General features: G+C 36.9%; 1 non-coding gene and 1 pseudogene across 1 annotated transcript; both read left to right on the top strand.

The window, feature by feature from the left end:
- Positions 1-30,666: 30,666 nt before the first annotated feature.
- LOC119621334 (zinc finger protein 131-like) lies at positions 30,667-33,184 on the top strand (annotated as a pseudogene).
- A 28,489-nt stretch (positions 33,185-61,673) lies between these two features.
- Positions 61,674-61,837, top strand: LOC119623264 (U1 spliceosomal RNA). Its single transcript, XR_005239611.2, has one exon. It is a non-coding gene; the product is annotated as a U1 spliceosomal RNA (small nuclear RNA).
- The last annotated feature ends 10,252 nt before the right edge of the window (positions 61,838-72,089 follow it).

The following is a 72,089-nucleotide window of genomic DNA, read 5'->3' as shown; positions in this document are numbered from 1 at the left end:
CTACTTTGTACGTATGAATTCGTCTAAAAGAGTTACACCATTATTCTCATTGAGCAATGTGCAAACTGCTGTCGAGGCAGAATCTGCAATGGGATATTCGGGAGTGCAGTAAGGCCTATGGTGCAAAAGGAGATACCTTCAGATAAAAACTATAAAGAAGCTTTCTGAGAAACTGCTTGGGGATGGATCAGTTCATCTCACAGAGCTACACCATTCCTGTCATGGAGCAGTTTGGCAGCACTGTGATTGTGGAGTCTGAGAAGGGATAGTTTGGATGGCAATGAAGCCTATGGTGCAAAGGAAATATCCTTAGATAATAACTACAGAAATGCTTTCTGAGAAACTGCTTTGTGATATGTGACTTCATCTGGGAGAGTTACACCATTCTCATTGGGCAGTTTGCTGGCACTGTCCTTGCGGAATCTGCAATGGGATATGCAGGAGCACTTTGAGGCTCATGGGAGAAAGGAAATACTCAAAGATTAATACTGGAAAGAGGTTTTCTGTGACACTCCTCAGTGACGTGGGAAATCATCTCACAGAGTTGCACTGTTCTTATCATTTAGAAGTTTCATAGCACTGGTTTTGTGTAATCTGAGAAGCGATGTTTTGATCGCAGTGAAGCCTATGGTGACAAGGAAATATCCTCAGATAAAAACCAGAAAGCAGCTTTCTGACAGCCTGCTTTGTGATGTGTGAATTCATCTTACAGAGTTACACCATTCTTCTCAATGAGCAGTTTGCTAACACTGTTTTCGTGGAATCTGCAATGGGATATTCAGGGGCGCATTAAGGCCTAGGGTGAAAAATGAAATATCCTCAGATGAAAACTAGAAAGAAACTTTCTGAGACACTACTCTGTGACATGTGAATTCGTCTAACAGAGTTAGAGCATTAGTTTAATTGGGCTGTTTGCTAGCACTATTTACGTGTATCCCGCATTGACATATGCAGGAACCCATTGAGGCCTTTGTTGAAATAGGAAATATCCTCAGATATAAAGTAGGGGGAAGCTTTCTGAGAAACTGCTTTGGGATGGGTAAATTCATCTCCCAGAGTTACATCATTCTTGTCATGGAGCAGATCGTAACAGTGTCATTGTGGAATCCGAGAAGGGATACTTGAATCGCAGTGAAGCCTATGGTGACACAGGAAATATAGTCAGATAAGCTCTACAAAAATTCTTTCTGAAAACTGCTTTGTGATGTGTGAATTCTTCGCACAGTGTTACACCATTGTTCTCATTGAGCAACATGCTAACACTGTCATCGCAGAATCTGCAATGGGATATTTGGGAGCGCCTTAAGGCCTATGGGGAAAAGGAGATATCCTCAGATAAAAACTATTAGGAAGCTTTCTGAGAAACTGCTTGGGGATGGATCAATTCATCTCACAGAGCTACACCATTCCTGTCATGGAGCACTTTGGTAGCACTGTTATTGTGGAATCTGAGAAGGGATATTTTGAATCGCAATGAAGCTTATGGTGACAAAGGAAATATAGTCAGGTAATCCCGACAAAATTGTTTTCTGAGAAACTGCATTGTGATGTGTGAATTCATCTGACAGGGTTACACCATTCTCGTTGGGCAGTTTGCTAACACTGTCCTCATGGAATCCACAATGGGATATGGGGGAGCACATTGGGGCTTCTGGGGAAAGGAAATATTAAAAGATGAATACTGGGAGAAGCTTTCTGTGGAACTCCTTGGTGACATGGGAAATCATGTCACAGAGTCCCACCATTCTTATCATTTAGAAGTTTCGTAGCACTGGTTTTGTGTAATCTGAGAAGCCATGTTTTGGATCGCAATGAAGCCTATGGTGACAAAGGAAATGTGCTCAGATGAAAACCAGAAAGATGCTTTCTGAAAAACTGCTTTGTGATGTGTGAATTCATCTCACAGAGTTACAGCATTCCTCTCATTGGGCAGTTTGCTGACACTGTCTTCACAGAATCTGCAATGGGATATTCAGGAGCACATTAAAGCCTCTGCTGAAAAAGGAGATATCCTCAGATGAAAACTAGAAAGAAGCTTTCTGAGCAACTGCTTTGGGATGGATCAATTCATCTCAGGTTTACACCATTCCTAACATGGAGCAGTTTGGTAGCCCTGTGACTGTGGCATCTCAGATGGCAAAATTAGTTCTCATGGAGGCCTGCTGTGACAAAGGAAAGATCCTCAGATAAAAATTAGAAATATGTTTTCTGAGAAACAGCTTTGAGATGTGTGAATTCATCTTCCAGAAATACACCATTCTTCTCATTGCGCAGTTTGCTAACAATGTTTTCGTGGAATCTGCAACGTGGTATTCTGGGATGCCTTAAGGCCCATGGTGAAAAATGAAATATCGTCAGATAAAAGCTAGAAAGAATCTTTCTCAGAGACTGCTTTTGTACGTGTGAATTCGTCTAAAAGAGTTACACCATTCTTCTCATTGAGCAATGTGCTACCACTGTCATGGCGGAATCTGCAATTGGATATTTGGGAGCACATTAAGACCTATGGTGCAAAAGGAGATATTCTCAGATAAAAGCTACAAAGAAGCTTTCTGAGAAACTGCTTGGGGATGGATCAATTCATCTCACAGAGCTACACCATTCCTGTCATGGAGTAGTTTGGCAGCACTGTTATTGTGCAGTCCCTGAGAAGGGATAGTTTGGATCGTAACGAAGCCTTAGGTGCAAAGGAAATATCCTCAGATAGTAACTACAGAAATGCTTTCTGAGAAACTTCTTTGTGATGTGTGACTTCCTCTGGGAGAGTTACACCATTCTCATTGGGCAGTTTGCTGACACTGTCCTTGTGGAATCTGCAATGGGATACGCAGGAGCGCTTTGAGGCTTATGGTGAAAGGAAATACTCAAAGATAAATACTGGAAAGAAGTTTTCTGTGACACTCCTCGGTGATGAGGGAAATCATCTCACAGAGTTACACCATTCTTATCTTTTAGAAGTTTCGTAGCACTGGTTTGGTGTAACCTGAGAAGCAATGTTTTGGATTGCAATGAAGCCTATGGTGACAAGGAAATATCCTCAGATTAAAATCAGAAAGCAGCTTTCTGAGAACCTGCTTTGTAATGTGTGTATTCATCTTACAGAGTTACACCATTCTTCTCAATGAGCAGTTTGCTAACAATGTGTTCGTGGAATCTGCAATGGGATATGCAGGGGCACATTAAGGCCCATGGTGAAAAATGAAATATCCTCAGATGAAAACTAGAAAGAAGCTTTCTGAGAGACTGCTTTGTGACGTGTGAATTCTTCTAACAGAGTTAGACCATTAGTTTTTTGGGGCTGTTTGCTAGCGCTCTTTACGTATAACCTGCATTGTGATATGCGGGAACGCTTTAAGGCTTTTGTTGAAATGGGAAATATCCTCAGATTATAAAGTTGGAAGAAGCCTTCTGAGAAACTACTTGGGATGGGCAAATTCATCTCCCAGAGTTACACCATTCTTGTCATGGAGCAGAACGTAACACTGTCATTGTGGAATCTGCGAAGGGATATTTTGAATCACAATGAAGCCTATGGTGACAAAAGAAATATAGTCAGAAAATCACTACAAAAATTCTTTCTGAGAAACTGCTTTGTGATGTGTGAATTCATAGCACAGAGTTACACCATTCTTCTCATAATTGTGCAATGTGCTAACACTGTCATCCCGGAATCTGCAATGGGATATTCTGGTGCGCATTAAGGCCTATGGGAAAAGGGAGATATCTTCAGATAAAAACTATTAGGCCACTTTCTGAGAAACTGCTTTGGGATGGGTAAATTCATCTCCCAGAGTTACACCATTCTTGTCATGGAGCAGATCATAACACTGTCATCGTGGAATCTGAGAAGGGATATTTTGAATCACAATGAAGCCTATGGTGACAAAGGTGTCAGTCTGAGAAGGGACAGTTTGGATCCCAATGAAGCCTATGGTGCAAAGAAAATATCTTCCGATAATATATAGAAAGATGTTTTGTTAGAAACTGCTTTGTGATTTGTGAATTCATCGCACAGAGTTACACCATTCTTCTCATTGGGCAGTTTGCTAACACTTTTCTCACCCTGGAATCTGCCATGGGATATTCTGGAGGGCTTATGGCAAAAAAGGAAATGTCCCAAGATAGAAACTGGAGAGAAGTTTTCTGAGAATCTGCTTGGTGACTTGTGAAATCATCTCACGGAGGTACACCATCCTTTTCATGGAGAAGTTTCATAGCAGTGGTTTTTGGGAATCTGAGAAGGGAGATTTTGGATCGCAATGAAGCCTATGGTGACAAAGGCAATGTGCTCAGATAAAAACCAGAAAGATGCTTTCTGAGAAACTGTTTTGTGACGTTTGAATTCATCTCAGAGTTACAGCATTCTTCTCATTGGGCAGTTTGCTAACACTGTCCTCGCGGAATCCGCAATGGGATATTGTGGAGCGCATTGAAGCTTATGGTGAAACAGGAAATATCCTAAGATAAATCCTGGAAAGAAGTTTTCTGAGAAACTGCTCAGTGACTTAGAAAATGTGCTCAGATAAGAACCAGAAAGATGCTCTCTGAGAAACTGCTTTTTGACTTCTGAACTGATCTCACAGAGTTACACTATTTTTTTCATGGAGAATTTTCACAGCACTGGTTTTGGGAATCTGAGAAGGGATATTTTGAACCGCATTGAAGACTATGGAGACAAGAAAATGTGCTCAGATAAAAACCAGAAAGATGCTTTCTGAGAAACCGCTTTGTGATGTGTGATTTCATCTTACAGAGTTACACCATTCTTCTCATTGAGCAGTTTCTTAACAGTGTTTTGGTGGAATCTTGAATGGGATATTTTGGGGCCCCTTGAGGCCTTTGTTGAAAAAGGAAATATCCTCAGATATAAACTAGAAAGAAGCTTTCTGAGAAACTGCTTTGTGATGCGTGAATTCGTCTTACAGAGTTACATCGTTCTTCTCATTGAGCAACGTGGTAACACTGTCATCAAGGAATCTGCAATGGGATATGTGGGAGTGCTTTGTGGCTTACGGGGGAAAGGAAATATACAAAGATAAATACTGGAAAGAAGTTTTCTGTGAGACTCCTCGGTGACGTGTGAAATCATCTCACAGAGTTACACTATTCTTTTCATGGAAAGTTTTATAGCTCTTTTTTTGTGGAATCTCTGAAGGGATACTTTGGATCGCAATGGTGACAAGGAAATGTCCTCAGATAAATACCTGTGTTCCTGGAATCAGCATTGGGATATTCGGGAGCTCATTGAGACCTATGGTGATAAAGCAAATATCCTCAGGTAAAAACTGGAGAGAAGCTTTCTGAGAAACTGCTTTGTGATGGATGAATTCATTTCACAGAGTTACACCATTCTTCTCATTGAGCAGTGTGCTAACACTGTCTTCATGGAATCTGCAATGGGATATTCAGGGGCGCATTAAGGTCTATGGTGAAAAAAATAAATCCCCGGATATAAACTAGGAAGAAGCTTTCTGAGAACCTGCTTTGTGTTCTGTGAATTCACCTAACAGAATTACATCATTACTTTAATTGAACCGTTTGCTAACACTATTTATGTGGAATTTGCATTGGGATATGCGGGAGTGCATTGAGGTCTATGTTGAGAAAGGAAATATCCTCAGATATAAACTATAAAGAAGCCTTCTAAGAAATTGCTTTGGTTGGGTAAATTCATCTCACAGAATTAAGCCATCTCTGTCATGGAGAAATTTGGTAACACTGTTACTGTGGAATCTGGGACGGAAAAATTTGTTGGCATTGAAGTCTATGCTGACAAAGGAAATATCCTCAGACGAAAACTAGAAAGAAGCCTTCTGAGAAACTGCTTTGTGGTGTGTGAATTCCTCTCACAGAGTCACACCATTCTTTTCCTGGAGCAGTTTGGTAGCACTGTTTTATGGGATCTGAGAAGGAACATTTTGGATGGTATTGAAGCCTATGGTGGCCACGGAACTATCCACCGGTAAAAACTAGAAAGAAACTTTCTGAGAGACTGCTTTGTGATGTGTGACTTCATCTTACAGAGTTACACCATTCTTTCATTGAGCGGTTTGCTAACACCGTTTTCGGGAAATCTGCAATTGGATATTCGGGAGTGCATTGAGTCCTATGTTGAAATAGGAAATATCCTCAGATAAAAACTAGAAAGAATCTTTCTGAGAAACTGTTTTTTGAGGTGTTCATTCATCTCACAGATACACCTTTCTTTTCACTGTGCAGTTTGCTAACTCTGTTTTGGCGGAATCTGCAATGGGATATTTTGGAGCACTCTGAGGCCTACAGTGAAAAAGGAAATACCCTTAGATAAAAACCGGAGAGAAGCTTTCTGAGAAACTCCTTTGTGATATGTGAATTAATCTCACAGAGTTACACCATTCTTTTCATGAAGCAGTTTTCTAGCACTGTTCTTGTGGAATCTGAGAAAGTATATTTTGGATCGCATTGAAACCTATAGTGACAAGACAATGTCCTCAGATAACAATCAGAAAGAACCTTTCTGAGAAACTGCTTTTTGTTATATGCATTTATCTCACAGAATTATTCTTTTCTTTTCACTGAGCAGTTTGCTAACGCTGTTTTATACAGTGTTATACAACAGATTCATCTTGTTGTACATAAGTTGAAGAACTTTTACATAAGTTGAATAAGTTCTAGAACTTATTCATCTTGCATAAATAAAATCTTATATGTCTTGAAAAATAACTCCCCATTTCTCCCTTCGATAGGCAACCAGCATTCCACTTTTAGTTTCTTTGAGTTTGACTATTTTAGCTACCTTGTATGAGTGCTATTTTATGGTAGTCGTACTTCTGTGACTGGCTTATTTCACTCAACATACCTTCAAGGTGCATTTCTGTCACATATGGCAGGATTTCCTTCTTTCTTTTGGCTGAATAAAAAACATTTCATTGTATACATTGTACGTGTATATCACATCTGCCTTATCCATTCATCTTCTGATGGACATTTAAGTTGTTTTCACATCTTGGCTATTGTGAATAATATTGCAATGAATATGAAAGTGCAGATATTTCTTCAAGATCCTGATTTCAGTTCTTTTGGATAAATATACAGAAGAGGGATTGCAGGATTATATGGTAGTTCTATTTTTACCTTATAAGAAAATACCGTATGGTTTTCCATTGAGACATCCTTAGCAGATCAAAGCTATTTGAGATTCATCCTCTTGAGATCCAAGGTCTATCACTTGGTTTTGTTTCTCTGGCCACATATTTCTCTTATCAGGTCCCAAAGAAGCTCTCCATTCACATTTTTCTATGTTCAGGTGAGATAATTTCTGAACACACATGAGATTCATTTAAAATCATCTCATAGTCTCCCAGCTCTGCTGTGGTGTCCCAAATGTGAATGCCATCAGTTTCTTTGATACTCACTGTTCTCCCATCCCTATCTTGATCCATTATTGTTTTCTGGCCAGCCTTTCAGCTTTAATTTAATCAATAGGCATTGACTGAACTCCTAGTTTATCTTGACATCTAGGTCCTCAGAGAGGCAAGGTTGATTTCTAGCTGAGCTCCTGAAATGTTCCACTTGGTTACAAATTCAATTTATTTCCCAGAAATTATTTCACCTTCCTAGGACTCTGCCTTGAGAACAGTAGCTATAATTACAGTCATCACCTGATTTATGATGCTTTACTGTCCATACTCACTATCTCTCAATTTCTAGCCATATGTTGAATTAATAAGAATATGTTAGGAACCAATAATCCTGCATCTTGCAAGTCTTTCACGGTGGCAATAATTTATGTAGGTCTCCAAAGGATAACTTTTTGTTAATTATCCTGTTTGTGAAGGACAGTTACCAACTGGCCTCTCTAAGTCTCCATTCTGACTGCCTCCCTGTAGCATTGGACCCTTTGATATCTATCAGCTCAAAACCAATGTCTAGCAATGGTTAAAATGTATTGATATTTTCCTTTTGCTCGGTCACCATGGTGAATGGAGGCAGGTTTCTTTGGAGAAAGCTAAGAAGAGAATACATTGTACAAATACATGGTTTGCCTTTGGATCCTTTGTCAAGGTGACCTGTATTCCCTTCCCACAAAGGGCTTGAACCTGTGGACTGGTTCTAGTCTAATTTAGTCAAGACCTATAAATTGTGAGGCCTTAATATTTTTTGAATATTTATGTACCCCCATATTTATATGTTGAAATTCTCACAGCCAAGGTGATACCATTAGGATGCGAGGACTTCAGAAGTCGATCATATCATGGGGACAGAGCCCTCAAGAAAAAGATTAGTGCCCTTATAAAAGATGAGTCACCAGTGAGACCCATCACCATGTGAGGTTAGAGTGAAATCTCTGTGTATGAAGAAGTGGGCCTGTCACCAGACACAGAATCTTTCAACATCTTGATCTTAGACTTCTCAGTTTCTGGAACTATGTGAAATAAATTTCCATTGTTTATAAGCCATTCAGTCTGTAGTATTCTACTATAGTAGACTAAACAGGCTAAGGATGCCTGAATCTGATCTCTGTTCACAGTAACTAGAAATTGTGGTTTACACAGACCAAGTAAGATTTCAGTAAGTTGCCCATTTATTTCAGTTCTAGAAAATTAATCTTAAGCATCATCATAGTTTTCTCTCTAGAAGACAATATTTTAATTCTAGATTTCAATTCTAGAGACGCCATAATTTACAGTCATTACCAAGGATGTTTGTTTTTCTCTGATTATTGCTCCTGCCCTACTACCAACAATACCCATACCCTTCTTATCTTTGCCTACTGAGTGGCCTCTGTACTGCAAGATCAATCATTCACAATTACTTCAGGGAATCAGTTAATTTCAGTGGAAGTTTTTCCCACTGTCATTACCTGTCTGTAGAAGGCAGCTAGTGAAGAGCTTTTCAAATATGCAAGTGCTCCCCAGCAATGTACTTTTTAATATTTTGATTAGAGAAGGAATGTCCTTTATGTCAACCTAGTTGACAAAGATAAGAGTAGATGAGTGGCTTGCTATGATAAATCTACTCAAATGTTTTTGTCAATGGAGCCTTCAAATTTCTTTGTATTAGGATTTCTGAACCTTGGTACTATTGATAATTTTGTAGCAAATTATTCTTTGCTGAGAGAGGCTGTCAAGTGCAGTATGGATGGTTTAACGGCATCTCTGGTCTTTACTCAGCAGTTCTTGTTAGTTATGAGAACCAAAAAAATCTCAAGAAATTGGCAAATATCACTTGAGGAGGGAGGGTAAAATTTCTCCTAGTCGAGAAACACTGCTTTATATTATTGAAGGAAATGTGGTTGAGTATAGTTGTCAGACAAATATAACTGTTATAGTATTTATCTATCTAAAAACACCTGTATCTTCTCCAACTAACATACTGGATCCACTGTTTCTAGTAAATGTACATATATCAATAAATTTGACTTGATGCATTTTGATTTTCCTTGATCTAGTACCCTCAGAATTCATTCCCAGCATACTTCCCACATTGTTCCAAATGCTGTTGAGAGAATCCTTCAGTTATTTCACTTTATAATCTGTCTCTCCTTGGCTTTGACTCTGAGCTCACATCTCTTGGGTTTGCTGGTATCTGACTCAGTTATAGAACCCAGAGGCAATATGGGGTCGTGGGGCAGTTCTCAAGAAATACCAACACTCTTTTGCAAGATAACTGCTTCTAGTGAAGTGAAAGAGATATTCCATTCTCATTAAATATCCACATATTCCACTACATTTTTCAGACTCCTTCCAATTACTGTAGGCCATGTGACTAACCCTGGAAAATGTGCTTTGAAGAGAAATAGTATGTGACACTTTTTAGCTGAGGCATGTAAGAACAGGTTTGGGACCCTCTCCTTCTCTCTCTCACTGTGAAAACTCCGGTTCAGCTCTGAGGTGACTGAGCTTTAGTCAATAGATAGAAACAGAGATCCTTGCTTATTTTCATTGGACATGTAGCAGGAGACAGAAATACACTTTTGTTAGGTTTGGTATTTCAGCACAGACCATCCTATTCTAATTAATCCAGTAAGGTCATTAGAGAGTTTTCTATTATAGGGATGGTGGCTTAATTAGATAGGAGAGATGACTTGCTTATTCTGTCAAAAGAGAGTTAGTAGGTATTTGATTCCTAAAACTACAGTTTATAATTTAAGTAAGTACTTCATCACTTGCATGTCATGAATGATCAATATTCATATTTTTGTTATTAAGGAAGTCATTACTGCAACCAACTTTAACCAGGTTATATAAGTAACTCCAGGCATTGAAACTTGAGAGTTTGCTCCTGAAATCACTTTTCTGTAATAATTTATTTTCTACTGATAAGATAGTAGTAAGCTTGCTGGATCTAATAGTTCTATTTTCAGTTCTTTCAGATATCGCCATAATATTTTCCATAAAGTTTGAACTAATTTACATTCCCACCAATGGTGTATGAACATTCCCTTTTCACTGCATGCATGCAAATTTTTCTTGACTGTTTAGTAATAGCCATTCTGATTGATGTAACAGTGTGGTTTTAATTTGCATTTCTGTGATGAATATTTATGTTGAACATTTTTTCATGGGTTTTCAGTCACTTATATTTCTTCCTTTGAGAAATGTCTGTTCATGTCCTTTGCCAAGTTTTTAATGAGGTTGTCTGTTTTTTTCTTGTTGAGTTGTTTGAGTTCCTTGTAGACTCAGGAAATTAATCCTTTGTTGGAGGCATAATTTGTCAATATTTTCTCTAATCCTGAAGGTTGTCTTTTTATGCTGTTGATTATTTCTTTTGCTGTGCAGACACTTTTTAGTTTGATTAAATCCCATTTGTCTATTTTTGTTTTTGTTGTGTTTGTTTTTGCGGTCTTCATCATAAATTATTTGCCTAGGCCGAAGTCCAGAAGAGTTTTTCCTAGATTCCAGAATTTTTATAGTTTCAGGTCTTGTGTTTAGTTATTTAATACTTCTTGAGTTAATTATTGTATATGGTGAGAGAGAGTGGTGCAGTCTCATTCTTCTTCAAGTGGCTAGCCAGTATTCCCAGCACCATTTATTGATTAGGGAGTTATTTCCCCATTGTTTATTTTTGTTGGTTTTATTGAAGATCAGTTGGTTGTGGCTTTCTTTCAGGGGTCTATCTTTTTTTTTTTTTTTTTTTTTTTTTTTGAGATGGAGTCTCACTCTGTTGCTAAGGCTGGAGTGCAGTGGTGCAGTCTTGTCTCACTGCAACCTCCGTCTCCTGGGTTCAAGCAATTCTCTGCCTCAGTCTCCTGAGTAGCTGGGATTACAGGTGCCCACCATCACAGCCAGCTAATTTATATATTTTTAGAAGAGACAGGGTTTCACCATCTTGGCCAGACTGGTCTTGAACTCCTGACCTCATGGTCCACATGCCTTGGCCTCCCAAAGTGCTGGGATTACAGGCGTGAGCCACCGTGCCTGGCCTGGGGTCTCTATTCTGTTCCATTGATCTATGTGTCTATTTTCATACCAGTAGCATGGTATTTTAGTTGCTGTAGACTAGGAGTAATATTGAAAGCCAGTCAAGGTAATGTCTTCAGATTTGTTCTTTTTGCTTAGGAGTATGTTGGCGATTCAGGCTATTTTTTGGTTTTATATGTATGTTAGGAAAATTTTTTCTCATTCTGTGGAAACTGAGATTGAATTTGACAGGAACTGCATTGAATCTGTAGATACACTGGGCAATATGATCATTTGAGTGATATTGAGTCTTAACAATCTATGAGCATGGGATGTTTTCCCATTTATTTGTGTCATCCACAATTTCTCTCATCAGCGTTTTGTAGTTCTCTTTGTGGAGATCTTTCACTTCTTTGATTAGATGTATTCCTTTGTACTTAATGTTTTATTCTGGCTGTTGTAAATGGGATTATATTTTTGATTTGACTCTCGGCTTGAATGTTAGTGGCAGATAGAAATGTTACTGATTTTGCAAATTTATTTTGTATCTTGAGACTTTACTGAAGTTTCTAATCAGATCTGGGAATGTTCCAGAGGAGTCTTTAGGATTTTCTAGGTATATGATCATATTGTCAGTGAATAATAATTTGACTTCTTTTCCAATCTGAATGCCTTTTATTTCTTTCTCTTGCGTGATAGCTCTGGCTAGGGCTTCCACTACTATTATTGAATAGGAGCGGTGAGAATGGATAACTTTGTCTCATGTCACTTCTTAGGGGACAAGAACTGGAGCTTGCTTTCAACTTTTCCCCATTCAGTATTATGTTAACTGTGGGTTTGTTACATATGGCTCTTTTATTTTGAGATACATTCCATCTATGCCTAGTTTGTTAAGGGTTTTTATCATGAAGGGATGTTGGATTTTATCAAATGCTGTTCTGTGTCTATTGAGATGATCATATGGTTTTATAATTAGTCCTGTTTATGTGGTGGATTATATTTATAATATATATGTATGTTGAATCATCCTTGCACCCCAGGAATAAAGCCCACTTGAGTCATTTTTTTGATGTGCTGCTTGATTCAGTTTGCTAGTATATTGTTGAGGATTTTTCTGCCAGTGTTTGCTAGGGATATTTTCCTGTTGTTTTCTGTTTTGTTGTTGTTGTTGTTGTTGTTGTTGTTGTTGCTGCTATTTTTTTGCATTATTTTGATGTTAGGATGATACTAGTTTTGTAGAATGAATTAGGGAGGAATCCCCCTTCCTCAAGTTTTGGAATATAAATTGGTACCAGATCTTCATAGATCTGGTGGAATTTAACTGTGAACCCATTTGGTCTGGGGCATTTTTTGATTGGTAGGTGTTTTATTACAGATTCAATTTCATTACTCATTATTGGTGTATTCTGGATTTCTATTTCTTCCTGGTTCAGCCATGGGAGGTTGTGTGTTTCCAGGAATTTATCCATTTTCTCTAGATTTTCTAGTCTGTGCACATAGACATGTTCATAGTAGTCTCTGTATATCTTTTGTACTTCTATTGGAGAGGTTGTAACGTCACCTTTGTCGTTTCTGGTTGTGGTCATTTGAATGTTCTTTTTTTTCTGTTAATCTAGCTAACGGTCTATCAATCTTGTTTATCCTTTCAAAAGACAACTTTTCACTTTGTTGATCATTTTGGTCTGAATTTCATTTAGTTCTGCTCTAATTTTAGTTGTTTCTGTTCTGCTAGCTTTGGATTTAGTTTTGTTGGTTTTATTTTTTTGTTTGTTTTTGTTTTTTTAATTCCGTTAGATGCAAGGTTAGGTTGTTCATTTGAAATCCTTCTATATTCTTGATGTAGGCATTTAACACTATAAATATTCCCTTTAACACTGTTTTTGTCATGTCTCAGAGGTTTTAGTATGTTGTGTCTCCATTTTTATTTGTTTCAAATAATTTTTCATTTCTTCCTTAATTTCATTGCTTACTGAAAAATTATTCAGGAATAAGTGGTTTATTTTCCATGTATTTATGTAGTTTTGAGAGTTCTTATGGTATTGATTTCTATTTGTATTCCATTGTGGTTTGATATTATGTTTGGTATCACTGTGATTTTTTTGAGTTTATGGGGACTTGCTTTATAGTTGAGCATGTGATAAATCTTAGAGTATGTTCCATACACAGATGAAAAGAACGTATATTCTGTGGTTTTTGGGTGCAGTATTCTGTTAAAAGTCTATTAGGTCTAGTTGGTCAAGTGTTGAATTTACCTCCAGAATTTGTTAGTTTTCTGTCTCGATGAGCTGCCAAATGCTGTAAGTGGGGTGTTGAAGCCCACCACTATTATTGTGTGGCTGTGTAAGTCATTTTTATAAGTTCAGAAATAATTGTTTTGTTAATCTGGGTGCTCCAATGTTGAGTAAACATCTATTTAAGACAGTGAAATCTTCTTGTTGAATGGAACCCTTTATTATTATGTAATGCTCTTTTTTGTCATTTTTCACTGTTTTTGATTTAAAATATATTTTATATGATACAAGAATAGTGACATTTGCTACTTTTTGTTTTCCATTTGGATGATAGACCTTTCTCCATCCCTTTACTTTGAGTGTATGGGTGAGATAGGTACATGTGAGATAGGTCTCTTAAAAACAGCAAAAGAATGAATCTTGTTTTCTTAAATCCAGTTTGCCAGTGTGTGTCTTTTATGTGGGGTATTAGGCCATTTATAGTCAAGGTTAATATTGATATAGGAGTTTTCTTCCTTTTGTAGTACTGTTAGCTAATTGATTTGTAGTCTTGATTATGTATTTGCTTTATGGGTCCATAAGCTACTTGCTTCTGTGTGTTTTTGTGGTAGCAAACATTTTTCATTTCCATGTTTAACACTCCCTTAAGCATCTCTTATAGGGCCAGCCTAGTGGTAACAAATTCCCTTAGTGATTTCTTGTCTGGGCAAGACTTAATTTGTACTTTGTTTATGAAGCTTAGTTGGTGGAATATGAAATTCTTGACTGGGATTTTTTTTCTTCAAAAATGTTAAAAATGGGCCCTCAATCCTTTCTGGCTTGTAAGATTTCTGCTGAAAGTCTGTGTTAGTCTGATGGGTTCCCCTTTAAGAATAATATGGCCATTTTCTTATCTGTCTTTAAGATTTTTTTTTTTTTTTTTTTTTTTTTTTTTTTGCATTGACCTTGGATAGTCTGCTGACTATATACCTTGGTGATGTTCATCTTGTATAGCAACTCTCTGGACTTCTCTGGACTTCTTGTATCTCCATATTGACCTCTCTAGCCAGATTAGAGACATTTTCCTGAATTATATTCTAAAATATGTTTTCCAGATTGCATACTTTTCTTCTCTCTCTCAAGAATGTCAACAAGTCATAGGTTTCATTGCTTTACATAATCCTATATTTCTCAAAATCTTTGATTTTTTTAAAATTTTTTTCTTCATTTTTGTCTGACTTGGTTGATTTGAAGGACTAGTCTGTGAAATTTTTTCTTCTGCTTTGTCAAGTCTGTTGCTAATGCTTCCAACTGTAGTTTGAAATTCCTTTAGTAAATTTTCCAATTCCAGAAGTTGTTTGGTTCTTTCTTAATATAACTATGTGATATTTCAAGGCTTTGATCATTTTGCTGACTTCTTTGTGTTGGATTTGAACTTATCTCTTGTATCTTGTTGAGTTTCTTTGCCATCCACATTTTGAATTCTATATCTGTCATTTCAGACATTTCATTCTGGTAAGGATCATTACTAAGAAGCTAGTACAATCCTTTGGAGGTGATATAACACTGTGGATTTTTGTATTACCAGAGTTCTTATACTGGTTCCTTCTCATTTGAGGGAGCTGACATTTCTTTTTATTTCTTTTTAATTTGCTGTTGTTTTGATGGGGAGTGTTGATTTTTTATTTTTATTTATTTTTTCCCCTTGAAGGTATGACTGTGTTGTTTATTGTGTATCATTGATTTGCCTTGTTTCTGGATGCTTTCAGAGGACCAAGATTCTGTAAGGACTCCTTGGTTGCAGATATGCAGTGGCTTCCTCAAGTTTATTGTTGTAGAGATTTACTTTTATTTGGAGGTGTAATTCATGCTTCAGGCCAGTAGATGATACTGAGAAGTCAGAGAAAGCAATAAGCTCTTTGCATGTGTTTACCCTTAGCATGGGCAGAAACAATGGAGAAACGTGAAAAGCACCCTCCCTCAGCTCATGCTCACTTTGGTGGGGGTGGAGCCAATGGAGAAGCCCAGGAAGTGGCCTCTGTCTGTCCACACTCCCAGGCGCTACCTGGAAGTCCTTTTGTCTGTCAACAGCAGTACACTGAAGAGGAAAACTGGGGGTGAGAGATGAACTCTATGTTCATTTCCAGGCTTTGGTGGTGCTGCCTTCTGTGGTTGGCACCATGCTCAACTTTTCTTTGACTCAAGAGGGCTTTGGCAGACTATGCACCTCTCTCCCTTAGGGCCACTTAGTATTGAGGGTTAGATCTCCAAAGAAGTGGGGTCCATCTCCCTCCTGTTCTTTGGAGCTAGTGGGGCACTGTCTCCCCATTGACCAAGGGAGCAGGCTGGGGCACCCACCAATGACACACACAGACTGTCCCCAGATTGCATAGCTGTCCCTGCCTGCAAGTCTTGCCCTCCAGGAGAATCCTCAGCTTCAACAACCCTCCTCCCATTCTAGTCTTGGGTGAGAGAGAGCCTAATTCTAACATCTACTGCTGGGACACTCTCCACACTCACCACTCATTTGGGAAGTGGGAGCCCTTCTCCTGCTCCAGTGCTAGAGTCCCAGTCTCTGGCCCAAAATTAAATGCCTGCTGTGGCCACTGCTTCCAGGTTGCAAAACAATGACTCACTTTGTATAAGCCTGGATGGAAAATGGCATCCTCCTCTTGGTCCTGGGTCTGGGACAATGTAGTTTTTTCCCAGTGTCTCCCTCTCTCCATCTCTCAGTCTTTCCCCAAATGTTAGCTCTAGGGCTTGAGAGAAACAGGGTACCCTCCCTTGGCACATATCCATAGTGGAAATGTGAATCACCAAGGGAGACTGACTGCCCCTCCCACACATTTTATCAGCTGAATGCTGTCACAAGGGCTGCTTACCGATTTTCTCCTCCCCAGAGTATGGGGTGTCCTTTGCTATTCCTGCAAATTTTCACCTTTCTTTTTGAATTAAAACTCAGAATTGATTTTTACACACTATTTTACTGTTTCCAAGTGGCTGATGCATCCTAAAAGTCTTTTTATCACCATCTTGGGAAAAGAAAAGTTTTTCTTTCTTTTAAAAAATTGAATTGAGACAACCAAGGTGAAATAAAAATGCATATCTTGCAGCAAAAAAAAAAAAAAAAAAAATGAAGTATTTGATTTTTTTAACTTGTGATTTAAAATCTCATCTCTGTTTCTTTAAAACCACATTCTTGGCTGGGTGTGGTGGCTCATGCTTATAAACTGAGATTATAATCTCAGCACTTTGGAGGTGGAAAATGTCTGTATATTTAACAAGCTCAACAATTTCATATGCCAGGCACATGTTGACTGCTTAAGGATGGCCCAGATGCTCTTCATGGTGTTCGCAGGAAGCATCCTGGACCCTATTTGCTTGTTTCTCATCTATTCTCTCTTATTTTGCTTCACAAAATCAGGAACTGAAGAGTGGGCCAATCTGAAACAAGATCAGAAATTGGCTAGTCAATGTGGCCTCCTTGACTTCATCAATCCTAATTAGATCCAAGGACTGCAGCTGGAGATTGGGCCATGCCCTCTAGGCCTGCTCACTGCCAGCTCAGAATTTGTATGACCCAGATACAACCCCTGTTTACAGGATGACTTATTTTCTTCATATTTTCTTTTCCATATGCTTGATCTGATATTATATATTCCATTTGGAAACTCTTTTTTACACTTTCTCAACATAAGTACTTTGCATTGCTAGTGCATTTTTAATTCATACATTATATATATAACTGTATACCATTCTATCTTGTGTATATATAATAATTTACCTTACCTTTCCTTTGCTCTGTTTCTACTTTTATGAATCATAGAGTAATGAACACTGTCATGTCTAAGGCTTCTGTTTTCCTTAGGATTATTTCTTTGAACAAAAATGCCAGGAGTGGAATTCCTGGATGAAAAGATAAGGTTGTTGATAATTATTGCAGAGGTTATTTAATAATTTATATGCCAATATCACTGATAAGCTTTCCTTCTTAATACTATATGGACTTCATTTAAAAACAAAAATAAACATTATACACCATGATCTGCTATAACACAAATCAACTATGCTCCCTACACCAAAGGAAACTCTAGCATGAAGTCCTTTGACACAGGGGCTGTCTCTTTTTTTCCATCATTTCTTGACAGTAGATTACCAATTGTAAGTAATACTACTCAGAGGGGCTGCATTTCAGAGTGGGGCTCAAAGCTAGCCAACTCCTAGTGTGATGCCCTTTTTGGAGGCTTTCTGTCCAAGTAATTCCATCTCATTCATGTTCAATCTACTAGTAACTTGTACTAGAATTTTGGAAATGATTTGTCATTAGCAAGAAATAGTTTAAAATATTTAAAAGCAAAGTGGCACTATTAAATTTTAACTTTTTTCATTAATTTATTTCTTACTACACACGTTAATAGGAGAAAAAGTTTAATCTTGGTGATGCATTATAGTTTTTATTAAGGAAATAATCACATTCCTTAATCTTTCAGTGACATATATGGTCCTAAAGTGGTATTGACTGAATCTCATTTTATATTAATTCATACACTAGTTTTAGCTTGACACAGATATACAACTAATACTTTGCTTTTTAAAAAAATGTGTAGGGATTTTCTTTTGTTTTGTTTTACAGGAAGCTACTGGGACAACTGGTGAAATATGAATAGGTCTGCAGATTTGACAATATTACTGAATAATATTGTTAATATCTTAATTTAAAAATACAGTGGTTATGTAGGTGGTAGTGGGACATCCTAGATTCATGGCTGCAACTTACTTTTACATGGTTCAGGAAAAAAATTGTATGTGTATATACATACATATCCGTGTGTGTATGTGTGTGTATGTAAGAGAGAGAAAAATAAAGAACACATATGAAAATGTTAACTGTTGGGAGATCTGGATGAACAGAAATTCTATGTACCATTCATGCACCTTTTCTATAAGTCTGAAATTATTTCAAGATAAAAAATTATAAAAATAAATAATAGATAGACCTGAAAAGAATCCTTTCACATTAAAGTTTTCCTCTATACACATTTTGTATCATAGCAATGCTAGCATTTATTTAATAATTTTAAGAGAAAGGACAGATGATAGTCTGTAGATTAGCATTTTCATTTATAAACCATGTGCTATGCTGGTTATAGAAGCATCACTAAAAACATTTAAATGGGTTGTGGCAAAGCTAAAGCTAAAATTAATTGTTCTTTCATTTAGAGTCTGTGCTCTGCAAATTAATTATGTATTCAAAATAATCTTAATGTGTACTCATAATGAATATTATCATGAATCTGCATTAAAATCATTGTTCAATTCAATGTAATAATTATTCAGTGAAAGCCTGAAGATTCCAAAATATTAATTTTCTTATTGATTTGCACATCCAGTTTGTATCAAACAAATATATTAAGTCATGATTTATTTAGAATTCATTGACTTTTATTAAGCACTTCTAATTTGCTAAATACTATGTACATACATGATAGGAGACAGTCACTGTTTTTTTTTCAAGTTGCTTTCCTAAGACTGAATAACAACATCTTGAGCAAGGCTGGCACAGTGCCAGGTTTTAATAAGCTGCCACTCCTCCTCCTTTTTCCAGATGAGAAGGAGAGGACAGCTGATATGTGCTGCTTGGGAATGTGGGAAGAGAATGCAGGTGAGTGAGCATGTACCTCCTCCCAGTGAGCAGCTTCTTCAGCTGACTGTCATCTCTTCTTCAGGAAAGTCATTTATTTGGGGGCTGTGCAGTCATTCAGAGGACACTGTTCTGTGGCTCACTTTGGGATGACTTTGCTGAGGCAAGGAATTCTGGAAATTAATCAGGCTGAGTTTGGCCTTGGCCAGAGCTGTATGGCAGATGGAAGCCATGGGAGGGAGTCAAGAAGCGTGGCTGGGCTCAGTTTAGCTGGCAACTCAGGACAGCAAGAAGATGCACCGATGTCAGAGAATTCCCAATTCTTTCTTCTGAAAAATCTCCTTCACTGTTGCCTTTCCTTTAATGGACTTCCAAAGGTTTAGCTATGTGCTTTATACCACTTTCAAACTCTTACCTCTGCCTGTGCTCATGCCTTTGTTTTTTGCTTAACAGTGTCTCTCCTAGTGCCCAGATAATAAAAGCTCCCTTTCGCTCTTTTGTTTAAGGGCAAGAGTTTAGAGGTTAGCTGTTTAAGGTCCAATTCCAGACTCTTCCTTTTACTCCAGCACTAAGACTTTGGACAAGTATTTAAAGACTTCCAGTCTAAGCCTTCACATATGTAAAATGAGAATAATAATGACAATTGTCACCTCTACCTGTGCCTATCCCTATCCTCTTTTAGATTTTGGCCTCGGGATTCTGGATTACTTAAAATAAAGTAAGACAGAAATGATTGGGATTATCTCCCTAACCTTAATATATTTCAAAAAAGATGGCAGATGGGTGATGACTGGTGCAAGTACACGCAGAAAAGAAAAATTTCATAAGCATTGAATAGTTGTGTTACTAATTAGTGGGACAATCTTTGTAACTCCTTCTTCCCCCACTTCTGCCCAATATGTAATAATGGCATGCTCTGAATAATTGTACTCAAATAAGAAATTTCTCCTCCAAAATTTCTGACTGACTCAGCTTTGTGCTTTGGGACACACAAGTTTACCAGTCACGTCAATTGTATACCAGGGGAATGGAAGCAATGGCACTGAGATCCACCAGGTGGCCACAAAATACTACAGACAGGAAAGATTCAGGAAATAGAATAATTAATTGGGACAACCAGAAGGACAAGAGTAACAAACGCATTCAAGGCTACTCCACCTTGAAAAAATTTAGGGCCACTCAGTTTGTATTTTACACAGCCTTCTGTGATGCCCCTAAGATTATTGCCAGATCCACAATTTGGGCACAAAGAAAAATTCCAAAGTTTTTACTGTCCATCAAGTTTCTTCCAAATACATTTTAGTATTAGAATTTTTGTGATTATGACTCAGTAGTAGCACAGGTTTTAATCTTCATAGCACTAAACTCTTCAACATTTGCTTGTAAAAGTTGAGTGTGAAAGTGTAAAAGTCCTCTCTCCTCTCTCCTCTCTCCTCTCTCCTCTCCTCTGCTCTCCTCTCCTCTCCTCTCCTCTCCTCTCCTCTCCTCTCCTCTCCTGTCCACAGTGTCTGGTACATTGTGAGTGTTCAGAAAATGTTAGTTGGCATTATTACAAATATTATATGTGTCATTGAATACTGACACACAGGGAATAAAACTCCTTTAAATGCTTGATGAGTTTGACTAGTGAAATTATTCTAGGATCTTCACTTTATACTCTTACCAGTAAATAGAATCTACACATCAAACCTACCTGATATTTCCCACAAACCAAACCTGAGGACATTTGCTACAAGGGAGAGAGCTGGTCAAGACAAGCTGTGTGAACAAGTAATTTTTGAAGACAATTTCCAGATCTGCACTTAACTCAGCTATAGTTGAAGGTCATTTTCTCCCAGGTCAGAGAGAAATCTGTTAATTCTGCTCATTCTTAGAAGGTAAGAATCTGAGTCTATGGGAACACAGTGGGGGAGCTTCATAAATATATTTAATATAAGGTCTGTGGGTCTCAGGAGCCATATGTTTGTTCATATAAGCAAATTTGGTGTTGCAGAAACAGGAACTCTCAAGGAAAAAACCTGATTATCCTCTTTTCCCTTTGTCTACTTATGGGGATAGATCAGGAGGGGGATTGTCAGGAGCCTTCTGTGTCCTTGCTGGTGGACAGCTCTGTTTCACATGTCTGAGTGACCGAGTGCAGTTACAATCGGATACTGAGGTAAAGAATTAGCCACTAACTGCTTAGATTGTGAGGCTGAAGATACAACTTCCAAGTAGTTTCCTTTTTGCAGTTTTCTCACCTCTACTGGGACTACAACATCAAAATGCAAGCTGTAGAAAATCAAACAAAGAAGAATTTACATGTTCTGGAACCAAGACTCTGTCACTTCTACTTTGTTTGTCACTCAAACAGCTTTGATGGAGGATGTTTTGATGACTCTCTCTCTAAATAGTTGGACCATCCATATAAATAATTGTTCTATAGCTTTCAAGAAAATTCTGTCATATTGGCTCACAAATTCTTTTTACCCAGCTCTAATTACATAAATTGTGATACAAACAGATGTCTGTTATACCAAAGTCTATTTCATTTGGGAACTATAATTTTTCTGAGTTCAAATGTCAGTGGGAAAAAAAAAAAAAAAAAAGAAAAAGAAAAAGAAAAAAAAAACACATCTTTTGATGTTACAAAGAAACATTTTTATGTTGTCAGGATATGAGCAGAAAGGCAATCATCAATCAGGCTTCTTCACCTTCATGCTCCAGGAAGAGAAAAAAGATGCAGAAGAGAGATCACACTACAGGCATCCTTAATGTAACTCTTTATCTTGGTTAAATTAGTTCATTTTTCCAAAATACACACTTGCATTAGTGACTCCCTTACAACCATGACAGAGACAATAACATATAAAAAGTTTTTCTCTGCAGAATTTTATTTGATCTTTTTAAAAGAGTAATAAAATTGGTAGAGTATTAGCAATGGTCGTCCATTAGGCAAGACTCCTGTCTAAAAGTCATTGTGCTCGCACCCATTCATTAATTTGCTCACTCATGCATGAATAAAATAGTATTTCTGAGTATTTACTATGTGCCAGAATCTGTGTTTCTGCTCATACAGAGCAATGATTAGAAATGAACTTGAATGCTGCCCTTAAGAAACATACAGTCTAGTTGAAGAGGTAGACATTAATTAATTAATAGCAAAAGGTGATAATTATAAGCCAAGATAAACTTATGATTTGAAAGTATAAGAAGTATGAGAATATATAGAAGTACTAAGGAGGATTACTTCAGGAAACGAATTTTGAACTTAATCTAAATAACAGATAGGGCAGAATAGATAAAATGAACAGAATGAATTAGGAAAAAACATGTAATGTGGTTTGATTCTAAAAAACATCAACTTAATTGGATCTCAGGGAGAGAGGAGGCATGGAGTTAGATGAGAAATAATGTAGATGTAAGATGCCAGGTTGTGAAAAGCCATGTATGCCCTGTTAACTTTTTTCTTCATCTTGAGTGAGAGCATTATACATTTTATTCAGAAATGACCCATGATCAGACTTGTATTTTTGAAAGTTTAGTCTGGTTATAGTGTGAAGAATCATCAGGAGTGGTCAAAAGTGGATGAGAGAGACCATTTGGGAGGCATTCTGCAGCCAGTTGTCTGTCAAAGAAAAGATTGGAGTTTGAAACTAGGGCTTGGTGGAGGGAATAGAGAGAAATTTACAGATTTTTAAAAGATATTCAAAAGATAAAGTTCACACTCTTCAAAATAGTCAAGATATGAAAACAACCTTCATATCCATTAGTGAATGAGTGGATAAAGAAACTCTGATGGAGTGGGGCCAAGTTGACTGACTAGAAGCAGCTATGGTGCACGGCACTCACAGAGAGGAACAAAAGGGGCAGGAAAATATAGCACCTTCTACTGAAACATTCAGGTACTTGCACTGGGACTGATCAAGGAAACAGTTCAACCCAGGGAGAATGGAGAAAAACAGGGCAGAGTGACAGCCCATGCAAGAGTGACACAGAGCCAAGGGAACCTCCCCTACCCAGGGAAGTGGTGAGTGAATGTGCCACCCCAGGACACTACGATTCTCCCACAGACTTTTGCAACTCTCGGGTCAGGAGATACCCTCATGAACCCACTCCACCAGGGCCTTCAGTCTGACACATAAAGCTGTGTGAAGTCTCAGCAGAGCAGCTACTCAGGTGTGCACAGAGTCTCAGGAGCTTTACATACTCTGGCACCAGGATCCCTGGTAAAAGTGACTGCAACTCAGGCACGGCAGGCGGTCCACACGTACCCCTAGGAAGAGGGTGGAATCCAGGGGTCAAAGCAGTATTGGTCTGAGGGCCCCACTTCCATGGTGCCTCACAGAATAAGACACATTGGCTTGGAATTTCAGCCAGCCCCTAGCAATAGTGTTGTGCCTTCCCAGGACAAATTGGTGTTCCTGAGGGGAGGGGTGGGCCACTATCTTTGCTGTTTGAATGACCCAGCTGTTCCAGACTGTAGGCTTCAGAGAGTCCAAACTGACTAGGGTGAGAAGGGATCACCCAGCACAGCACAGCTGCTCTACAAAAATTTGGCCAGACTGTTTCTTTAAGCAGGATCTCAATCCATTCCTCATCTCTGGGCAGGACCTCCAAACTGGGGCCTACAGCCACCCCTGCCTGTGTTCTCCTGTAGACAGAGTTTTGATTCCTCTTTGAGATGAAGTACCTGGGGGGAGAAGAGGGCCATATTTTTGCTGTTCCAGCCTGCTGGCTTTGGCAATCCCAAGCCTACTGGGGCAGAAGCAATACCCCAGTAAGGCAAAGCTGCTCTACAAAAGTGTGGACAGAGTGATTCCTTAAGCAGGTCTCTGATCTATTACCCCTCACTGGGCAGGACTTCCTGAGGCCTCCAGCCAGTTGGGTCAATGTTCTTGGGGCAACTGAGGTTTGAAAACTTCCCGGGACAGACTCCTAGAAGAAAGAGTGACTGCCATCTTTGCTGTTTCAGCAACTTAGCTGTTCCAGCCTCCAGGCTTTGGAGAGCACAGACTGACCACAGGCAGAAGCAATACCCCAGCACAGCTGCTCTAGGAAAGCATGGCTAGATTGCTTCCTTAAATGGATCCCTGATCTCATTCCTCCTGACTGTGTGAGACTTCCTAACCAGGGTCTTCAGCCACTTCCTACAGGTGCATTTGGGCTGGCAACATGTATGTACCCTGCCCTGGGATGGAGCTCCCAGAGAAAGGGGCAGGCTGCCACTTTGCTGCTTTGCAGCCTTCACTGGTGATATCTCCAGGTACCGGAAAATTCAAGGCAACTAGGGACTGGAACAGATGCCCAACAAACCTCAGCAGTCCTATGGAAAAGCGGCCAGACTATTAAAAGAGAACAAACAACAAACCCAAAACCCATCCAAAGGTTAGCAACCCCAAAGATTGATGGTAGATAAGTTCACAAATATGCAAAAGAATGTGCTCCTTTAGATCAAGAATGCCAAAGTTCAAAAAGCCAGAGTGCTCTTTCATCCAAATGATCACACTACCTCTTCAGCAAAGGTTCAGAACCTGCTGAAGCTAAGATGGCTGCAATGACAGAAGTAGAAATCAGCATATGGATAGGAATGATCTTCACTGAGCTAAAGGAGCACATTATAACTCAACACAGGGAAGCTAAAAAACATGATAAAACATTGCAGGAACTGACAGTAAAAATAACCAGTATAGTGAAGAACATAATCCATCTGATAGAGCTGAAAAACACAGTAGAAGAATTTCACAATGCAATCACAAGTATTAATAGCAGAATAGAACAAGCAGAGAAAATAATCTCAAAGCTTGAAGACTATCTTTCTGAAATAAGACTGGCAGACAACAACAGAATAAAGAATGAAAAGGAATGAACAAAACCATTGAGAATTGTAGGATTATATAGAGACTGAATCTACAACTGATTGGTGTACCTCAAAGAGATGGAGCGAATGGAACCAATTTGGAAAACTTACTTCAGGATATCATCCATAAGAACTCCCCCAACCTAGCTAGACAGGCCAAGATTCAAATTCACGAAATGCAGAGTAAGGAAACACAGGAAATTAAGGAAATGCCAAGTAAGGTACTCCATGAGAAGATCATCCCCAAGACTCATAATTATCAGATTCGTCAGGGTCAAAATGAAAGAAAAAATGGTAAGGGCATCCTGAGAGAAAGGCCAGATTACCTACAAAGGGAAGCCCATCAGACTAACAGCAAACCTCTCAGTGGAAACCCTACAAACTAGAAGAGATTGGAGGCCAATATTCAACATTCTTAAAGAAAAGAAATGCCAATCCAGAATTTCATATCTGGCCAAATTAAGCATCAAAAGTGAAAAAGAAATAAGATCCTTTACAGACAAGCAAATGCTGAGAGAGTTGATAAGCTCCAGACATGCCCTACGAAAGCTCCTAAAGGAAGCACTAAATATGGAAAGGAAAAACCTTTACCAGCAGTTATAAGAACACACTGGAGTACACAGACCAGTGACACTATAAAGCAGCCATATAGGCCATGTGTGGTGGCTTATGCCTGTAATCCCAACACTTTGGGAGGCTGAGGCAGGTAGATCATGAGGCCAGGAGTTCAGGACCAACCTGGCCTATATGGTGAAACCCCATCTCTACTAAAAATATAAATATTAGCTGGGTGTGGTGGCACATGCCTGTATCCCAGCTACTTAGGAGGCTGAAGCATGAGAATTGCTTGAACCTGGGAGGCGGAGGTTGAAGTGAGCTGAGATTGTGTCATTGCACTCCAGCCTGGATGACAGATCAAGATTCCATCTAAACATAAATACATCAATCAATAAATAAAGCAGCCACATAAGCAAGTCTGCAAAATAATCAGGTAGCATCATGATGACAGGATCAAATCCACACAGAACAATACTAACCTTACATATAAACTGGATAAATACCCCAATTAGAAAACACACTGGCAAGCTGGATAAAGAACCAAGACCCATCAGTATGTTATCTTCAAGAGACCCATCTCACATGCAATAACATCCACAGGCTTAAAATAAAGCGATGAAGGAAAACTTACCAAGCAAATGGAAAGCATGAAAAAAAAAAAAAAAAAAAAAAACTGTGGTTGCAATTCTAGTTTTTGACAAAACAGACTCTAAATCAACAAAGATTATAAAAAAGAAGGGAATTACATAATGGTAAAGGATTCAATTCAGCAAGAAGAGCTAACTACACTAAACATATATGTAACCAACACAGGAGCATCCAGATTAATAAAGCAAGTTCTTAGAGGCCTCCAAAGAGACTTAGACTCCTACACAATGATAGAAGGAAACTTTACCATCCCACTAACAATATTAGATTATCAAGACAGAAAAGTAATAAAGATATTCAGGACTCGAACTCAGGTCTGTATCAAAGGGACCTGGTAGGTATCTACAGAACTCTCCATCCAAAAGCAACAGAACATACATTCTTCTCATTGCCAAATGTCACTTATTCTAAAATCAATCACATAATCATAAGTAAAACACTTCTCAGCAAATGCAGAAAAAAACACTGAAATCATAACAAACAGTCTCGTCGAGCAGAATACAATGAATGCAATTAGAAACCATGATTAAACAGTTCACTAAAATCCATACATTACATGAAAATGCAACAACCTGCCCCTGAATGACTTTGGATAAATAATGAAATTAAGGCAGAAATCAATAAATTATTTGAAACTAATGAGAACAAAGATACAACATACCAGAATCTCTGGGACACACTAAGGCAGCATTAGGAGGGACATTTATAGGACTAAAGGTCCATATCAAAAAGCTATGAAGATCTCAAGTTAACAACCTAATATCACAACTAAAATAATCAGAGAACGAAGAATAAACAAATTCCAAGGCTAACAGAATACAACAAGTAACCAAAATCAGAGCTGGACTGAAGGGGATAGAGACACAAGAAAACATTCAAATGGCCAGGAGTTGATTCTTTGAAAAAAAAAATTAAATAGATAGACTTCTACCTTAAATGTTAGACCTAATACCATAAAAATCCTAGAGGAAAACCTAGGTAGTACCATTCAGGACATAGGCATGGGCAAAGACTTCATGTCTAAAACACCAAAAGCAACGGCAGCAAAAGCCAAAATTGACAAATGGGATCTCATCAAACTAAAGAGCTTCTGCACAGCAAAAGAAACTACCATCAGAGTGAGCAGGCAACCTACAGAATGGGAGAAAATTTTTGCAATCTACTCATCTGACAAAGGGCTAATATCCAGAACCTACAAAGAACTCAAACAAATTTACAAGAAAAAAACAAACAACCCCATCCAAAAGTGGGCAAAGGATATGAACAGACATTTCTCAAAAGAAGACATTCATACAGCCAACAGACACATGAAAAAATGCTCATCATCACTGGCCATCAGAGAAATGCAAATCAAAACCACAATGAGATACCATCTGACACCAGTTAGAATGGCGATCATTAAAAAGTCAGGAAACAACAGGTGCTGGAGAGGATGTGGAGAAATAGGAACACTTTTACACTGTTGGTGGGATTGTAAACTAGTTCAACCATTATGGAAAACAGTATGGCGATTCCTCAAGGATCTAGAACTAGATGTACCATATGACCCAGCCATCCCATTACTGGGTATATACCCAAAGGATTATAAATTATGCTGCTATAAGGACACATGCACACGTATGTTTATTGCAGCACTATTCACAATAGCAAAGACTTGGAATCAACCCAAATGTCCATCAGTGACAGACTGGATTAAGAAAATGTGGCACATATACACCATGGAATACTATGCAGCCATAAAAAAGGATGAGTTTGTGTCCTTTGTAGGGACATGGATGCAGCTGGAAACCATCATTCTTAGCAAACTATCACAAGAACAGAAAACCAAACACCGCATGTTCTCACTCATAGGTGGGAACTGAACAATGAGATCACTTGGACTCGGGAAGGGGAACATCACACACCGGGGCCTATCATGGGGAGGGGGGAGGGGGGAGGGATTGCATTGGGAGTTATACCTGATGTAAATGACAAGTTGATGGGTGCAGCACACCAACATGGCACAAGTATACATATGTAGCAAACCTGCACGTTGTGCACATGTACCCTACAACTTGAAGTTTAATAATAATAAATAAATTTAAAAAAAAAAAAAAGAAAAACAAAAAAGATGGAAAAAAAAAAAAAAGAAAAAGACAAATAAAGAAGAAAAGAGAGAAGGTCCAAATAAACACAATCAGAAATGGTAAAGGGGATATTACCACTGAACCCACAGAAATACCAACGAACACCAGAGACTATAATAAACACCTCTATGTACATAAACTGGAAACTGTAGAAGAAATGGATACATACACATTCCCAAGTCTGAATCCCTGAACAGACCAATAATGAGTTCAGAACTTGAGGCAGTAGTAACTAGTTTTCTAACCAAAAAAGCCCATGACCAGACAGATTGCCAGCTGAATTTTACGAGATATACACAGAATGGCTGGAACCATCCCCACTGATACTATTTTAAACAATGGAAAAAGAGGTACTGCTCCCTAACTTATTCTATGAGGCCAGCATCATCCCAATACCAAAATATGGCAGAAATACAATAACAAAAAAGAAAACTTCAGGCCAATATTCTTTATGAACATTGATGCAAAAATTTTCAACAAAATACTGGCAAGCCAAATCCAGCAGCCCATCAAAAAGCTTATCCACCATGATGAACTAGGCTTCATCCTTGAGATGCAAGGTTAGTTCAAATTACACAAATCAATTAATGTGATTCATCATATAAACAAAACTAAAGACAAAAACCATGTGCTTATCTCAATAGATGAAGAAATTGCTCTTGATAAAATTTACCATCCCTTCATGTTAGAAGCTCTCAATAAACTAGGTATTGAAAGAACATACCTCAAAATAATAAGAGTCATATATGACAAACCCACAGCCAAAATCACACTGAATGGGCAAAAGCTGTAAGCACTCCCCTTGAAAACAGGCACAAGGCAAGGATGCGCTTTCTCACCACCTCCATTCAACATTGTATTGGAATTTCTGACCAGAGCAATCAATCAAGAGAAAGAAATAAAGGCATTCAAATAGGAAGAGAGGAAGTCAAACTATCTCTGTTTGCAGATGACATGATCCTATATCTACAAAATTCCATCATCTCAGCCCAAAAGCTTCTTAGGTTGATAAGCAAGTATAGCAAAGCCTCAGGATACAGAATCAATATGCAAAAATTGCTAACTTTCCTGCACACCATCAACAGTTAAGCTGACAGCCAAATCACAAACAAATTGCATCACAATTACAGCTAACAAGGGAAGTGAAAGATCTCTACAAGAAGAGCTACAAACCACTGCTCAAAGAAATTAGTGGTACTGTGGCCACTCAGGTGTCCAACTGAGCACACATGCACCAGAAACGCCAGAGAAGAGGGAGAACCCTGGTTCTTGTAGGGAAATGGAGGGGTAGGGAATGTTGTGGGGTACATTATGTCCGGAGAAGGGAAAGCATGGAAAGAGAGGCTTTGAGGAGAGGAAGTGATAGGGACAGGAGGCAGAGAAATACTGGGTAGAAAAGGATGGGTCCTTGGTAAGAGTTCCACCCTCAAGCCTGGAATAGCAGCCCAAATTGAGAACATGCATTCCTGTTTTTGGGATCAAATGTTGCCTTTTCCAAAACCACCCATGACCTGCCCTGCCCCCAAACCTGTACCCATAAAATCCCCCAGCCAGAGTGGAGAAGAGGAGAATCTGCTGGACATCGGAGACTATGGTTTGACCTCAGAGAGAAGCGGCTTGACTTCAGAGGGATGACTTGGCAGCATTGCTTTGGAGAGGAGTCCAGTCCTCTCTGGAAAATCACCTTCTCACTCCATTCCCTTTTCACATCCCCTTCCCACCGAGAGCCACTTTTATCAGGAAAAAAATCCTCTGTATTCACCTTTCTTCAATTTGCTCAGATGACCTGATTTTTCCTGGATGCCGAACAAGAGCTCAGGTGCCACGGGTGTGGATGATAGCTGTCACAATGACCCTCTGCCCTTGCTGGTGGAGAGCAACCATCTCATGTGAAAAGGCAAAGGCCCCACTGAGGTGTTATACCGTGAATGGCAAAGCTAAAAGAGCAGCGTAACATATGCTCTCAGGGGCTTTGGGGGTGGCAGGTACGCCACCCTAGATGGTACTGTTAGGGCTGCACAGAATTTTGCTCCTGCCAGCACCCAAAAGCACTCATCCCAGCTCCTGCACCAGCTCATCTGCATGCTTCCTCCTCTAAGGGGTTGAGCACAACAGGTTTGAGTGAGTGAAGTTAGTCCTAGCTGGTCCCAAAGAGGCCAGCTAGCCCCAGGACCCACACTCTAGTTCCTGCCTGCAAAAATGTCAGGGAAAATTTACTGCCTCAGAAGGAGGACAGACCATGGACTAAGGCAACCTGATGGCCATGGAGGTTGAAGAGAGGATGAAATGCCTTCAAAAGTTTCCTGAGATCATAAGATGATCCTCGACTGACTGACTGAATAAAAAGCAAGATCAGGACTGGTTTACTGACATTATCCTGATTGTCAACAGACACCATTTTAAGGATCACAAGTCTCTTTTGACTGCTTGCAGTAAGTTCTATAAATTCTTTCAATTTACTCAGAAACCTTTGGTGGAGACAGAAGGTGTTGGTAAAATGACCTTTTGTAATTTAATTCAGTTCACATATACAGCAAAATAATTGATACAGGAGAAGAAGTCAATGATGTATGGAAAGCAGCAGAGTTCTACAAATGCTAGAAGTTATCGATAGGGACAGGAGGCAGGGGAATTCTGGGTAAAGGAGGGCAGGTCCCTGACAAGGGTCCCACACTCAAGCCTGTGACAGCAGCCCAAAGTGAGAGCATGCCTTCCTGTTTTCCCACTCGAATGTTGTCTTTTCCAAAGTCAACCATGCCCTGCCCCACCCCCATCCTGTGCGTATAAAAACCCCAGGCTCCACTAGCTGAGAGCAGAGAAGAGAAGAAGCAGGTGGACGTCAGAGACTGGTTTGACATCAGAGAGAAGCAGCTTGACTTCAGAGGGATGGCTTCATGGCTTTGCTTTGGAGAGGAATCCAGCCGGGGATGGAGGGTCCAGCCAGGGATGCAGTCCACAGGACCCGCATGGAGTTTTGCTCCTGCCAGCACCCAAAAGCACTTGCCTTGTCTCCTGCACTCGCTCACCTGCATGCTCCCTCCCGTGGCAGGTTGAGTGCAACAGGTTCCAATGAGTAGAGTTTTCCCCAGCTGGTGCCGAAGTGGCCGGCTAGCCCCAGCACCTGCACACCAGTTCCCACCCATGAAGAGGTCAGGCAAAATTTCCTGCTTCATTATGAAAGCCCTTGAAGTCAGGAACAAAGAAAACTCAACTCCATTAGAGGAAAATCCCATAGGGGAAAAGGTAGCCAAAAAAAGGAAGATCGCAGCAACTTCAAATGTTATCACAGAATCATTGCCATCTGCAGAATCAGAACCTATTGAAATTGAGGTAGAGATTGCTGAAGGCACAATTGAAATGTAAGATGAAGGCATCAAAACATTAGAGGAAGTGGATTCTGCCAAGCATCCATAAAGTACATACAGAACACAAGTTCCTCTAAAGATTCTGCTCTAGCACTGTTGGCAGATATTACCAGCAAGTATCACCAAGGTGACAGAAAAGGGAAGATTAAAGAAGAAGATGGCCATGCATCTGACCCCATAAGCATACAGGTAGAAAGTATTGAAACTGTGGAACTTCAGTTGTCACATGTGAAGGACTTGTTCCATTGTGAGAAATGTAATGGTTCATTTAAATTGTTTTATCATTTGAAGGAATACATGAAATCACACTCAGCTAAGAAGTTTCAAGTGTGAAATACACAATGAAAGGTATGCACATGGAAACAGCACCTAAATTGTTACCACCTTGAAGAAGGTGGAGTCACTAAGAAGCAAAGAACTGGGAAAAAAGTATGTCAGTACTGTGAGAAGCAGTTTGACTGTTTTGGAAATCTTAAAGAACATCTTAGAAAAATATACAGGTGAAAAACCTTTTGAGTGTCCAAATTATCATGAAAGATTTGCTAGAAATAGCACCCTCAAATGTCACCTCACTGCATGCCAAACTGAAGTAGGGGCAAAAAGGAAGAAAGAAGCTCTGTGAATGCCACGTCTGTAACAGTGTGTTTAACAGCTGGGCCCAGTTCAAAGATCACTTCATAATACAAATTGGATGTAAACCCAACCATTGTTCTTTATGTGACTTGCGGTTAATGCAAGGAAATAAATTAATGAGGTACCTCAGTGATACAATATTTCAGAGTATCTAGTAATGGAAGAAGTTCTTTCAGTAGAAACTTACATGCAAAGTGAACCTGTGACATCAATGACTATTATAGAACAAATTGGGAAGGTGTGTGTGCTACCATTGCTTCAGGTCCAGGTGGATTCAGCACAAGTGACTGTGGAACACGTCCATCCAGATGTGCTCCAGGACAGCCAGGTACTTGGTTCATAGCTGAGTGTGCTTCCAGAGCAGGTCCAAATAAGTTATCTAGAAGTGGGTCGAATTCAGACTGAAGAAGGTACTGAAGTACATGTAGAGAAGCTTCATGTTGAATGGATAAATCAGATGCCAGTGGAAGTACAAACTGAACTTCTAGAAGCAGATTTGGACCATGTGACCCCAGAAATCTATGACCCAAGAGGAGAGAGAACCTAGCCAACTAGACGCTGTTCAGGCTTCCAGGGAAGATCATGAAGATGCTGAGGATTAGAGAGCAAGCCAATGGTGGATTCTGAAGCTGAAAAGGCAGAGAATGAGGACAGAACAGCTATGCCGGTTTTAGAATGAAATTACACATGAATATATTTTTAAATTTACTTGGGTTTTTGAATGGATTATGGGCAGTATGACTGTCCTTAAGCTAACAGATAAGTGGACCAGAGTTAAGCTATTTGTTGTTGCGCTGAATTTTTTTTTTTTTTGAAACAAATTAATTCCCCTCCCCAAACCCAATGCAACAGAGTAGGGATCTGTTCCATAAATTAAGCGGAGTTTTGAGAAGTACATTTCTAGGTGGATTATATTCTTATTACATAGTTTCATATGACTGTATCTATTTTCATTGTAGTAAAAATTTTCCCTTTTCTATTTACCAGGTCATGTTTTCTTCAAATTTCTTTCATATTGTAAAATAAAACTTAAATCATTAGAATACAAGTTTATGTATTCTAACGCATGCTAGTAAATTGAATATATAGGAAACACAAGTCTGCATGATGAACATTGCATTGTTACTGTGCAGTTAAATTTTGACTTTCTTTAGCTTGAACAAACTTTCTTGTCTATCCCAGTAGTCACAGATGCCATCTCTGCAACACAGAGAGGAGTGGTGGTAAAATTTCGAGAATGTGAAGAAAAAAAATCCACACCCATGTGCCATTTCAAAACCAGCTAAACTTCTGTAAAGCATCTCCAGTTTTTCAAAGTTTGTGTTGTAAGGAGGAATGTAGCCAATGCTATAATACTTTATATTTTTGCTTATAATGACAACCACAAGTTCTTTTTCACTTAAGTTATGATGAGAAATTTTATTTAGAGGCAGCTGCGGTGCCAATTTCAATTGGGAAAATTTATTTACCTCTGTGGCAAACTTTATTTTGATGAAAAGTTAAACTAGTATTTTACTACCAAATGAAAAAAAGATGAGCATCATTTAAAAATTAATGTATTTAAAATAAAGTACAAGGAAAAACATGTATGTAATTATCAGGATTTTTTAAATGGAATCTTTTCCACCAATCCTTAATGTAAAGATCTTGTGCTATAACTTCTAAAGCCATACAAATAAGAGTGTTTAACTGTGGACTTAATAATAAATGTGTAAATATTTTGAATCAGTATTACTTGGAAAATAAAGTATCTCTCTCTCTCTCTCTCTCTCTCTCTCACACACGCACACACACACACACACACACACAAATTAGAGATGACCAAACAAATGGGAAAACATTCCATACTCATGGGTAGGAAGAATTTTAATTGTTAAAAGGGCCATACTGCCCAAAGCAATTTATATCTGCAATGCTGTTCTGATTAAACTACTATTGACATTCTTCACAGAGGTAGAAAAAAAATTTAAAATTTATATGGAACCTAAAAAGAGCTTGAATATCCAAGGCAATCCTAAGCAAAAAGAACAAAGCTGGAGACATCACACTACCTATCTTCAAACTATACCGTGCTGCTACAGTAACCAAATAGCATGGTACTGGTACATAACAGACACCTAGAGCAATGGAACAGAATAGAGAACCCAGAAATAAGACCACTGACGTACAACTATCTGATATTTAACAAACCTTTAGAGAACAAGCAATGGGGAAATAATTCCGTACTCAATAAATGGTTGTGTGATAACTGGCTAGTCATAAGCAGAAAACTAAAACTGGACCACTTCCTTAAAACATACACAAAAATTAACTCAAGATGGATTAAAGACTTATGCATAAAACCTAAAACTACAAAATCCCTGGAAGACAATCTAGGCAATGCCATTTAGGACATACACATGTCCAAAGATTTTACAATGAAGAAGCCAAAAGCAATTGCAATGAAAGCAAAAATTGACAAAAAACTATCAACAGAGTATACAACCTAGAGAATAGGAGAAAATTTTTGCAAACTATGCAACTGAAAAAAGTCTAGTATCTAACATCTATAAGGAACTTAAATAAATTTACAAGATTAAAAGAACATGAACAGACACTTTTCAAAAGAAGACATACATGCGGCCAAGAAGCATGTTAAAAAAAGCTCAACATCACTGATCATTAGAGAAATGCAAATCAAAACTACCGGTTGATACCATCTCACACCAGTCAGAATGGCAACTATTAAAAAGTGAAAAAATAACAGATGCTGGCGAGGTTGCAGAGAAAAAGAATGCTGATACACTGTTGTGAGAGTGCAAGTTAGTTCGACCATTGTGGATGACAGTGTGGTAATTCCTCAAAGACCTAAAGACAGAAATAACGTTCTACTAAGTAATCCCATTGCTGGGTATGTACACAAAGGAACATATGATCCATGTGTTGTAAAGACACATGCACACATATGTTCATTGTAGCAATATTCACAATAGCAAAGACATGTAATCAACCTAAATGCCCATCAAGGTTAGACTAGGTTTAAAAAATGTGGTACATATACCCCATGGAATACTATGCAGTCATAATAAAGGTCATATCCTTTGGGGGGCATGGATGCAGCTGGAGGCCATTATCCTTAGCAAACTAATGCAGAAACAGAAAATCAAGTACCACATGTTCTCACTTATAAGTGGGAGCTAAATGATGAGAACACATGGACATATAGAGGGTAGCATCAAACACTGGGGCTATTGGGGGTGTAGGGTGAGAGGAGGGAGAGGATAAAAAACAACTAATGGATACTAGGCTTAATAACAGGGTGATGAAATAATCTGTAAAACCAACCCCATGACACATGTTTACCTATATAACAAATCTGTGCATCCTGTACATGTACCCCTGAGTTTAAAATAAAAGTTAAAAAATAAACTCTTATGCATATGTAATGTATAATAGTATAATAGAATATTATTCAACCTTAAAAAAGGAGGTGATTCTTTCATTTGCCAGAAGAATAAACCAGACACACAGAGAAAATAAACCAGACACATGGAGAAAAATACTGCATGATTTTACTTATATGTATAATCTTACAAAATAGAGTCAAATATATAAAGATAGAACATTAAACCACATTTGGGGGTTTGGGGGAAAAAAAGGGAGAAGTAGGCCAAATGATACAAAGTAGAAGCTATGCAGGATGAACAAGTCCGGAAATTAATGTAAAACATGATGACTCTAGTTAATAACAATGTATTGTATTAGGGATATTTGCTAAATGAGTAGATTATAGCTGCTCTTGTCATAGGGGAGGAAAAATAGTTAACTATTTGAAAAGAAGATCATGTTAATATGGTCTACTCTAGTAAAGATTTTACTATATAAATGTATGTTATTTATTATGTTGTAGCCCTTAAATATGCATGATAACATTGACTTAAAAATAAAAAGATAATGTTTAGAGGTGAGTATAATTAGCACCTCCCACCTCAAGTACCTGAGAAGAGTCCTTCTGGGGTGACCTTCATCTGTAGCCTGCTACAGCTGGCAACTTTAGTTTTACCTTTTGGGGCAACCCCTCAGGAAGGTTCTATTTGTAATTCTAAGTATTGGCAGCAGTTGGTGCCCTGGTCTACATACTAGTAGATACCTAGAAACTCTCAACCAACCCATGACTAACAGCATGAAATTTCTTGGCTTTGGTTTGGCTGTATCCTCACCCAAATCTCTCCTTGAATTTTAGCTTCCATAATTCCCACATGTGGTGGGAGGGACCTGGTGGGAGATAACTGAATCATGGGGGCAGTTTCCCCCATACTGTTCTCATGGTAATGAATAAGTCTCACAAGATCTGATGGTTTTATAAGGGGAAACCTCTTTTATTTGGTTCTCATTCTCTTCTGTCTGCCACCATATAAGATATGCCTTTCATCTTGCATCATGATTGTGAGACTTCCCCAGTCATGTGGAACTGTGAATCCATTAAACCTCTTTTTCTTTATAAATTACCCGGTCTTTGGTATGTCTTTATCAACATGATGGAAACAGATTAATACATATTTTATCCCAACAATTTCTCTCATTGCAAGGGCAGAACATCCCTTTTTTGCCTTAAGGTTAACCCAGGCTTTCATGCTCTGAATTTCATCACTTATCCTCTGCTCCAGAACCAACACCTCACTTCATGTGACATTTAATTTTCTGTAAGTATTTTCAACCCTGTTTGCTTCCTTCCCTGCAGTTTGTAGTTCATTCACTTCTCTCTCTGAAGTGCTGCCTGAATGCTATCCTATCCCACCCCCTGCCAGTAAAGGCCAAGAGCTTCTGCTTTTTGTCTTCATGCTCTGGCTTCAAAACTCATTCCCTCTCATTTCCCACCACTTCACTAATGATCTCATGGAGACTGAATCTGGTTTACAGTTAGAATGTGTTTTAGAACAATATTTCAGTGGCCTTTGATGCCACTAAAAATATCCTCTTTTGAAACCTCTCTTTGATTTTCCATGACACTACTGTCACCTTGTTGCCTCTCTTCACTCTCACCATTCCTTCTCAGGCTTTATACATTTTTCTACTGCAATTTTATATACCTGCCCAAGATTGGAGCTCAGGCAACTTTCCATTCTCAGGCTATAATGTGTGCTGGAGAACCCACTGCATCGTTGGTTTTGTGTATCTTAGCATGTGAGAGAGAGCCAAAAGGGAATTTCTAGCCAATACCTCACTCCTCAGTGTTAGTGTGTCATTATATGCCATTATATATGTTAGTGTGACATATATGTCATTAGTCAGACACCTATACCTGAATACCAAAATAAAACAAAAACAATAAAAATAAAAACCAGGAACTCTTATGCCATATATTTCAGTAATTAATTACATGAAATGGACTGCCTTAGTCATTATCACTGGATATAGCCAAGCAGAATGTAGGCAACCATGACTTGGGAAAATTACAGAGAAGATCCAAATATTGAATGTTGAATTAGATCTCATTTAAGGTCGCATAAAACCTGAGATATGATGAATCAGATAATATTTAAGTGGATATGGTAAATGCAAGGCATTTTGTTTTCACAGATTTCTTTTTATTAATCCTCTGAACAAACCAGTAATTTAAGTATGATGTTTGTTTTTGCATGATTTAAAGGGATCCAACAGTTAATGTATTTGTCCTATAATTACATACAGAATGCAGATGGCAGAGCTGGGATTTGGATATTATATCTTTGAGCCCAAACACCATACCTTTCACACCAAGATGATTCTTTGGTATGTATACATGTTATTTCTTCAACAGGATTGTTGTCTTTTTGAGGGTGAACATGGATTTTCAAAAAATTCTCCAGAATAGTCCATCAAATAAGTGCACAGGCAGATCTAGGTTTCATGGGGACTAAAGCTCATAAAATATTTGGAGTGCTGTGTTTGAAAAAAAAATAGAAAATCATGAGCATACCTTCTAAGGCTTTGTTTGACAGGGATCAGTATACTTAGGGGTCCTGAAACCTAATCTTAACTAAATGCGTCACAGGACTGAAAACTTGCTACCTAAACACAGTTGTCTCATCATAAATCATTACAGACAAACAGCAGAAAATCTATTTACTATTCAGAATTACTAAAATAAAATTTTCAGCTGTTTCTGATCAGGGACATGGTACTCTGATGGTTTCTGAAAGAACCAGCCTATTCATCTAAAAGCTGAATTCTGTCATTTAACAAAATAGATTTATATCTTTTAAAATTTTTGCATGGGGTAGTAAGGGATAGCCTGCTCATTAGACAGATGTATTTGCAGATGTATTAACTTCTTAATGCTTCTTCTCCATCTCAGACAGACTTTTGGAAACCCAAGTAGAACTAGGGTTCATGAGGCAAGCCTCCAGTGAGCAGAGGTCATTATTGAATGTGTGAGATACCTTGGCAACAAACAAGAGATGAAAGATTTGATCATGGTGTTAGCTGAAATGGCATGACAGATAAATTCAGTACAAAACAAAGAAGTAATTAAGAAGCTAGCATGTTCAAGACTATTGTGTGGAATTATGTGCTTGGGCATCCTTGTTTAACATCACGGCTTGTTCTTGACCAATATGAAATTGCTTTCTCTCCTCTTGAGTTCCGATTCAAAGTCACCCTGAAGCATAGCAACAAATTTTATCTCTAGATGATTCACTTCCTCAACAGTATGAGGTTGTTCTAGTCATTACTTTTAAGTAAGAGAATAAATGAAATAATAAATGAAATAATACCATCATTTATATTTTAGTCTTCAGGGACATGGTGGATTGATGATTTACCTCCTTGAAGTCTAACTTCAAATATAGGAGGCTAAAAAACTTTTAGCAAGTTTCAAGCATTGTTTTAAGCAGGGAGAAAACCAACGTAGTATCTTTGTTCCAGAGAGGTATAGAAACTCTTCCATTTATGACGACTAATGATTAAGTGAGCTACCTGTGCTTGTTGAAAGCTGAATAATGCTGGAGGAATTCAAACAAGCTAGACACTCGGCTTATGTGCTACAGCAAACATCGGGTAGATTTAGTTGAATACTTGTCTAAGCTACTTTTAAATTTAGGAAGCAGGTTTAAATAATAAGTACCATTCCATGCTAAAAGACACTGTTTTGATTTTATAAAAATAAAAAAAGAAAGAAGGAAACTTTGATGAGCTTACATTTTCCTGTTTGCTTTTCTCATTGTGTCAGTACTGTACCAGTATATAGAAAATAAATTGATGAAGCCTGTTAGCTGAGAGAATAATTGATCCTAAGGTATGTTTCAAGACAACAAACAGTTTTAGTTCTTTGGAGCTGCATGCACAGCCAAGTGCTCCATTCAGAAATTTCCTTTCATGTTTGCCCTTGAAACTGTTCTTTAAGCCACAGCACACACACACAAAAAGAATAGCTATAGTTTAAGACATAAATAATCAATGCAGTGAAACAAAGAGTATGGCTGAGTGACAGAGAGCCAAAAGTTGACTAGTTGTTAATGCTGATCTAAAACAAAGAGATTCGTAAAGCAAAATGGGTTCTCATTGTATTTTCTATCACCTAGTTTCAGTAAATTTCTGCTTTAAGTAGCTGAATATTGCCATTTTTTCTGAACAAAGGCTTCTCTCCAAGTGCCTGTGAGGTTTTCATGCATTATGCTTACTAATGGTCCAGAGGTCCTCAGTTTGTCCAAGCAAAGATTACATAGAGTATCTTTTTCATTTTACACTAGCAGCAATTACTTTTATTTAAATAAATAGAGGCTCTTCATTGGTACCCATAGACTGTGATGAAACATACCACCTTTTAACAGCCTTTGTTGTCACCTACATGCTGTAATAAAAAGTAGATCAAGCAAAAAGAGCTCCGTTTAAAAAATCATCATATATTCAAAGCATTAACGACGACCATTATATTCACCATGTAGAAGACATTTTTTACTTCATTGAAAACTATTACATTTTTTCAACATAATTTCTTTTAAACCTTAGTGTTAAAGCTGGAAAAAATTGCTGAGTGGCATTCTGTTAACTAACGATAATATTTATTATCATTACCGCAACTAATAGTGCTACTGAAATCACAGTGAATATGAAATTATCATTTACAAATTCTGCACTGCTTTTATTTTTCAGGAGAAAATGTAAATGTGCACACAAAAAAAAACAGAAGAACTCTGTTATTTGGATGTTTATAGTTCCCTTGAGAGAAAGAGAATAACAGACATGTTCGTTAGTTTCTTATCATGCCTTTTTTCACACGTAGTGTAGATTTTTCTATTGAGTCAGACATAAGATTTTCTTGTAAGCATCTGTGTGATCAACTTAGTGAATGACCATGATTTGATCCTTATTTACGTATTCATTCAAATAGGTTGTTTATGGTCTCATTAAATTATCCATAAAGAAACTAGAGCATCAGACTGATTTCAATCTAGGGACTATATACACATTTTCTGTTAGAAAAATATTAATATTTTTAATAATGACAGTGTATATTAGTTATCATTTCTGTGTAATAAGTTATCACAAAACTTAGTGGCTTAAAATAACAACAAGTACTTATATCTCACAGTTTCAGCATATCATGAATTTGAAAGCGACTTGGCTGAGTGGTTCTGGGTCAGGGTCTCTCCTGAGATTGTAGTCAGGTGTTGGCCTGGGCTGCAGTTGTCTGAAGACCTGACTGGGGCCGGATGATCCATTATCAAGGTGGCCCCTTATGGTTAACTGTAACAACTAGGCTACTAAATTAGCATCCCTAGCTTTTAATAAGCTCATCAAAGGCAGCTACCAGTAATGCTTTCCCTGAAGCAACACTCTATTTTATCCTTGAAATAGTGTGATATTTATAAACTGATCATTTTGGACCTCCCCTTGTGGCAGTATGACAGAAGAAATTTTCTGAAAATTCTCCAGTTTAAAAAACAAACAAACAAATGAAAAATCAGCTTTTATTTTGAATCAAATGTGCCTTTTAATTTATTTTTGGTTTAAAAGTAAAAAGTAAAGGAAATTTTGAGGGCATGCTTCTCCATTATCCAAAGGATATAAAAGATTAGTGAACAAAAAGCAATCACAGAAAGCCTCAAGATTGCCCTGAGGGCAATTGTTTTTTCTAGTGCTACCATCCATTGGGAGATTAAATCCTGTGAGAGTTAAAAGTGGAAATGCTGATACAGAAAATTCTTCATTAATCCACACAACTTTAAGGGGCTAGACTGTTCCCAGCATACAAATGCTCTTAACTTTCAAAAGATGCAAATGCAAATTTTCTTTGGCCCATGCAACCCCAGTTTACACTCAAAGATTTTACACATAAAAATATCCAGTTATGAGCTCATTATTAAAGATCACCAGATAAACAAGGAAATAAGCCTCCATGAATAAGAGTTACCAGAAATAATTGCTAATACATTTAAACCCCAAAAGACTTAAGATTAGAATTATCGACTTTAGAATATAAAATAGTTGTAAAAGAGATATTTAAAGAAATAGTAGGAAATCATAAAAATGAGCAAATGCTAACAAGCTATCAAATATTATCGGATACAATTGAAAAGGTTCTTTTAGTCAAAAGGTATATCATTTTGATATGTGTGTGTCTCTAACTAGGTAGCCTCAAGTATAGTAAGGAAAAATGTAAATTGGACTTGATTGTACAAATCAAATACTTTTGTACATCACGGGACATTATGAAGAAACTGAAAAGATAACCTGCAGAATGAGAGAAAATATTTGCAAATCATATTTCTAATAGGGGATTAATAATCAGGATATAAAAAGATCTCTTATAGCTTGTTATGGTTTGGGTTTGTGTACCTACCCAAATCTCATGTCCAGTTGTAATCCTCAATGTCAGAACGGCGGCCTGGTGGGAGGTGATTGGATCATGAGGCAGATTTTCCCCTTGCTGTTCTCATGATCATGAATTCTCACAAGATCTGGTTGTTTAAAAGTGTGTAACACCTCTCTCTTCTCTCTCTTCCTCCTGCTCTGGCCACGTAAGATGTGCCTGCTTCCCCTTCCACATGACTGAGTTTTCTAAGGCCTCCTCAGCCATGTTTCCCGTACAGCTTGTAGAACTGTGTCAATTAAACCACTTTTTTAAAAAATAAATTACTCAGTCTCAGGTAGTTATTTGTAGCAGTGTGAACGAACACACTACTTAAAAACAAAGAGACAGACAACCCAATTAAAAACTGGCAAAGTATTTAATGGTATATTTCTTGAAAGAAGATATATGAATGACTTATAGTCACACGAAAAGATGCTCAACAATACTAATCATTAGCGAATTGAAAATCAAAACTACAATGAGATACCACTTTGCAATGACTGGCATGGCTATAATTTTCTTTAAAAAAGAAAATAAAAAGTGTTGGCAAGGATGTGGAGAAATTGAAATCCTTGTATATGACTGTACAATGTAAATGGTGCAGCCTCCATGGAAAATAGTTGGTGGTCCTTCAAAACGCTAAACATGGGATTGTCACATGACTCATCAAATCCACTCCTAGGTAGGTACACAGAAGAATTGAAAACAGGGACTCAAACAGATATTTGTATGCCAGTGTCATTGCAACATTGTTGACAATAACCAAAAGATGAAAACAAACCAGGTGTCTATCAACTATGAAAGGGTAACAAAATGTGGCATATAGAACCATAAAAAGTAATAAAGTTCTGAAACATGCTACAACATGGATGAAACTTGAAAACATTGTGCTAAGTGAAATAAGTCTATCACAAAAGGACATATGTGTATGATTCCACTTATATGAAATACTAGAATAGGCAAATTTGTGCCGACATAAAGTAGATAAATGGTTATGGGAACTGGGACAGAGAAAGTAGATAAAAGGTTATGGGGACTGGGACAAAGGGGAATACGTAGTTGTTGCTAATGATCATAGAGTTTCTGTTTGGGGTGATAGAAAAGTTTTGTAAAGAGGTAGTGTTGATAGTTGCACAACATTGTGAATGCAATTAATACCCTTGAATCATACACATATATTATATGTGTTTTATATATATATAGTTAAAATGGCTAATTTTATTTTATATATATTTTACTAAAATAAAAAAAATGGAAAAATGGATAATAGTACAGAAAGAAGAAGACAGATTTTTACTACTGGGAGACATCAATCTACTTCTCTCCACTATTGATAAACATAGTTTCTCATTATGGATAGAACCAGTGGTCAAAAATCAGTAAAGACAAAAATTTTAATGGCATAGATAGCAAGCTTTTAAAAAATATTTTAAAACACAGCACCTCCCGATTTAGAGAACAGAGTAGAACATATATAGAAACTGACCACAAATCAAGCCAAAAGCAGATCTTAGTAACTTATATAAAGTTATTATTATACAGACTACATTATCTGATATTTATGCAATGAAGTTAAAAGTAAAAAATAAAATTAAGAAAGCATACACAATTTCAAATAATTTATGGTGAAAATGGAAATCATAATGAAAATCATAAGTACTTATAACAACTATAACAACTAAAAATATTACATGTAAAACATATGGGATGATATGAAAAGGCTTCTTAAAGGGAAATTTATAATTGCAGATGCTTATGTTAGAAGAGAAACAGAATCCATCTTAAGAAGTTAGAAAAAGAATAATTGAATAAATCCAAAAAGGAGAAAAGATAGTGACAACAAAGACAGAGCATAGATTAATATAATAGAAAACAAAGGAATAATGAAAATGAAGCTGAGCTGAGTAGTATAATGAAATAGCTTAGTTTCTAGTCAATAATAATCAGTAAATAATCAATAATAATAAAGATCAGTCAATAATAAAGCAGTCTCGGATGCTCAATATTATGAACAAAAAGGAGAGCATATACCAGAGATGTAGAATTTAAAACATCTTATATGACTATTATAAACAACTTGAGGCCAGAGATTTTGGTTTTTAAAAAGTTTTTATGGGTACATAATATGTGTATATATTTACAAGGTAAACCAGAGGTTTTGATGCTAGCACACAATGTGGAATAAGCACATCATCCCCTCAAGCATTCATCCTTTCAGTTACAAACAATTCAATTACACTTTTAATTTTAAAATGTAAAATTAAGTTATTATTGACTATAGTCATCCAATTGTGCTGTCAAATAGTAGGTCTTATTCATTCTTTCTATGTTTTTATACCCATTTACCATCTCCATCTCCCACCTCAACCCTCTACTATCCTTCCTAGCCTCTGGTATCCATCCTCCTACTCTCTATGTCCACGAGTTCAATTGGTTTGATTTTTAGATCCCACAAATATGTGAGAACATATTATGTTTGTCTTCCTGTGGTTGACTTATTTCACTTAACATAATGATCTCCTGTTCAATCCATTTGTTGTTGCAAGTGACGGGATATCATTCTTTTTATGGCTGAATATTAGCATCATATGTGCCAAATGTGGTACATATGTGTATATGTGGTATATATACACATATGTACCACATTTTCTTTATCCATTCATCTGTTGATGGACACTTAAGTTGCTTCCAAATCTTAGTTGTAAATAGTGTTGCAGCGAACATAGGAGGACAGATATCTCTTTGATATACCAATTTTCTTTCTTTGGGGTATATATTCAGCAGTGAGATGGAACACAGAGTAGCTCAATTTTTAGGGTTTTGAGAAACCTCCAAACTGTTCTCCATAGAAGTTTTAATAACTTACATTCCTACCAACAGCATACAAGGGTTCCCTTTTCTTCATGTTTATTATTTATAATAATATGTATAATTATATTGTTATAATAATAATATATATTTGTATTATAGTTACTATATTACTATAAGTATTTATTATTATAATTATTGTATTATATTATGTTATTGCCTGTCTTTTGGATACAAGCCACTTTAACTGGATTGAGATGATATCTCATTATAGTTTTGATTTTCATTTCTCTGATGATCAGTGATGTTGGACACCTTTTCATATGCATATTTGTTATTTGTATGTCTTCCTTTGAGAAATATCTGTTCAAATCTTATGCCTTTTTTTGATTGGATTATTAGTTTTCTTTCTTCCCCCCCCCACCCCACCCGTAGAGTTATTTGAGCTCCTTATATGTTCTGGTGATTATCCGTTGTCAGAGAAATACTGCAAATATTTTCTCCCATTCTATGGGTTGTCTCTTCACTTTGTTAATTGCATTCTTTTTGTGCAGAAGCTTTTTAACTTTATGTAATCCCATTCGTCTATATTTACTTTGGCCTGTGCTTGTGAGGTATTGCTCAAGAAATCTTTGTCCAGAACAATGTCCTGGAGATTTGCCCCAATGCTTTCTTGTAGTAGTTTCATAGTTTGAGGTCTTAGGTTTAAGCCATTAATTCTTTTTGGTTTGATTTTTGTATATGATGAGAGATAGCAGTCTAGTTTCATTTTTTTTGCATATGGATATCCAGTTTTCCCAGCAGGAATTATTGAAGAGACTGCCTTTTCCCTTACTGTATGTTCTTGACACCTTTTTCAAAAATGAGTTTGCTGTAGGTGTGTGGATTTGATTCTGGGCTCTGTATTCTGTTCCATTGGCTTATGTGTCTGTTTTTATGCCAGTACCATGTTGTTTTGTTTACTATAGTTCTGTAGTATAATTTGAAGTCACGTAATGTGATTCCTCCAGTTTTATTCCTTTTGCTTAGGATAGCTTTGATTATTCTGGGTCTTTTTGTGGTTCCATATACATTTTAGAATTTTCTTCTCTATTTGAAGAATGTCATTGATATTTTGATAGAGATTGCATTGAATCTGTAGATTGCTTTGGATAGCATGGACATTTTAACAACATTGATTCTTCCAACCTATGAACATACAATATTTTTCCATTTTTTTGGTGTCCTCTTAAACTTCCTTCATCAGTGTTTTATAGTTTTTATAATAGAGATCATTCACTTCTTTGGTTAATTCCAAGGTATTTAATTTTATGTGTGGCTATTGCAAATGGGATTACGTTTTTGGATTTCTTTCTCACATTTTTCATTGCTGGCATATAGAATTGCTACTGATTTTTGTGTGCTGATTTTGTATCCTGCAACTTTACTTGTTTATCTGTTCTAGTAGTTTTCTCGTGGAGTCTTTAGTTTTTTCCAAATAGAAGTTTACATAATCAGTAAACAAGGATAATTTGACTTCTTCCTTTCAATTTGGATGCCCTTTATATCTTTCTCTTTTTTGATTGCTCTAGATAGGACTTCCAGTACTATGTTGAATTACAGTGGTGACAGTGGGCATCCTTGTTATGTTCCAGATCTTAAAGGAAAGGTTTTCAGTTTCTCCTCATTCAGTATAATACCAGCTGTGGGCCTGTTATATATGAATTTTATTATATTGAGGTATATTCCTTCCATACCCAGTTTGTTGATGGTTTTTATTGTGAAGCAATAGTGAATTTTATCAGATGCTTTTCCAGCATCAATTGAAATGATCATATGGTTTTTATCCATCATTTGATTGATATAATGTATCACATTGATTGATTCGCATATGTTAAACCATGTTTGTATCCCAGGGATAAGTCCCACTTGGTCATGATGAATATTTCTCTAATGTATTACTGAATTTGGTTTGCTAGTATTTTGTTGAGGACTTTTGCATCAATATTCATCAGAGATAATGGCCTGTAGTTTTTTTCTTCCTTCCTGCTTGCCTGCTTTTCTTTTTCTTTCTTTCTTTCTTTCTTTCTTTCTTTCTTTCTTTCTTTCTTTCTTTCTTTCTTTCTTTCTTTCTTTCTTTTTTTCTTTCTTTCCTTCCTTCCTTCCTTCCTTCCTTCCTTCCTTCCTTCCTTCCTTCCTTCCTTCCTTCCTTCCTTCTTCCTTCCTTCCTTCCTTCCTTCCTTCCTTCCTTCCTTCCTTCCTTCCTTCCTTCCTTTCTTTCTTTCTTTCTTTCTTTCTTTCTTTCTTTCTTTCTTTCTTTCTTTCTTTCTTTCTTTCTTTCTTTCTTTCTTTCTGTCAGTCTGTCTTTCTTCCTTTCTTTTTTTCGTTTTTTAGGTATATTTTTCTGTTTTTGCTATCTGGGTAATATTGATCTCGTGGAATGACTTTGAAAATATTCCCTATTCCTCTATTTTTTGGAATATTTTGAGTAGGATTGGTATTAGTTCTTTAAATGCTTGGTGGAATTCAACAGCGAAGCCATCAGGTCCTGGGCTTTTCCTTACTGTAAGACTTTTATTATATCTTTGATCTCGCTACTTGTTATTGGTGTGTTGAGGTTTTAGATTCCTTCCTGGTTCAATCTTGGTAGGTTGCATATATCTAGGAATTTGTCCATTTCTTCTAGGTTTTCAAATTATCAACATATAATTGCTCATAGTAGCCACTAACGACCCTTTGAGTTTCTGCAGTATCAATTGTAATGTCTCCTTTTACATTTCTGATTGTATTTACTTGGATTTTGCCTCTTTTTTTCTTAGTCTGGCTGAATGTTTGTCCATTTTCTTTAGGTTTTCAAGAAACCAACTTTTTGTTGCTTTGATGTTCTGTATTTTTTTTCCATTTCAATTTTATTTATTTTTGCTCTGATCTATGCTCTTTCTTTTTTACTAACAAATTTGAGTTTGGTTTGCTCTTGCTTTTCTAATTCTTTAATATACATTATTAGATTGTTTATTTGAAGTTTTTCTTCTTTTTGACGTAGGCATTTATAGCTATAAACTTCCCTGTTAGTACTGCCTTGGATGTATCCACAGGTTTTGATATGTTGTGTCTTCCTTATCATTTGTTTCATGACATTTTTCAATTTCCTTCTTAATTTCTTCAATGACCCACTGGTCATTCAGGAGTGTAATATTTAATTTTTATGTATTTGTATAGTTCCCTAAATTCCTCCTATTAATTTGTAGTTTTATTCCATTGTGGTCAGAGAACATGCTTTATGCTATTTTAATTTTTTGAAATGTTTTAAGACTTGTTTTGTGATCTAACATATGGTCTATTCTTGAGAATGATCCATGCGTGCTGAGGAAAAGAATGTGTATTCTTTTTTTTATTTATTTTATTTTATTTTATTTTTTTTTATTTTATAGTTTGTTTTAATATAATTTAATTAAATAAAATCTGTTACTGTAAAAAAAAGTGGATAAATTGGAGATGATCTGGAATATTTCTGAGAATGTAAAATTGATAGCTGAAGGAAGTTTATATTATCCATGAAATGAGCTGGATTATTTAAGAGGACAAAGACATGAAGATAGTCCAAAAGAACAGCTTCTTAGGATGACAATTACGGTTCACTTCAAAATGATGACATCATGTAAAATTGCCAAAAACAATGCAAAGTCCAAAGCAAATGATTTCAACGTCGTATTTTTTCTCTACTATTTATGTATCTTCTCCTTTCTTTTTTTTTTTTTTTAATTTATTTATTATTATTAAACTTCACAACAGAGAGCCAAATCAGGAATGAACTTCCATTCACAATTGCTTCAAAGAGAATAAAATACCTAGGAATCCAACTTACAAGGGATGTAAAGGACCTCTTCAAGGAGAACTACAAACCACTGCTCAGTGAAATCAAAGAGGACACAAACAAATGGAAGAACATACCATGCTCATGGATAGGAAGAATCAATATCGTGAAAATGGCCATACTGCCCAAGGTAATTTATAGATTCAATGCCATCCCCATCAAGCTACCAATGAGCTTCTTCACAGAATTGGAAAAAACTGCTTTAAAGTTCATATGGAACCAAAAAGAGCCCGCATCTCCAAGACAATCCTAAGTCAAAAAAACAAAGCTGGAGGCATCACGCTACCTGACTTCAAACTATACTACAAGGCTACAGTAACCAAAACAGCATGGTACTGGTACCAAAACAGAGATATAGACCAATGGAACAGAACAGAGTCCTCAGAAATAATACCACACATCTACAGCCATCTGATCTTTGACAAACCTGAGAGAAACAAGAAATGGGGAAAGGATTCCCTATTTAATAAATGGTGCTGGGAAAACTGGCTAGCCATAAGTAGAAAGCTGAAACTGGATCCTTTCCTTACTCCTTATACGAAAATTAATTCAAGATGGATTAGAGACTTAAATGTTAGACCTAATACCATAAAAATCCTAGAGGAAAACCTAGGTAGTACCATTCAGGACATAGGCATGGGCAAAGACATCATGTCTAAAACACCAAAAGCAACGGCAGCAAAAGCCAAAATTGACAAATGGGATCTCATCAAACTAAAGAGCTTCTGCACAGCAAAAGAAACTACCATCAGAGTGAGCAGGCAACCTACAGAATGGGAGAAAATTTTTGCAATCTACTCATCTGACAAAGGGCTAATATCCAGAACCTACAAAGAACTCAAACAAATTTACAAGAAAAAAACAAACAACCCCATCCAAAAGTGGGCAAAGGATATGAACAGACATTTCTCAAAAGAAGACATTCATACAGCCAACAGACACATGAAAAAATGCTCATCATCACTGGCCATCAGAGAAATGCAAATCAAAACCACAATGAGATACCATCTCACACCAGTTAGAATGGCGATCATTAAAAAGTCAGGAAACAACAGGTGCTGGAGAGGATGTGGAGAAATAGGAACACTTTTACACTGTTGGTGGGATTGTAAACTAGTTCAACCATTATGGAAAACAGTATGGCGATTCCTCAAGGATCTAGAACTAGATGTACCATATGACCCAGCCATCCCATTACTGGGTATATACCCAAAGGATTATAAATTATGCTGCTATAAGGACACATGCACACGTATGTTTATTGCAGCACTATTCACAATAGCAAAGACTTGGAATCAACCCAAATGTCCATCAGTGACAGATTGGATTAAGAAAATGTGGCACATATACACCATGGAATACTATGCAGCCATAAAAAAGGATGAGTTTGTGTCCTTTGTAGGGACATGGATGCAGCTGGAAACCATCATTCTTAGCAAACTATCACAAGAACAGAAAACCAAACACGGCATGTTCTCACTCGTAGGTGGGAACTGAACAATGAGATCACTTGGACTCGGGAAGGGGAACATCACACACCGGGGCCTATCATGGGGAGTGGGGAGGGTGGAGGGATTGCATTGGGAGTTATACCTGATGTAAATGACGAGTTGATGGGTGCAGCACACCAACATGGCACAAGTATACATATGTAGCAAACCTGCACGTTGTGCACATGTACCCTACAACTTGAAGTTTAAGAATGTGTATTCTTAAGCTCTCAGATGAAATGTTCTGTAAATACTTTTAGTTTAGTCTATAGTACAGATTAAGTCTGTTTTTGCTGTTGTTGTTGTTGTTGTTGCCATTGTTCTTGATTTTTCTGCCTCAAAGATCTGTTTAGTGCTGAAAGTGGGATGTTGAAGTCTCCAGCTAATATTGTATTGTGTTGGGGCCTATCTCTCTCTTTAGCTCTAATAATATTTCCTTTATATACCTGGGTGCGACCCTGTTGGGTGCATATATATTTAAAATTGTTATATCCTCTTGCTGACTTGACCTTTTTGTTATGTAGTGAACTTCTTTGTCCTTTCTTGTAGTTTTTGTCTTGAAATCTATTCTGTCTCATATGAGTATACCAAATTCTGCTGTTTTTTGGGTTCAATTGGCATGGGATATCTTTTTCCATCCCTTTATTTTCAGTCTATGTGTTTCTTTATATGTGAAGTGTGTTTCTTGTAGGCAACAGATCAATGGCTCTTGTTTTTTCATCCATTTTGCCAGTCTCTGTCTTTTGATTGAAGGGTTTACTCCATTTACATTTAATGTTATTATGGATAAGTGGGAATTTATTGCTGCCATTTTGTTATTTGTTTTCTGATCTTCTTTTCTTTCTTTCATTTCTGTCTTCTTATAGTAAAGATGATTTTCTCTGGTGATATTAGTTTCTTCCTTGTGTGTGTGTGTGTATCCATTGTATGTTTTTTGGTTTGAGGATACCGTGAGGCTTTCAAATAATCTCTTATAACTTATTGTTTTAACCTGATAACTACTTAACACTATTTGCATAACAAATGAACCAGAAGAAAGAAAACTAATAAATGTCACCATAACTTCATCCCCACTACTTTTTTTGAAAGCTTTTTTTTTTTTTTTTTAATGATACTTTAAGTTCTGGGATACATGAGCAGAACGTGCAGGCTTCTTACATAGGTTTACATGTGCCATGGTGGTTTGCTGCACTGATCAACTCGTCATCTCCATTAGGTATTTCTTCTAATGCTATCCCTCCCCTAGCCTCCCACTCCTCAACAGGCCCTGGTGTGTAATGTCCTCCCTGTGTCCATGTGTTCTTATTGTTCAACTCCAACTTCTGAGTGAGAACATGTAGTGTTTGGTTTTCTTTTCCTGTGTTAGTTTGCTGAGTATGATGGTTTCCAGCTTCATTCATGTCCCTGCAAAGGACATGAACTCATACTTTTTTATAGCTGCATAGCATTCCATGGTGTATATGTGCAACATTTTCTTCATCCAGTCTATCATTGATGGGCATTTGGGTTGGTTCCAAGTCTCCATTGTGAACAGTTCTGCAAAAAAACATACATGTGCATGTGTCTTTATAGTAGAAGGATTTATAATCCTTTGTGTATATACCCAGTAATAGGATTGCTGGGTCAAATTGTATTTCTGATTCTAGATCCTTGAGGAATTGCCACACTGTCTTCCACAATGATTGAACTAATTTACACTCCCACCAACAGTGTTAAAGCATTCCTATTTCTCCACATCCTCTACAGCACTGGTTGTTTCCTGACTTTTTAATGAGTGCCACTCTAACTGACATGAGATGGTATCTCATTGTGGTTTTGATTTGCATTTCTCTAATGACCAGTGATTATGAGATTTTTTCATATTTTGTTGGCTGCATAAATGTCTTCTTTTGAGAAGTGTCTGTTCATATCCTTCACCCACTTTTTGATGAGGTTGTTTGTTTTTTTCTTGTAAATTTGTTTAAGTTATTTGTAGATTCTGGATATTAGCCCTTTGTTGGATGGATACATTGCACAATTTTTCTCCCATTCTGTAGGTTGCCCGCTCAATCTGATAATAGTTTCTTTTGCTGTGCAGAAGCTCTTTAGTTTAATTAGATCCCATTTGTCAATTTTGGTTTTTGTTGCCATTGTTTTTGGTGTTTTAGTCATGAAGTCTTTGCCCATGACTATGTCCTGAATGGTATTGCCTAGATTTTCTTCTAGGGCTTTTTTATGGTTTTAGGTCTTACTTTAAGTCTTTTATTTTAATTTTTTAGTTTTAGTTTTTCTGGGATGAAGTCTTTCTCTGTCACCCAGGTTGGAGAGCAATAGCACAATCTTGGCTCACTGTCACCTCTACCCCCCCCCAGGTTCAAGTGATTCTCCTGCCTCAGGCTCCTGAATAGCTCAGATTACAGGCACCACTACCATGCCTGGCCAATTTTTGTATTTTTACTAGAGATGCAGTTTCACCAGGTTGGTCAGGCTGTTCTCAATCTCCTGACCTTGGATGATTCACCCAATTTGGCCTCCCAAAGTGCTGGGATTACAGGCATGAGACACCACGCCAGGCCCATACCCACTACTTTTTAACTTTTTATTGTTTCTGTTTATATCATATTGTACTGACTATATCTTGAAAAGTTGTAGCTATGATTTTTTATTGGTTCACCATTTAGTCTTTATACTTTGGATAAGAGTAATTTACACATTGCAGTTACAATGTTATAATATTCTGTGTACTTACTACTACCAGCAAGTTTTATACCTTCAGATGATTATTTATTGCCCGTTAATGTCCTTTTCTTTCTAATTGAAGTACTACCTTTAACATTTCTTGTAGGACAGTTCTGGTATTGAGAAAATCCTTCAACTTTTGTCTGTCTGGGAAAGACTTTATTTCTTCTTCATGTTTGAAGAATATTTTCACCAGTTATATTATTCTATGGTAAAAATTATTTTCCTTCAGCATTTTCAATATGCCATACTACTCTCTTCTGTCCTGCAATGTTTCCACTGATAAGTCCGCTGCCAGATGTACTGGAGCTCCATTATGTATTATTTGTTTATTTTCTCATGTTGCTTTTAGAATTCTCTATCCTTAACTTTCAGGAGTTTTGACTGTTAAATGCCTTGAGGTAGTTATCTTTGGATTAAATCTACATCATGTTCTATAACCTTCTTGTACTTGGGTATTGATATTTTTCTTTCAGTTTGGAAAGTTCTCTGTTATTATCCCTTTGAGTAAACTTTCTGTCTTTTTCTCTGTTCCCTCTACACGGTCAATAACTCTTAGATTTGGCCTTCTGAGGCTATTTTCTAGATTGTGTAGGCATGCTTCATTGTTTTTATTCTTTTTTCCTTTTGTCTTCTCTGTGTATTTTCAAATAGCCTGTCTTCATGCTTACTATTTTTTTCTTCTACTTGTTTAATTCTGCTACTAAAGTACTCTGAGGTATTCTTCAGTATGCCAATTGCATTTTTCAGTTCCAGAAATTTCTGCTTGATTTTTTTTCATTACTTCAATCTCTTTGTTAAATTTATCCAACAGAATTTTGAATTCCTTCTCTGAATTATCTTGAATGTTTTTGAATTTCCTCGATGCAGTTACTTTGCATTCTGTATTTAAAAGGTGACATTTCTCCAGGATTTTTCCCTGGTGCCTTATTTGGTTCATTCATTTGGTTGAGTCACAATTTCCTGGATGGTGTTGATGCTACTAGATGTTCTTCAGTGTCTAGGATTTGAAGACTTAGGTGTTTATTGTAGTTTTCACTATCTGGTCTTATTTGCAACTGTACTTTTGGGAAGGCTTTTCACAAATTATTTGAAAGAACTTGAGTGTTGTGATGTAAGCAGTTTCTGCTTTAAGGAGTATCCCAAGCCCAGTAACATTGTGGTTCTTTCAGACTTGTAGAGTTATCACCTTGATGGTCTTGGACAAGATTAGATAGAGGTCTAGCTCATATTCTATTGTATTGTGGCTGAGTTGGCACTCAAAACACATGATACAGTTCTTCCCACTCTTCTTTCCCCTTTGCAAAGGCAGAGGAGCCCAATCCCATAATCATCACCACCCTAGGCCATAAGGAGTACTGCCAGATTTCCTCTGATGTTCCCTTGAGGCCCACAGTCTCTTAAGGTAGCTTGTCATGAATACTCCCTGGCCCAGAACTCACCCTTCAGTGCAGTGGTCTCCCCTCTGGCTTAGGGAAGCTCCAGAACTGCTGTCTGAGAGTCAAGTCCTGGAGTCAGGGACCCCATGAGCCTGCTTGGTACTCTACCCCCCTGTGATTATGATGGTACCTAAGGTGCAAGACAAAGTCCCCTTTGCTTTTCCCTCTGCTTGTCTCAGAGAGGAGTTTTGCCCCATAGCCACCACAGCTGATAATCTGCTGAGTCTCATCTGAAACCAGCAAGTCTCAGAAGCTCACTAAGGCCCTCAATGTAGCAACCAGGTGTCACTGCTGGTTACTCAGGGCCCAGGGGCCTTTCAGTTGGTAAGTGATGAATGCTGGTAGGACTGGGTCTTTTCCTTCAAAGAAGCAGGTTCCCTTCTGGCCCAAGGTATGTCTAGAAATGTCATCTGTGAGCTAGCACCTGAAATGGGGGCCTCATGATTGTGATTGATGCCCTATCCTGTTGTAGTTGAGCTGGTATCTAAGATGCAAGACAAAGTCCTCCCCAACCTTCCCTCTCCTCTCCTCAAGCAGAAGGAAGGCGTCTCACAAAGCCCCCAACTGAGCTGTGCCTGTAGTTAGGGGAGGCATGATGCCAGCATTGCCAGAACTCCTGTAGTCACCCCAGCTGGTGTCTCAGTAGGTCACATGCCTCCCCAGTCCACTGTCCTTGGGACTAGTTCAGCCTTAAGATTTACCTATGAGTTGCAGTCCTTTTGGCTTTGACAGACTTTCAAGTTTTCTTAGAAAGAGAACATTGTGGTCCTAGGTGGTAAGGTTTGTGGGCACTCAAGTTTGGACTGCTGAAATAAATGATTTTCTGCTGACTAGGGCTGATTTAAATTATCCTTCTATAGGTAGTCACTTTGTCTGGTTTCCTTGTCCAGTTCAGTGCCTCAGAATTGCTCTGTTCTCCGCCAATGCCCATAGAGGCTCTTCACACCATGCTGCAGCTGCCTGAAGTGAGGAAGGAGTGGTCTTGGTAATTCAGAACTTTCTTTTTTATCTCTTCAGTGCCTCTCTCTGGGATATGAAGTGAAAGTCAGTCAGGTACTATGCATGCTCACCTGAATTTTCATTCTCATGACTGGGTTTTTCCTGTGTAGATAGTTGTTAACTTGGTGTCCTTGTGAGGGATACAGGGATGGGGATGATAGGTGGATCTTTCTATTCCACCATCATGCTCCACCTCTCAACTGAGGCCAATGATTTTGAAAATGCGTAAAATGAACTAATTCCATAAATAATATTATTTACCAGAATTGACTCAAGAAACAGTGCCTAAATCCTCCTGCAATCATTAAATATATTGATATAAATCAATAGATTAAAAAATTTTCAACAAAGAAAACAATAGGCCTTGACAGTTTTGCAGCTGAGTTACCTTACCATTTAACATTATGATTACGTGTTCTGTCTATGAGGTCAATGACTTTGATAACAAATGAGACTCTTGTGTTTCTGCCATTGCCACAAAATGAACAATTACCAGCTAGCCTGCTACTTCAGGGAGGATGAGAGTGATATGGAGCAGAACACATTCTACCTATAACTTGGAGTCAATACATGTGGTCCCGGCCTAGAACAGCTGACTACAGTCTACCAACAGAAGTATGAATGAGTAGAAATAATTATTGCTTTAAGACATTGAGTTTGGGGTGGTTTATTATATAGTGTTATTTTATCAATAGCTAATATTCACTGTAGATAAAGCATTTAATGAAATTCAACAACTACTCATGCTAGACTATTAGTAAATTAGGACTAAAAGAGAAATTCCTTTTGTGCATAAAGTGTATCTTCCAATAAATCTATAGTAAGCATTATAAACTTATGTATTCAAAATCTTTTTGGCTAGAAATTTCGCTTCTAAGGAATGTCCTAGAGAAAATCTTACAAACATGCAAGAATACATGTGTAATTATTTCACTAGCATTATTCTTAATACTTCAGAAAACTAGAAACAGGTAAAAGTGTTTTTAAAATGGCAAATATAAAACTCAATTGTTGGCTATTCAATTTTAAATGGAATATTAAAAGGCAGTGCATATAAATGAACTATAATGATTTGTAACAACAAAGGTGACTCTTGCCTACATAATACTAGAATGGCAAAATGTTTCGGACTACATACAGCATGAATTTATTTGTATAAATCTCAAAACATAGATATTCTTTTAAAGAAATTTTAATTTTTATGAGCACATAATTGGTGTATCTATTTATGGGGTAAATTAAAATATTTTGATACAGAAATACAATGTATGAAAATCAGATCAGGGAAAATGGGGTAACCATCACCTCAAACATACCTTATTTTATGATGTTACAAACACTCCCATATGCTCTTTTATTTTAAAATATACAATAAATTATTGTTGACCAATAGTCACTTTGCTGTTCTATCAAATATTAGATCTTATTCATTCTATTTAGCTATGTTTTTGTACTCATTAACCATCCTCATTCCCTTTTATCCCTACCACTACCCTTTTCAGCCTCTGGGAATTGTGGATCTAATCTCTATCTTCATGAGTTCAATTGTTTTAATGTTTAGTTCCCACAAATACAAGAGACCATGCAAAGTTTCTCTTTCTGTGCCAGGCTTATTTCACTTAACATAATGATCTCCAGTTTCATCCATGCTGTTGTAAATGACAGCATCTCGTTTTTCTTTATGGTTAAATAGTACTTCACTGTGTATAAATACAATATTTTCTTTATCCATTGATCTGTTGGTGAACACTTAGGTTGCTTCAAAATTGTGTCCTTTGTAGGGACATGGATGCAGCTGGAAACCATCATTCTCAGCAAACTATCACAAGAACAGAAAACCAAACACCGCGTGTTCTCACTCAAAGGTGAGAACTGAACAATGAGATCACTTGGACTCGGGAAGGGAAACCACACACCGGGGCCTATCACGGGGAGGGGGGAGGGGGGAGGGATTGCATTGGGAGTTATACCTGATGTAAATGACGAGTTGATGGGTGCTGACGAATTGATGGGTGCAGCACACCAACATGGCACGAGTATACATATGTAACAAACCTGCACGTTATGCACATGTACCCTAGAACTTAAAGTATAATTAAAAAAAAAAAAAAACTTGGTTATTGTGAATAATGCTGCAGAAAACATGGGAGTGAACATATTTCTTCAATATATTGATTTGCTTTCTTTTGGGGATATACATAGGAGTGGGATTCCTCGATTGTGTAACCCTACTTTTAATTTTTTAAAGAACCTCCAAACTCTTCTTTATAGTAGTTGTACGAATTACATTCCCACCAAAAGTATATGAGGGTTCCCTTTTTTTTCACATCTTTGCCAGCATTTGTCATTGCCAGTCTTTTGGATATAAGCCATTTTAACTGGAGTGAGATGATATCTCATTGCAGATTTTATTTGCATTTTTCTGATTATCAATGATGTTGAGCACATTTTTGTATGATTGTTTTCCATTTGTATGTCTTTTTTTGAGAAATGTTGATATGGTTTAGCTGTGTCCCCACCCGAAATCTCATCTTAAATTGTAATCCCCACAATCCCCACATGTCAAGGGAGAGACCAGGTGGAGGTAATTGAATCATGGGGGTGGTTTCCCTCATGCTGTTTTTATAATAGCTAGTGAGTTATCATGAGATCTCATGATTTTATAAGTGTTTGATTGTTCCTCCTGTGTTCACTTCTCCTTCCTGCTGCCTTGTAAAGAAGGTGCCTTGATTCCCCTTTGCCTTCTACCACAATTGTAAGTTTCCTGAGGCTTCCCCAGCTATGTGAAACTGTCAATTAAACCTCTTTCCTTTATAAATTACCCAGTCTCAGTATGTTCTTTATAGGAGTATGAAAATGGACTAACACAAATGTCTATTAAGATCTTTTGCTCATTTAAAAATCAGATTATTAGCTTATTTTTCTATATAGTTGTTTGAGCCCCTTATATATTTTGGTTATTAATCTCTTGTTAGATGGATAGCTAGCAAATATTTTCTACCATTCTGTGAGTTGTTCCTTCACTTTGTTTATTGTTTCTTTTTCAATGCAGAAGGTTTTTTAACTTGATGTGATCCAATACATCCAGTTTTATTTTAGTTTCCTGTGCTTGTGATGGGGTATTACTCAAGAAATCTTTGCCCAGTCCAAAGTTCTGGGGGAGTTTCCCCAATGTTTTATTTTAGTGGTTTCATAGTTTGAGGCCTTAGATTTAAGTCTTCATTCTTTTTTGATTTGATTTTTGTATACGCTGAGAGATAGAGGTCTAGTTTTATTCTTCTGCATATGGATCAAAACACAGATATTCTTAATTTGAATGTGGTTACTTGGTTGTTAGTTTGCTATTGGGATTATATTTTATATATTTGTTGTATATTCATTTGTATCTATCAATATGAGATAAAATATAATATGGAATAAAATATAATCAAAGTTTATGCCAGAATTCCATAATAATAATAATGTCAGTTGGCAGTCTAATAAAAATTTATTGAACACACTGTATTTTAGCCTTGGTGCTTTTATGAGGAACTTACAATGTACAGCGATTGACGTGATTTGAAGTATTGCTATTTATGTGCAGTATCATATTTTTGTAATTATTTTTCAGCTACAGAAATATGACTGCCCTCTGAATAAAGCAGGTGACAGGCAATTCGAAACTGTGGGACATTGTGTCTTATTTGTCTGTGAAACGCTATGATATAGTCAGGAAGAATATGATGGTACCTACTCTCAATATTATTATTCAAAATTTCATAAAGATAAATATAAACAGGACACAGATATTCATTGGTTACACAAGGATTAAACTACCATATATCCAAAATATACGGATTAAACTACCACATATTTTGTATAAAATGTGATTACCTACCTAGAAAACCCAAGATAAAAAAATGAAAAATCCCATTAAAAATAATAAGGCATTTGTAGACAAAATTTAACACACATTAATTTTTCCATATAGGGTAATAATCAATTAGAACATATCATGGAACAATACCCCAATCAGAATAGCAGCAGAAAAAAAAAAAAAAAAAAAAAAAACCGGGAGAATTAAACCTAACAAAAGATCTGAAAGACTATTATGAAAAGCAATATAACACTCTTGAAGTATACTCAAATCAGCCTAAAGAAATGCAGAGGCGTATCATGTTCCTGAAAGACAATATTTAACATTGTAAATATGTTATTTCTCCCCAAATTAATCTATAAATTTATAAAATCTTAAAAGAACTCTTTGTGAACCTTGACATGTTTAATTTAAAGTTCAATTGAAGAGAAAAATGTAATAATAGCCCAGACTACTTTGAAAATATCAAAAAGTGGCATTTGCTCAATTTCATTAAAAAATACGTAGTGTAAAGCTGTATAGCAGCTAAACCTACCCTACTTAAACAGATGTTCAGGAAGAGGCAATTTGCACAGAAAAAGAGTATAAGATCAGTTCCAGCTACATAGGAAAATTTAATATGTGAAAAAGGCAATGTCATATGTTACCCTGTGATGAAATTAATGGGGAACAAATAGGCTATTGAATAAATAGTAGTGGGGCAATTTTTGACGGTTTGGAAATAAAATTAAGTTTTGCCCTATCTTGCAACCTCACAAAATTATTTTGAAATAGACCAAACAATTATACATAAATTACAGAAACATAAAATTATGTTTAGAAAATAAAGATAATATTTATTTATAATTTAGGGCTTTGAAGGGTTTTCTAAGAAAGCCCTAAATTCAGAATTCATAAAGGAGACAGTTGTCATATTTACCTATATAAAAATTTTAAAGTTTCAAACGACAAAATTACAATAAATAAAAGAAAAGTGACAGACTGGGAGAAAATATGTTACACACGTAACTGTCAAAAGATTATTTACCATAATTTATAGGGACCATATATTATGAAACAAAAAATTATACAATGAATTAAATAACTAAAAATAGCTTTAAAACATTTTAAAATATGCTCAACTTCATTAGAAAGCAGGAAAATGTAAATGAAAAGAAAATGATATATTTTTTCCCATCACGGTAGGAAAAAATTACAAAGCTTAATAATCTCTATAGTAGGTAATGATGATGTAAAACAAGTGCCGATTAACTCTGTAGGTTTGTGCACAAGTTGTGTATTAGTCTGTTTACACACTGCTATAAAGAATTTCCCTGACACTGGGTAATTTATAAAGGAAAAAGGTTTAATTGACTCACACTTCAGCATGACTGGGGAGGCCTCAGAAAACTTATAATCATGGTGGAAGGGGAAGCAGGCATGTCTTACATTGTGGCAAGTGAGAAAGAGTGAGCAAGAGCAGGGAATACTGCCTTATAAAACCATCAGATCTCATGAGAACTCAATATCAGGAGAACAGCATAGGGGAATCTGCTCTCATAATTCAATTACCTCCCTCCCTTGATACATGGGGATTACAGGTGAAGCAGGCAAGTCTTAAATAGCAGCAGGCAAGAGAGAGAAAGAAAGAGAAAGAGGGTAAACTGCCACTCATAAAACTATCAGATCTCATGAGAACTCACCATCATGGAAACAGCATGTGGGAAACAGTCGCCATGATCCAGTCACCTCCCACCAGGTCCTTCCCCTGGCAGGTGGGGCTTAAAATTTGTATTACACTTCGAGATGAGATTTGGGTGGGGACATAGCCAAACCATATCTAGTTGATTCAGCCTTTTGCAGAGAAAAATTTCAGGATCTAACAAAAATTTAACGTGCAGTCTTTCTAGTGCCAGTTATTCTACCTCTAGATGTCTTTTCTAGAGAAATAAGCCCCACTTGCCTAAAGATGCAAATGCAAGGATTTGATAGTTAATGAAACAACACTCAAACTACGCATCCATTTGTAGTTGAATTTGTACTGTTGAATTTGTAGTATATTTGTACTGTAGAATAATGACATAGATTATATATATATATATACCAGTCATATATATGCCAGCATGGAAAGATCTCCAACACATATTGAAAAGTGGAAAAAGCAAATTACTGTTATTAAGTAAAGAATTATGACACCTGGTAAAAAATGTGTTTAAAAACAAAATTACATGTATGTATGTGCATACATTAACACACACATATACAAATATATGCATGTGTATATATCTTACATATTGCATGGGAGGTGATATGGGGATACTTACCAGGCAGGTGAGATATTGTGATTATGAAGGTGGTTTACCCAGATTGGGGCTTATCCATTGCACTCTGGATATTCTGACCCCTGTGACGTCCCCTAATGTGGAAAACCCAATGGCATAATTTGTGGTAGTGAGGAACTTCGTTTGCACTCTCCCTCAAAAAGAAATTAAAAAGTAAAAACAAACAAACAAACAAACAAAAACACAAAAAAAAGAAAGAAAAGAAAAGAAAAGAAGACAAAAGCAAATTAAAAAAAAAAGAAAAGAAAAGTTACCTGATATGAATTGCAACCTACTTACTGTTAACCCTCATTACCTGTGAAGAGGAGAGTGAGAGTCACCTAAGTGAAATTGGGCTATTTATTCTTACAATATAATGGTTCTGTGCTTCAATATTTTTAAATAAAATGTTTATATAACTAAAATTAAACCAATACAGATGTAAAGAATAACTAGAAGTGTGAGCAAATGAATATGACATTTTAATATTTGGAATGAAATCTTGGTGTTGAATCAACTATAGTGTAACTCAATTTGCCATACTACATACATTTATCTACTTGATTTGCATTTGGAGCAAAAGCAGGAAGGAGTCATCTTTATTGAGGCTTTAAATAAGAGTCTTCAACAAGTTTTTGGTAGTGATAGATTGATGGGTCCAGAAAACTCTTGCACTGGAATTCAGAGATGTGTTGACATAGTGTACATACTTGTGGCAAGTGAGAGGAAGACTGCCTTTTGGATGCACAGACTTACTGGGTTCTCGCTGGATTGACTGTCATTCCCACCTCAATAAGAATTCCAACAGACATCTGTAGAAGTTATAGCTGAGTTGAATACCAAGCTGTATCTTAAGTTGTGGGCAAAATTCATTGCTTTTAATTAGTTGCTCAAGGTAGGTATGTGAGAAAATATATATACATATATTTTTTGGAATGGAGTCTCTCTCTGTCTCCCAGGCTGCAGTGCAGTGGCACGATCTAGGCTCACTGCAAGTCCCGCCTCCCGGGTTCATGCCATTCTCCTGCCTCAGCCTCCCCAGTAGCTGGGACTACAGGCGCCCACCATCACGCCCGGCTAATTTTTTGTATTTTTAATAGAAACGGGGTTTTACTGTGTTAGGCACGATGGTCTTGATTTCCTGACCTCGTGATCCACCCGCCTTGGCCTCCCAAAGTGTTGGGATTACAGGCGTGAGCAACCGCGCCCGGCCTAAAATATTCTTTATAAAAACGCTTATGAATTAGTAAGCTAGTAATACCTAATCTTTTGAGAACTGATGAAAGGATATTCCCTGTGGAAAAATATACTTATGTAATACATTTGTATACGATGTCTTTTATGTAAATTTCCCATTTGACTTCGTGCAAAAAGGGAATGATATATTTGTTGTACGGGGTTGATCCTACCCACCCCACCCCACACAACCCGCAAACAACACGCATTTCCTTGGATCTTTTTGAGTACCATACCCTGCTTGATTCAGTCTCCTTTCTTCTATCTGACATTCCTGGAAATATCCAAAATACAAGACAGGAAATTTTGCAGCATAGTTATATTTTGTTAATGAACATAAAATTATATAAAACAATACACATTTATTGATATTTTAATGGTAGTGAATATGTAGTCACAGTACCAAGCACTATTCTGAGAGGAAACTGCAGAAAAGAGATGTTAAGGAACCTGCCCATGGACCCACAGCTGGTAAGGAGCAGAACTGGGATTCGATTCCAGCAACCTGGCCCCTGAGCTTACGCTTTTACATACTATGATATGTGGAAGTGCCACGTCCCAATTCCTCTACACACCCATATCCTGGCTTTAAGGTGACAAAAGGTTTTTTGTCATGGTTGAACTCCCTGGTTGTCCTTGAAGATTTTTCCCCTTCTTAAAGTCCCTCTGAAATTACTGTCCCAGCACCTCAAGAAACTGCTGTGCCTTCTCATTGCCTCAACCCAAATGCTTTGCTGGAAGTTAGGGAAGCCAGTTCATTTTTGCTTGCACTCACCATCTTTTCAGCTTTCTCTCTTCCAGAAAGTCACTTTTAGATGCCTCAAGAGGCCTTTTCTCTTTAGACAGTTAACAGTCTCTGGTTCCTGTGACATCGTACACAACATATGGTATTGGGTTTTCTGATTGTTGCTCAGTCATTAAACCTTACAGAGATGTTATGTATGAATGCAGCCCATTCCAGAGTGGAATGGTTGCTTCTCTCCTTCAATCTCATCATCTGTGTTTCACTCACAGCTTTTCTGTGGCTTTCACAAACTGTGGCATTGCCTTTTAAAACTGCTCCCCAAATGTGAAAACCTCCCAACTGCCTGCTATTCACATGCATTCTCCAATCCTGACTGTATTAACTGTGGTGCACTCCAAGCAAAGACTTCAATCAAGTTCAAGGGACACTTCAAGTTCAAGGGACACAAGAACTGACTCATTGCCTGTGATTTTTGCTCAACTGCTCAAATTAGACAAGGACATTGCTTTGGGCTAGAAATATTGTTTAGTCTTCTAAGTATACTTATATCCCACTGTAAAAGAAAGATCATAGTTAATACAGGTTGAGAACACAAAAAGGATTTAAATACTTAGGCTGATGAATGAGGGAATTGGTGAGAAAAGAGACCATAATTCAGTCAAAGTATTTGATTGCTAATTAGTAAGGCCAGTGAATGAGGAATAAAAATCACTAATTACCAGTTCTCCATTAATACTTCATGTTGATATGCTCCTGTTAGATATTTTATATATCAGAGCTACATGAAGTTTAGGGTTTTATTTAAGAGAATATGTCTAGATTTGAATCTTGAAAATTAAAGCTATAAAACTGATTACATTGGTGATTTGTTAAAGAGAATATTCCTTCTCTTGTTTAAAATATTTAACTGATTTTATACTGTTTTCCCTTAGGACCCAAGTAGTGTATCCCAACATTCTAACCAAGTAAGTGGTCTAGAGTCTAAGGCAGTCTGCTCACTAACACTGATGCTCACCTGCCCACCCAGGATCCCCATCATTCCCCATTCTGCATCTTCCATTTCACACAGGAAGGAAGGAAGAAAGAGAGGAAGGGAGGCCAGGAAAGAAAGGGTAATAATTCCCTTAATCCCCAAACTTTATGTTGAGGACATACTGTGCACTAACCCAGTGTGAGGTGTTTTCTTTATATATACTTGTCTTACCTACCTCCATTCAGTCTAATGCAAGATGAAAAGCCAGCATTTTCAAACTGTAAGAAACCTAAATAATTATATCTTCTTCTTATTTTATAGTTGGGAATACTGTGATCAGGAAGGTTAAGAAACTTAGAGGATCATACAGTTTGTTGGTGACAATCTCAGGGAAAAGCTACAAATCTCTCTACTTCTGGCTTTTCATACAATTTCCATTGATATTTGAATAGAACTCTTGGTAAATAACATATTCAGTGTAAATCTCAGGATGTAGAAAACACAAGAAACTCTAATTCAGACACAATATAAACTCCTTTATAGCCAAAAATGGTGATAGCGAGTCCTTACCCATCTCCTTTGAGAGGAGCAGGAGGAACTAGTATTTTCTATTATGCTTAGTCCAAGCCTTTAAAAAAATTCTTAATTCTGACTATTTTTGTTACTAGAATAAATGTTAAACTTAAGATATGGAATTCTATGTTTATTTTTAGCTCAGTATTAACTACCAAACTTAATTAAAATACTAACTGGTCTGGACCTATGTTTCCTAAATTGCTAAAGGAGAGGGTTGGAAAAGATGATCATTAAAGCCTTTTTCAGCTGTTGCATGATTTTATGAATTATGGAAACCACTTCCTATCTGAATAGATTATAAAGGATGAAAAAGGTTTTTTCCAGATTATTTTTCTAAATTAATGAATCTGTGATAAGTTGGTAAAGTTATACGTGCAGATAGGGAATAGACGTATCGTATCATATCTTATTGTATAGTACCATATAATATAATGTAGTGTGTATAGAAGTGTATAGCAAAAGAGGAGATAGCAGTAAGATGATAGCCATCATTGAAAAAATAAATAGGTAAAAGCATAAATATTTGGGGAGGATCCAGGGACATTATTATCAAGTTATTTGAATATTATTTAAATAATTTCATATTTCTGAATCTTTTATGACCTTTTTAAAAAGTCATAAATTAAAACATTTTGATATTGAGTTGATTGGAAAGTTACCACTTGAACAATTTGGATGAATAAATATGGAAGTGTAATAAACAAACAGCCTCTCTCTACATTTCTGAACTTTTTGAGCATGATTCTCAAAGCCTGAATGTAACTCTGGTTAGTGGCATCCATGCTGAGCATTGTTCTCAGGGATTGATAAAGATTCTTACCTTATCCAGATTTTTGTCTGACTCTTCTGAGCCCTCTTCTCAACTAGGCCTCAGTCTTGGCTTGCCTTTAACAAGAATCTCCCTATCCTTGATAGAGCCTCTTAGTAATTTCCCATTTGCTGACCCCTTCTCTTTGCCCATTGGCTACATATCCCCAGTTATCCATACTGTATTCAGAGTTGTGTTCTGTCTGTCTCCTCTGTTGCAATAGTCTTGAATAAAGCCTTCTTTACAATTTTAATAAGTGGTGAGCAAATTTTCTGTGAAATAAATAAACATAGTTGACTCCTTCCAAGACTGAAGAATGTCTGGGAAAATTGAACTTTGATGGTTTTTGCAAGAAAACTTAGTAGTCCCTTGAGTTCTCTCCAAAAAAATGTATATTTGGCACGTTTTTGCTAATGTGTTTAAAGCAGGAAAATTAATGCTAGTTCTTAAAGAACTATCAGTGAGGAAATTGCCTGGTAACAGCAATAGAACTGGGGAGGGAGATATCTATTACATCAGGATTTTTTGGTTCCATATACATGTAAACATGTACTCTGACCAGGCTGGACTGGTCAATGGATAAATTCGTCCTGTGAAATTAGATGACTCCCATTTTCTATCTCCCCCAAACTCCACTTTTTCACAATGTATCTATCCTCTACTCTGATAAACCAGGGGTTCAGCTACAGGGAGACTTCTGTAACTGCCATTGTGATTTATAGGAGGCAAGACTAAATCTAATACATGATATCCTAATGCCTAGAGAGATAAATTCATCACAAGAGGAAAAGCCATCTTGCTTGTTAAATCCAGCATAGGAATAGAACTACAATGGTTGTTCTCAGCCTGTGAGCACCTGGGGAGAAGAATGGCTATGTATAAGAATATATACAGCTTTCCTTCAAGCACAGAAATACTGAGAAACAAAATAGCGTTCAGCCTCCCCAACCGAGCTCAACACAGAGGGAATGGCCATTATCCTCATTTTTCTAGAACATTTATCATTGCATGGGGAGAATTGGCTAGGTTTGGCACTGAGGAATGGTGGCTGATTACCAGTAACACGTGATTAAGGATAGATGAACACATGGACATATACTTAAGTAAAACATTAAGAATTCCTTGAAATATTCTAAGAATGAGAACTCCTAAAAGGTCTGAACTTTCCACGTAGGTGAGTATAGCACTAAAACTCTCTGGATTTGAGTATTAATATTAATGATACTAATTGGATTCAGAAGCTTAGAATATTTTGAATATTTCATTTTATATGAAAGGTATTGCTGATACAAGTTACATAGATTTTATAAGTATTGTCTAATAAGTTTCTTGTTTTATTTATTTTACTCAGTACTACATTTGTATTTGAATGGATCTTAATAATTCTTTACATTCAGAAAACTGTATCTTCACAAATATCACAAACACAAAGTTTTTATCATGTGAATCACATATTTTCATAACATGTGTCAGACTGGCTGCTCAGAATAAAAATGAGCCCATATCGGAAGTCAGGAGAAGGAATTTCAGTCCCTGCCATGTACCCATCTGACTGCCTCTCTATGTCACCTCATTTCTCTGACCTCTGGGTTCTGATTGGCCTCTTAGAATGTCTTAGAATGATCATCACTGTTCTATACATGCAATAAAAATTAAGTGAGTGAATTAAGTGTTGTGAATGCAAAAGAGATGCACTGGTAGCAGTTTTTCAGAAGATGCATTAAAGGCAGTATTATCTCTTTTTTTTCTCTTTTTCTTCCTTTCTTTCTTTTTTCTTTTCTTTTTTTTTTTTTTTTTTTTTTTTTTTTTTTTTTTTTTTTTGAGACAGAGTCACTCTAGTGCCCAGGCTGGGGTGCAGTGGGGCATGATCTCAGCTCACTGCAACCTCTGCCTCTCAGGTTCAAGCAATTCTCCTATCTCAGCCTCCTGAGTAGCTGGGACTACAGGCACCCACCACCATGACCAGCTAATGTTTGTTTTTTTAGTACAGAATGGGTTTCACCATGTTGACCCGGCTCCTGACCTCAAGTGATCCACCTGGGTCAGCCTCCCAAAGTGTCGAAATTACAGGCATGAGCCATCATGCCTGGCCAAAGGCAGAATTACCTTGTTTCAATTCTGTTGACTTATTAGAAGAAAAACTTGGGGCAAATTAATTTTTTGCTTCTCTTATCTATAAAGTAAGAAAAATTATTATATTTAACCTATCAGGCTGTTGTGAGCATGAAGTGAGCTAATATATGTTAAACTCATAAATGTTACTTAGCACATGATAAACAATCAAATATGAGTATTTAAGCTTTGAAACTTTTGTTTTCTCATAATCTTTGAATTTTTAATATTTACGTTTAATACTGTTGTCTTACTTTCCTTTATAACATCTGTAATGTGGCTCAAGATAGAAGTATCTAAAATACATACACTGAAAATTTCAAGGTGATCTATATTGGGAGAGATGTATGAAAAAACATATAATGCTACCCAACAGTAGAATGAAAATTAGTGGAAAAATAAGAATATTTATTTGTTCTTGTTTTCTTTTCATTCTGTTGTTCATGTAAGTGTGTATCACATTTTTGTAAATAAAACCAAATTCCTGCAATTTTTACACCCATATTCTCTACCTCCAATTCCTCTTAATTTTTTTCTCTGTTTGGTACACAGTAAGCCCCAATAAGTTTGTAGAAATAGTCACTAATCATTAAGAGAAAAATAAAATGGAATGGAAATGGTCAAATGAAATAAGCCAGGATTTGTGGCAGGAGGAGCACACTCTGGATTTTTCATTAGTTGGAAAACTCTATTCGTTTGGAAAGTTTTTCTTTATCCTTCTTTCTCTCTGTCTCTCTCTCTCTCAATCTCTGTTCATCTCTTTTCTTCTTCTAAAGATTCTGAGGAGTGAAAATGCTTCAATTATAGATTAGTCTTTTTGCAAGCATGCAAACGTCTTTTCATTCATCCAAAAAATTTTACTTGGCCTCTACTAAGTACTGGGGTGCCAAGTATAATATTTTAAGGTTAGGGTAACTACCATGGGTTGGCAACTGGTAATTTCTATTATACTTTGTTTTATTTTCTACATGTATTTGCAATAAGTAGGTCATTACTATCATAGCAGTAAATTCACCTCGAGGTCTTCTACCTCATAAATCACTTTCTGACAGCCATGCAGGTCAATGGTAACTCACAATGCATCCCCCTTCTTCTCCACTTCAGTGTGCACATTTACATACTATAAGAATAATTCAACAGAGGGTTTTAATTTTTAAAAATCACAGTAATCTGCTAAAAAATATTACAATCATTATGACTTATTCTCCAAGGGTTATCTTGGGAAATTTTAAGTTCATTCTACACTGCTTAGTAGAGACATGAATTTTGCCTTCTACAACTGAATATTCAAATTGCCCCAATTCATATAATTTATAAATTTGTAATCTCATGTTTGAATGTTTCAATGTATGAATTTTTCAGAAAACTTAGCTTATATTTCTTATGAATAACTTACCAGTAAACCTTCAGAATATGAAACAACTGACTATCTCATTCTCAATGAATTATTCACTAAAATTAAAATATTTGGAGAAACAAGTACTGTAAAACAAAGTGATATTATATACAGAAAATGTTTAAATTATTGCCGGGTGCGGTGGCTCACGCCTGTAATCCTAGCACTTTGGATACCGAGGCGGGTGGATCACCTGAGGTCAGGAGTTCGAGACCAGCCTGGCCAACATGGTGAAACTCTGTCCCTACTAAACATACAAAAATTATCTGGGCTTGGTGATGGGCACCTGTAATTCCAGCTATTCAGGAGGCTGAGGCAAGAGAATCACTTGAACTCAGGAGGCAGAGGTTGCAGTGAGGCAAGATCCCACCACTGCGCTCTGGCCTGGGCAATAGAATGAGACTCGGTCCCAAAAAAAGAAAATAATTTTTTTAGTTGTATATTTTAAAATGAAAATTCTAAATCATATAAGTAAATCATTGTTTTTTTCTTTCACTTTTACATTTGAAAGCACTATTTATTCACTTATGAATATATAAATTCATATACACATATTTACTATCAAAATTTAATATATGTTGATTTTGAGGGGAATACATTTAAATTGTACTTCTATATTTTCCAAATTCCATTTGTTACCACAACACAATTTTAAGTAATCCCATATGCCCACATATTACCACATTCTCTTCAAACACTGATACAAATAAATGTATATGTGTGTATGTATTTACACACATATATCTATGTTTATATATGTATACACACACATACATATGCACATACATATATATACAATTTTTGCACACAATTGTAAAATTTCCAAACATATTTAATTTTTCTAGTAATTATTTGTTATTAATATTCAATTTAATTTCACCTAGGTCAATGGAGATGAGTTACATGCCAATCCTTTGCAATGTGTTGAAACTAAATTTATGCGTATGGCATGGGATTAATTTTCATGAATGTCCCATGTGTTCTGAAAAAACAGAGGATTTTGCCATTGATGGGTATAAAGTTTCATATTTGTCCATGCGAATCACCCAGGTAGTGTGAATTCAGATCTCAAGCCTGCTGCAAGGGCTAGTTTGGGATTATGGAAAATCAAAGAAGAATTTTTCTCTCCACTTGGCACTTGATGTGAAATAGGAAAATTTTCTCAGTATCCCCTTTGCATAGCAAGGTTTAGTTCTAATTCTCACTTTTACTGGGAGTGTTTATTTCTAACCCTCACTTTTACTGTGAGTCCAGTGTCTATGGGGTCATCTCTTATTATGTTCACTATCTTGAGAACATGCTGTCTTTTAACTCCCCTCCCCCATACCCCACATACCACCATGGAAGCTTGAGATAACTAGAGATGGGTAGTCATCCACAAGATAAAAACCAGCTTTGGGGCTTGCTAACCTGGTTTTCTGGTATCATTAGAATATTGGGGGGCTTTTAACATTTATTGATTTCCTGAAAGTTCAGGAATGCATTTGGAATGATGTTATACAAGTTTTAAAATATTTTTCCAGCAATTTAGTTAATTCCACCACTTCTGGCACTTGGGAAGATTATTCTGTGTGACTAATCTACCATATTATTGAAAACAGGAGCACCTGAACAACTTTTTAAGAAGGAAGTGACATGCTGAATTTTGAAATCTTTCACAGAAGACCAATTTGATTTAATACTACAGACGTATTATTAGATACTAACGGAATCAACAAAAACGTCAAGAACAGATGGGAGTAATTCTCTTCAAACTGGAATAATAGATGAAAAACTCATAGGATGTGTTTAGGTTCTCCTTTCTTCTTATTTTAAATATATGCATTAGACACACTCAAATGAGAATATATTTGTTAAAGAAAACAACACCATGACATAATTTAAAAATACTTTTAAGTTAAGAGAACACAATACTCCCTCAAAGCAATAATTCTCAGAGCCTTTTACATGAAAAGTGCATAAGCAACAGTAACACATGAGGGTGAACTTGGTTTATGAGTATTTTACTCTGAGTCTTTAGGTAATAATTATGAAGCCATATGCTAATAAAAAGCACTCATGAATTAAGTACTTTTTGGTCTGCTATCCTGAAATTGCCTGACTCTGAAATGAGGAGGCAGACACAGTGAGGGAATTACAAAGGAAATAGTTTTCTCAGGAAATTCTACTCTCCGTAATCTAATCTTGGCACAGCTGCAATACAATTAAGGAACACCAGAGGCAACTTACAGCAAGAGAGTTTTATTTGTTATTATTATTATTTTTAACCACATGACAGTGTATCTATTAGAAAAAAACAACAAACAATTGACTCTCTCAAAAACCTCTGAGAATTTTTTTAAAATTTAATTTCCAAACAACAAGGAACGGGGAATCATCTGAGTGGAAAACTTCAAATGATGAGAATCTTTTTCCCCCTACCTCCATTCTCTTAACCAACTTCAGGGTTTAATCTCATGTAATATTTTTTAATAAAGTAATCTGGTTAGAAATAATTTCATAGAGATAATCATACTTAAAGATGACATTATGATCCCAGTCCTTCAGTTACATGTTGTCATATGC

The sequence above is a fragment of the Chlorocebus sabaeus genome, chromosome 13 (genome assembly GCF_047675955.1).
Source record: "Chlorocebus sabaeus isolate Y175 chromosome 13, mChlSab1.0.hap1, whole genome shotgun sequence".
Classification (NCBI taxonomy): Eukaryota; Metazoa; Chordata; class Mammalia; order Primates; family Cercopithecidae; genus Chlorocebus; species Chlorocebus sabaeus.
The sequence above is the reverse complement of the archived record's forward strand: the minus strand, read 5'-3'. Positions and strand labels throughout refer to the sequence as shown.